General features: G+C 52.4%; 2 protein-coding genes across 21 annotated transcripts; one reads left to right on the forward strand and one right to left on the reverse strand.

Moving 5' to 3' along the window:
- Positions 1-8,624: 8,624 nt before the first annotated feature.
- On the reverse strand, positions 8,625-55,815 carry LOC136333482 (patr class I histocompatibility antigen, A-108 alpha chain-like). Of its 20 annotated transcripts, XM_066276420.1 has the most exons (9): positions 31,393-31,875; positions 30,920-31,204; positions 30,418-30,693; positions 29,562-29,837; positions 29,329-29,442; positions 28,865-28,897; positions 16,366-16,413; positions 16,184-16,212; positions 8,625-8,897 (listed from the first exon to the last, which is right to left on the reverse strand). In XM_066276420.1, exons 1-8 carry the CDS (start codon positions 31,586-31,588, stop codon positions 16,208-16,210), a joined length of 1,233 nt encoding a protein of 410 aa, XP_066132517.1. In that variant the 5' UTR covers positions 31,589-31,875; the 3' UTR covers positions 8,625-8,897; positions 16,184-16,207. The 20 variants fall into 20 exon arrangements, with proteins under 20 accessions (XP_066132517.1, XP_066129963.1, XP_066131705.1 ...); XM_066273866.1 differs by lacking the exons at positions 16,184-16,212; positions 16,366-16,413 and adding an exon at positions 28,337-28,384 and having other exon boundaries at positions 8,790-8,927; positions 31,393-31,874; XM_066275608.1 differs by lacking the exon at positions 16,184-16,212 and having other exon boundaries at positions 8,827-8,927.
- On the forward strand, positions 20,154-21,795 carry LOC136320959 (HLA class II histocompatibility antigen, DO alpha chain-like). Its single transcript, XM_066254108.1, is given in 5 exon segments — positions 20,154-20,460; positions 20,855-21,085; positions 21,088-21,132; positions 21,228-21,358; positions 21,598-21,795. Coding segments are annotated over 5 exon segments (828 nt in total). The 3' UTR covers positions 21,712-21,795.
- Positions 55,816-56,608: the final 793 nt, after the last annotated feature.

Here is a 56,608-nt window from a genome sequence, read left to right on the forward strand (position 1 = left end):
GAATGTGCGTGTGTCATTGTGTGTGTGTGAGAACATCAGTGTGTGTGAGTGTGTGTCATTGTGTCTGTGTGAGAACATCAGTGTGTGAATGTGTGTGTCATTGTGTGTGTGTGAGAATGTCAGTGTGTGTGAGTGTGTGTCATTGTGTGTGTGTGTCCGTGTGCATGTGCCGGTGTGAGTCAGTCAGTGTGCACAGCCCTGTGTGTTGGTGCACAGCAGTGTGTGTGACTGAGTGTGCATTCCCTCACTCATCACTCAGCAGATGTTGTAAAATCAACCACCAGGCACCTTCAGGGCAGTGGGAATGCAGCTGTGGACATCACACCCCTGTCCCTGTCCTCACAGAGCTGAGGGTCTCAGGAAGGGACAGACAGTAAATAAATAGATACAGTGTAAAGTGTGCTAGTGACCTGGGTGTGAGAAAAGCACAGCTGGGTGGCCTGACCTGCAGTGGCGCAGTGGATAAAGCATGGACCTGGAATGCTGAGGTCACTCGTTTGATCCCCGGGCTTGCCTGGTCAAGGCACACGTGGGAATTAATGTTTCCTGCTCTTTTCCTCATCTCTCTCTTTCCTCCCACCTTTCCAAAAATGAGTTTTTAAAAAAGCCCAGCAGCATAGGGTGAGGGAGGCTGGGTGCCCAGGGCAGGGCAGGGCAGGGAGACCCCTCAGGAGGACCTGGGGAGATGGTCCTTAGCCCAGGGACAGAGCGCGGGCTCTGAGGTCTGAGCACCCTGGGCGCCTGTGGGGCAGGAACACCGGGGACCGGGGTCTGGGCCCCTCACTCGGCCACCACTGTGTCCCCTGGGCCCAGACTGGAGAGGGTCCTGCAAATGAGAAGGGTTTACAGTGTAAATCAGGGGTCCCCAAACTTTTTACACAGGGGGCCAGTTCACTGTCCCTCAGACCGTTGGAGGGCCGGACTATAAAATACCTATGAATAAATCCCTATGCACACTGCACATATCTTATTTTAAAGTAAAAAAAAAAAAAACAAAAACAAAACGGGAACAAATACAATATTTAAAATAAAGACCAAGTAAATTTAAGTCAACAAACTGACCAGTATTTCAATGGGAACTATGCTCCTCTCACTACCACCAATGAAAGAGGTGCCCCTTCCGGAAGTGCAAGTGCGGCGGGGCCGGATAGATGGCCTCAGGGGGCCGCATGTGGCCCGCGGGCTGTAGTTTGGGGACCCCTGGTGTAAATCATGCCTGAACAGGTTATTTGGGCACACGGAAGCACATATGGGAGTTGATGCTTCCTGCTTCTCCCCCCTTTCTCTCTTTCTCTCTCCTCTCTCAAAGATTAATAAATAAAAAATTTTTTTAAATGTTTCTGTTGAGACATCAACTGACAGACTCATAGGAGCTCCCTTATAGATCACTGTCTCTCCCTTGCTGTTTTTAAGATTCTGTCTTTAACTTTTGGTATTTTAATTACAATGTGTCTTGGTGTAGGATTTGTTAGAATCCATTGGAGTCTGAGAAGAACAGTGTGACAGGCTTTATTGAAAGGAACCTGCCGGGCTGGCTCGCAGGGGGGATTCCACCAGGTAGGTACAGGCTGGGACACGCTGTTTAAGGGTTAGGGGCGGGGGAGTTGGAAGGGCCGTGGGGCATCAGCCGATTGGCTGCTGGACAAAGGATGGTCTTCTATGGAAGTTTGAGTGTCTTTAAATTCTAGCGGTTTTCAATCACCCAGGACTTCTTGGCTGGTGACATCAGACATTTCTTTGTGGTTGATCATCTGCCACAAGCCCTGAAACATCCAACTGGCAGGGTTACAGAGATGTAACCTCAGATTCCCGACTACGTGATATATTTATATATAAAAGGAAAGAGAGTGGTTCCCAGAGAGGCCTCTGGGAGAGAGGAGACAGGGGCGCATATGTGGCCCCCAGTGAGAGAGAAAGTAGAGCTGGTGTTGGGAGATCAAGAACTGGGGCATGGTGGTTGGGCTTAGAGGTGATGAAGAGGAAGAGAAGAAGAAATTGAAAAGCTGCTGTTTCTTTGCAGAATATTCAAGTAGAGAACCTTGCCAGGCCAAGTCCTGTATTTAATTGAGGAACCCGTCACTTTCACTGGAGCGAGGCCTAAACAGGAGAGGTCCTTTAGGCCTGAAGAAGGAAGTGGAAGAATCTGCAAGGTGGTCATTGGCAGTTGCCTGTTGTGAGTGCCCGTTGGACTGGGCGGTATGGTGGGACATGGCCTCTTGGAGGAGCATTATGGGATGGACTGGTCTGGTTCTTGGATAGGGCACATGTGGAGATTCTGAGAGACAGAGGACCTGTGGGGGTGGGGATGTGGGTTTTAGGGGTGTTGGTGGGATAAGGCTTAATGTGGGAGAGGTGAGTCCAGTGTGAGTCTCCTTCCACTTTGATGGCGGGAGGGGTGGACAGGATGACAGTACGGGGCCCTGTCCAGGTAGGCTGGAGAGGGTTTTTCCCCGTGTCCTCCTGTAGACCTGGTCCCAGGGAGGATTGACAGGTGTGAGTCCGTGGTTGGAAAGGGCTGTGGAAGGAGCTTGTCAAGCTGGGAATGGTAGGTTTAGTATAGCTTGTCTGCTCGGTTTGCAGCTGGGGTGGGTAATCTCCTCTGAGAGTGCTGGCTCTCTCACAGCAGGTGGCCCCTCTCTGAATCTTGTACATGAGAGCGGAGTGAAGGAGATGAGTGTTATTAAGAGGAACAGGGAGAGCTGAGTAAGCTGAGGGTGACATGCACAGACACATCCAGCAGTCAGCTGCATAGGAGGGGTTAGTCTTGATTACCAGATTTTAACTAAGATTAAGAGAGTTTTTTTAGAAGAGAGGATGTTAAGAGAGAGGGTATGGGGCAGAGTATGCCTTTAAGGGTAAGGAGGTAAGAAAGAATAGAGCAGCTGGAATCTCCGTTCCGTCTGCTGTCAGGGGGTGATCACAGTCACTCAGGCTCAGACTGTTCTTCTTCTGGGACTTTAGTCAGACTGACCTTGCTGGGCCCTCAGGGGGAGCAGGCGCATCTGGGCGGTGATTCAGGTTGACTGGAAAGGTGATTTGTAGGCATGTGTGGAGGAGCTTCCGTTTTCTTTAACCTGGAGACGTGAAACCAGGGGGCCTTTCCCGGGAGTTTTGCCGCCGTGGGGGTGGTGAGGAGAACCTTGGGATTCACTGTGCTGGGTGGTAGAGGTAAATTTATAACAGAATTGGGCACATCTGGCTGGCTGAGAAGCAGAAACAGGGCCGACTCTGAGGACGGGAGGTGAAAGGAGAGAGAGACTGAATTTGGAGAGTAGGTCCCGATCCTAAAATAGGCGTAGGGCATCGAGGCGGGAGGAGAAAAGAGTGTGCAAAGAGACGCCATGTATCAGACAAGGCAGTGGATTTGTGGCCAATAGGGAGGAAATAAGACCATCAACACCCACAGCAGAGACCTTTAAGGCATGAGCAGAACCTGAATATTTGGGCAAGGCAGAGTAAGTGGCCCCTTATAAAGAAATGAGAGGCTCTGGCCGATTGGCTCAGTGGTAGAGCGTTGGCCTGGCATGCAGGGGTCCTGTGTTCGATTTCAGGCCAGGGCACACAGGAGAAGCGCCCATCTGCTTCTCCACCCCTCCCGCTCTCCTTCCTCTCTGTCTCTCTCTTCCCCTCCCGCAGCGAGGCTCCATTGGAGCAAAGTTGGCCCGGGTGCTGAGGATGGCTCCATGGCCTCTGCCTCAGGTGCTAGAATGGCTCTAGTTGCAACAAAGCAATGCCCTAGATGGGCAGAGCATCGCCCCCTGGTGAGCATGCCAGGTGGATCCCGGTCGGGTGCATGCGGGAGTCTGTCTGACTGCCTCCCCGTTTCCAACTTCAGAAAAATACCAAAAAAAAGAGAAAAGACATGGGATTGGCTTACCTGCTACTTGGATGGCTACCCTAGGCTCTTTGATGGTGATAGGTCACAGGTGGCTGGAGCAGGGCTGGAAGAGACTGAACTCCCCCTTAGAGGAGCGAGGGGGCAGTCTACCTTCCAGTGTCCCTTTTCCCACAGTGAGGACAAGGCCCTCTCGGAGCAGAGGAGCCGGACAGGCTTCGTGCCCAATGACCTTCTTTTCCACACTAGAAGCAGGACTCTGGTGGAGTCTTACCAAGCCCCTTAGGGGCACTGGAGACTTTAAGAGCAGCCGCCAAGAGCTGGTATTTTGCCGTATCTCTTGTGGGCTGTCTGCCTTTTCCTGTTCCTTAAAAGCCATGCTCAGGAGATCTCATTGAGGGGTTTGACTAAGAGAGCAAAATTGGGAATCCAGTGTCTAAATGTAAAGCCAGCAGCCAAGGCCATGCAGGTTCGCATTGGATTCGGACAGTCGGTAAAGAAACAACGGAGCCACAAACTGATGGGCCTTCATCTTTAATTCTAGCTTGCACCCGGCGGGCAAGTAAAAAATACACACTGGGCTCCAAAACCCAGTCACATTCAGTGCTCACAAAGCTACTGACTTATCCGAGTTTCCTAGAATCAAAGGTTTCTAGCTCACCAGACTTATTCACCTCTGTTCCCCATCTCCTTCCTTATCCCAGATACAAACTCTACACAAACTGGCATCTCACTCAGCACTCCGCCATCTTGGCTGCTTCTCCTGGCCTCCTCCACGTGGCCTTTCTCTGCTCTCCTCTGCTCTCTCTTCTAATGATAATCTCAGGAACCAAGAGCACAAACTCCCGCTCCTTCCCTATTTTATAGTGTAGAAATCCAAACTCTTAATCCAATATACAAAATAGGGAAGTCTCTAATACAAAGTCACTTCTCTGAGGCATGATTGGATTGTACCACCCCGCATCAAAAAAGGGTGGGAAAGGCTTAATCCCAAAACCAAGCCCCAGGCTACAAGGATTCTCAACACACATTAATATCACCTGGGCGATGGCCTCATGTGGGCAGCGCCTATTTTTAACAAAGTGAGCATAATACATTTTATCTGCCCAACACTAAAGAAGCCTATTAGACCAAGGAAATAAAAGGATTTTTATTTTTATTTGTTTGGTATTTTTCTGAAGCTGGAAACGGGGAGAGACAGTCAGACAGACTCCTGCATGCGCCCGACCGGGATCCACCCGGCACGCCCACCAGGGGGCGACGTTCTGCCCACCAGGGGGCGATGCTCTGCCCCTCCAGGGCATCGCTCTGTTGCGACCAGAGCCACTCCAGCGCCTGGGGCAGAGGCCAAGGAGCCATCCCCAGCGCCCAGGCCATCTTTGCTCCAGTGGAGCCTTGGCTGCGGGAGGGGAAGAGAGAGACCGAGAGGAAGGGGAGGGGGAGGGGTGGAGAAGCAGATGGGCGCTTCTCCTGTGTGCCCTGGCCGGGAATCGAACCCAGGACTTCTGCACGCCAGGCTGACGCTCTACCCTGAACCAACTGTCCAGGGCGGAAAGAAAGGATTTGATCTGTGGTGGTAGGTGGTTGGAGACTTTGGAGGGTCTGAGTTTGATTTAGGGTGAGACCTCAGGTGGTGGGGGTTAAGGTGATGCCCAGATAGACTACAGACTGAGAGTGAAGTTGAGCCTTAGCAGAGAAGACACAATATCCCTTCATGGTGAGGAAGATAAGAAGGGTGGTGTATCTCCTTGAGGCAGGCAGGGAGGGGCTGCAGAGGAGTAGGTTATCTACATATTGTAAGAGAGTACTAGTTTCGAGATTGCATGCTGCTAAATCCTGAGCTAGTGTCTGCACAAACAGGTTAGGGCTGTCTCTGAACCCCTGGGGTAAGACAGTCCACGTAAGTTGCTGGGCTGCATTAGTGTCCAGGTCAGTCTAAATAAAGGCAAACACAAAGTAAGAGTCACGGTGTAGAGCAGGGGTCGGGAACCTATGGCTCGTGACCCAGATGTGGCTCTGTTGATGGCTGCATCTGGCTCACAGACAAATCTTTAATAAAAAAAATAATAATGTTAAAAATATAGAACATTCTCATGTATTACAATCCATTCATTTCCTACCACTCATGTTCATGGTTGCGGGTGACTGGAGCCAATCACAGTTGTCCTCCAGGACAACACCAAATTTTTATTGGATAATGTGTAATGTACACAGGTTGTTATGAGGTCAGGAAGTAAACCTCCCTCCTTTTAATCAACTAGTCAGTTAGCTAATTGCAGAAACCCTTTTGACGAAGAAGATGGCTAAAAGAAAAACAAACGAGGAGTATCATACTTTTCAGCAGGATTGGACAGAAGAATTAGCCTTTGTGGAGAGAGCAGGTTCTGCACTGTCTCTAATATGCAATGATACAATTGCATCGAAAAGCGGCAAAATATAAAGCGGCACTTTGACACACGCCATACTACATTTGCATCGAAATATCCAGCTGGGGACAGCAGGAAGAAAGCATGTCATGAGCTACTGTGCAGAGTGCAAGCTAGTCAGCAGCAACTCCGTGTTTGGACCCAACAAGGTGACTGGAATTGGCTAGCTTTGCTGGTGCTTTAGCAATTGTGAGAAACAGAAAGCCATTCACAGATGGGAAGTATGCCAAACATTCATGCTTGATGTTGCCAATGAACTTTTGACAGACTTTTCAGATAAAGACAAGATAATGAAACGAATAAAAGACACGCCTCTGTTGGCAAGAACTGTTTACGATCCAACCATCATGATGGCAAATCAAACTGAGGCAACACAAGTGAAGGACATAAATGCAGCACCATTCTTTTCTCTCGCTTTGGATGAATCAAGACTTAAGCCATTTATCTCAGTTCTGCGTGATTGCAAGGTATGCTGTCGGTGACACACTACGTGAGGAAAGTCTTGCTGTTTTACCCATGAAAGAGACAGCAAGAGGGGAGGATTTATTCAAGTCTTTCACTGAGTTCACTAAACAAAAAATCTACTGATGGATAAACTTATTTGGTGTGTACTGATGGTGCTCCGTGCATGGTGGGGAAAAGCAGAGGATTTGTAGTGCTTCTTCGTGAACTTGAAAAGAGACCCATCCTAAGTTTTCACTGCATCCTACATCAGGAGGCGCTTTGTGCTCAGACGTGTGGTGAGCAGCTTGGTGAGGTGATGTCGCTGGTCATTCGGGTGGTCAACTTTATTGTTGCCCGAGCTTTAAATGATCTGCAGTTTAAAACACTGTGGATGAAGTTGGGAATAATTATCCTGGTCTGCTTACCAAGAAGGAAGGTGCTCAGACGTTTCGCGGGTTTTCTGAGCGAAATCAGGACTTTTCATGAAATGAAAAACGTCGAGCATCCTGAGTTTTGTAACACTGAGTGGCTCCTGAAGTTCTACTATCTCGTGGACATGACTGAACATCTGAACCAGCTCAATGTGAAAATGCAAGGCGTTGGAAATACAGTCTTATCCCTTCAACAAGCAGTGTTTGCATTTGAAAACAAGCTGGAACTCTTCATCGCTGACATTGAAACAGGTCGCTTACTACACTTTGAAACACTGGGAGAGTTTAAAGATGCATGCACAGCAAGTGACCCTGCTCAACATCTTCATCTCCAGCAGATAGCAAGCTTCACATTTAATATCCTGCAGTCATTCAAAGTGGATAGATTGTTGACCTGTACACCGAGGTCCCAGGTTTAAAACCCCAAGGTTGCCACCTTGAGGATGGGATCACAGACATGATCCCAGAGTCACTGGCTTGAGCCCAAAGATTGCTGTCTTGAAGCTCAAGGTCATGGCTTGAGCAAGGGGGTCAATGGTTTGGCTGGAGCCCCCAGAGGCACATATAGATGCAATCAATGAACAACTAAAAGTATCACGGCTCTGAGTTGGTGCTTCTCAGCTCTCTCCTTTCTCTCTTTCTGTCTCTTGCTATTTTAAAATAAAATAAAATAACAGCCATCTTCCTGTCCCCACAGCCCACACTTGGGATCGCCTTCCCCACTGCGTTTTCCCAGGAAACCTCCCCTTCTGACACAGACACCTCCCTGTTTACTGCACTCATACACACCTGTCTCTCCCCACACGACACAGGCTCCCAAGGCCAGCAGTGTTCCTGATCTGACTTCAGTGATGTCCCCACGTGAACAACAGTGCCACACGTCTGCACACACCCAGTCGTGGTTCCTGAGTGGTCCGTGTGGGGCAGCTCCCTGCGCTAGAGACGCGTCTCTGTTGATGGGGCCTCAGAGCACAGCTGTCCTGTGGCGGCTGCAGCACAAGGTGCCCTAACACTGACCCCAATGCACCTGCACTTTCCCGGGCCGCTCCCCCTAAATCTGCAGTGGACCCCGCTCAGCACATCCCGGAGTCTGCACAGGAGTCAGACACATTCACACCCGGAGGTTTTTTTTTTTTTTTTCTTTTTTACAGGGACAGAGAGAGAGTCAGAGAGAGGGACAGACAGGGACAGACAGCCAGGAACAGAGAGAGATGAGAAGCATCAATGATCAGTTTTTCGTTGCAAAACCTTAGTTGTTCATTGATTGCTTTCTCATATGTGCCTTGACCATGGGCCTTCAGCAGACTGAGTAACCCCTTGCTCCAGCCAGAGACCTTGTGTCCAAGCTGGTGAGCTTTTGCTCAAACCAGATGAGCCTGCGCTCAAGCTGGCAACCTTGGAGTCTCGAACCTGGGTCCCCTGCATCGCAGTCCAATGCTCTATCCACTGCGCCACCGCCTGGTCAGGCTACACCTGGAGTTTTATTTCAATAAAGGAGTGAGACGCTGCAGCTCAGGGCTCCACAAAATACAGACAGGGATGCGGAGGGCCCAGCGCCCTCTGCTGGACAGGGAAGTGTGGGGAGGGGACGTGGGGGGCAGGGGGGGGCAGTCTCCCACCTCCTCACACTATGCTGATAGGAATGCAGACAGGTTCAGATGCCCTTTGCAGAGAGAGAAGTGAGAGGTTCCTGAAGTCACAAATGGGATTGGTGAGTGTGTGTGTGTGTGTGTGTGTGTGTGTGTGAAGCATCTTCCGTCACTCAGTCCCCGACAAGGCAGCTGTCTCACTCTGTAGAAGGAAATAATCACAAACAAATTCAGGTCAGTGCCTGTAACTGGTGACATTCTCAATAGTTCACCTCATGCTCAAAATGTCCCAGAGAATCCCCATCACCCAGTCCTGTCCCCTCTGCCCCAACCCCTCCCATTAGGATCTTTCCTTTAGAAGCCATGAGAGACACATCAGAGCCTTGGGTGCAGTCACTGCCTGGGGTAGAACACAACAGGACGTGGTCAGAGCCCCCAGGACAGGAGACTCAAGGAGGAACTATGGGGAGTGGGGTCCCCCATGGCTCCCGTCTGCACTGTCACAGGGTCTCAGGGTCTCAGGGGTCACCCCCTCCATACTCACTGGCAGCCTGAGCGTAGCTCCCTCCTTTCCCACCTGCGGGAAGAAAACATCCCGTGAGAGACCAGGGAGGAGGCAGAGCCATGAGGTCCTAAAGGAACCCCTAGTCCTGGACCCCAGAGAAGTTTCCAGAACTGTGACTACAGACTCATGGCAGGATCTGGAAACCTGAGGAAAGTACATGTGTGGGGACTGGACCACCCGTCCTTCTGAAGGTCGGTCCTCAGCAGGACCCTCCCCTCTGACCTGTGACTGTTGGGGACCAGGTCCCCATCACTGACTCATCAAGGTGATAAATCTGTCCCTCATGTTCACACGTGCCTCACTAAAGAGTCAGTGTTAGCAAACAGCCCCAGACTGGTCAAGCACACATGTGGGGACAGTACTTCCCATTAATGAAGTGGACACACTTCTTCCTGAGCTTGAAACCCCCTGTGAGACAAGAAACTCAGACCCCACCCTTCCCTACCTGAGCGCCTCCTCCTCCACATCACAGCCCCCACCACAGCTCCAGTGACCACAGCTCCAAGGAGGACCAGGACAGCAACGGTGACCACAGTGGGGATGGTGGCCTGAGGAGGCTCTGGGAAGGGAAGGGAAGGTCAGGGCCCTGACCCCCAGGCCACAGCCCTGACCCTGCTGAAGTCCCCCAGAGGCCCCTGCTCCCTGAGAAGAGGCTCTGTGCCCACGTCCCCTCCTCACCCCATCTCAGGGTCAGGGGCTCAGGCAGCCCCTCGTGCTGCACATGGCACGTGTAGCTCTGCTCCTCTCCAGGGGGCACCCCCACGGCCGCCCACTTCTGGAAGCTCCCGTCCCCCGCAGGCCTGGTCTCCACAAGCTCCATGTCCTGGGTCAGGTCCTGCCCGTCACGCTGCCAGGTCAGGGTGATCTCCGCAGGGTAGAAGCCCAGGGCCCAGCACCTCAGGGTGACCTCATGGTCAGAGATGGGGTGGTGGTTCACGTGTGTCTTTGCAGGGTCTGAGACAAGAAAATTCTGAAACCTTGAATTTGTTATGCAAAGTATAACGGGCCACTCCAGAAGCACTCCTGTGACCATCCTGAGTGGACAGGACAGCTGGGGTGGGGGAGGGAGCACAAAACCCAGACACCAGCTGGACAGAGGCACCTGGGATGATCTCCAAGTTGTTGTTGTTTTGTTTTTTTCTTTAAGTGAGAGGACAGGAGGTGGAGAGACAGACTTGTATATATGATGACCCCAAGCTAGGGCAAGCCCCCTACAGGGCCATTCACTGCCCACCTGTGGATGTTGCTCGGCCACAAAGCTATTTTTAGTGCCTAAAGCAGAGTCCACAAGCTATCCTCATTGCCTGAGCACTGCCTGTGTGTCCATGTAGTCCAGGGCTCTGCAGTCAGGCCGGGACAAAGTGGTGTAGACATATCTCAGGCAGTGGGGACCTGGGGACGGGGAGGGGCTGAGACCTGTCACCCTCCTTCCTGTGTGTGTCCCAGTCCCTGGTTGCAGGAAAGGAGGGGAGGAGTTTCTGAGACGGAAAAGAGGCGGGACAGAGCAGGAGGCGGGTCAGGACCAAGCGACCTCGAGGCGGAAATTGAGCTGGGATCTGAGGTCAGGACGGGGTGATGGACACGAGCTCCCCGGGGTCCTGTGCCCCCGCCGAGTCCCTTCGCTCCTCCCCGCAGCGTTCGTTCCCTTCCGACCCTCACTCACCCGCCCAGGTCCGGGACCCAGTGTCCCCGAGATCAGCAGGACAAGGGTTGAAGATCCCATAACTCCATTCTCAGGATCTGGGGAGACTCCGCGTAGGGTGGATCCGCGGAGACCGTATAACCAGGACGGCGGTGTCCCCATTGGCTGCTCTGGAAACCGGACACCCAGTGGGAGTGACGCCTGTGGCCGCATCATGAGTATCCGGGAAGGAGAACCCCACACACGTGAGAGGAAGAAGTAAAATCGGGGAGATGACACTCCCCAACACTTACCTTCCCCACCCAGACTCCATCCTCGGACAGAGACCCTGAGAACCAGGCCTGGTGACCCGGGACTGTGTCCTGACCCCTCCTCCTGCACGGAGAGCACTTTGTCACCCTGTCACCCTGAGTCCTGGCCCAGGAGCTGTGTGAGGACACCAGGGAGAGACCCCCAGGGGGCTGTGCTATGAGCCCCAGAGCCCCGTGTGCATGTCCACACTGTGGACGGTTTTGTAGACAGTGAGATGTTGTTCCCAAATAAGAGATGATTTCATTTCAAAATCCGAGTTTAAAAAAACTGAAGAAAAGGGAGTGAAGGAAATGTTTCTGTTTCTCAGTTTACGTGGTGTTACCCTCAAGGAGACAGAGAGAGAGGTGGCCGGGAGGGGTGGACACTCAGAGACGGCACAAGGCCCTGAGCTCTCCTCTTCTCCACGTGAGAGGCTCTGGGGGGATGACACAGAGGACCTTGTGTGACTTTGACACTTCATACTGTTAGGGAATTACAGCTATTTCCTTCAGTGTAATAATGTTCTTTGAAGAAAAGGGGTATTTTCAAGAGGTGAACACCGAAATATTCAGGGGTGAGTGTCATGATGTTGGCAGGCGATTTTCAAATATAGAGCAAAAATTATAAAAGTATATTAGGTAGAGAAAATGTGGCAAAATATTAAAATTATTAAATTTAGGGTAACTGTATGTCCTTCTTTCAAACTTTAGGTACCTTTGAAGCTTTTCATACTAATTTTGAGAAAAATTTTAAGATAATAATAATGTATAATGACTTGGTAAACATTCAAATAACATGATGTTGAATGAAAATTAGGCTCTACCTGAGGCCAAATAGCTCGATTAGTTAGAACAACATCTGAAAGCGCAGAAGTTGCTGGTTCGATCCCCGTCAGGGCAACAAGGAATAAACGTTCCTCGCACTGCCTTTTGCTGAAATCAATGAAATTTACACTTTTAAAAAATGTAACATTCTAAGGTAGTTCAGTTTACGGCAGATACTCGATGTAAATAAGAGAACTGCAGTGCTCAGCATCCGTGATGTGTGTGGACTTTGAAATTTAGAGAGATTGGTTAGCAGTGAGAAGGCAACTTTTTTTTTTTTAATCTACAGGTGCCCCTGAAGGAGGGAACGTTCATCAGACACAAACGAAGCAGCTGTATATTGGCTGTTGGCAACTTTCCACCTAAACTGCCATCAGCAGGCGACACTGGATGGCAGTGAACTGGACCAGGAAATCCGGAGTGAGGTCCCTAAGCTCCTTTGGGCCCCCGGAGAGCAGGTGCTCCATCAGGCTTTTGAGGAACTGCCTGTAACAGTCACAGTGTGGGAGAAACAACGCCAGGATTCTAGAAGTAGCTTTAGTCATATGAAAGTCTGAGCACCTTTGGCATTGATGTCCAAATGGACGGTGACATGTGAGGTGGGGACAGAGCCGTCCTCATCCTCAGTCTCCCGTCACTGTGGTCCTCCTCGCTGACACACAGCGTTTGTCCTCGGACCCCCGAAGTGGTTCCTTCCTTGTCAGGGTCAGACATGGGGGCAGCTCTGCAAGTCCCGGTGGATGTCCCGCAGGGTGGGTCCCGCTGTTGGCATGGAGACCAGCGGCAGCCAGAGCTCCGCCCCCTCTGAGGGGGACCCTGTGGTGTCTGTGGGGGAGGAGGGAGGGTGGCTGCAGGGACAGGAGTGAGGCAGTTACCTGAGAGGGACACCCAGCATCACAGCAGCACCTCAGAGGGGCGCGAACAAGGGACACTGCCTCTCGGCTCCTTTGCAGCAGATGCCGGAGAGGGTGAGCCTCCTGCAGCTGAGCCCCTTCCTGCTCTCGGAGCCTGACCAGGTCGGCCGATAGGAGGATGAGGTGTTCATGGACCTTGAGGGAAACCACACTGAAATGAGGCAACAAGGACTGTGCTTTGGTTTTTAGTCCTTTGTGACAGTCCCGACCACAGGACCAGGGCCCAGCATCAGGGAGTCAGGGGTGTGAGCAGTGACATGTGCCCAGCAGCAGGACAGTGGTTCCTGTGTGGGACCCGACCTCGGCTGGACTGTGGGTCTGCTCCTGGCTGTGTGGCCTCAACCCGGTCTGTGGTTTTCCCCAAACACTATTAGACCCAATGTCATGTAAATACTGCTTTATATCTGAAGTAGAAACAGTTGGGATTCCATTGTTTGCTGCAAGAAATCAATCAGGGGAACAGTTTCAGAGAGCAAGTGTTCAGAGATTTTATTACCCTGACCCGGGGCCACTTCCTAAATCTTCCACCTGACTCTGCCCCAAGGCGGAGAGAATGAGATGTAACTCCCAACATCACATCTTCTTACACACCCCCAGGCCCCTCCCAGACCCACCGTCCCTGAGAATTAGGCTCCAGACCAGGAGTCACCGTGTAACCGGCCCTGCAGGTGAGGCTGACACACAGCCCTGTGGGCCCTGGTCTGGTTCCTGCTACTGAACGTGTGACCTGAAGACCAGCAGCAGCAGCACCGACCCTGTTCTAATCCAGACGCTCACACTCTGCTCCCGACCGTCTGAGTCTGAACAAAACGGCAGGTGACCCCTGCGCACAGGGAAGTCTGGGACTCCGTGGTCGCCATGCCTTCTAGACGCGGGGACAGAACTGTGCCGTCGGCTCTGGTGTGTGTCTGAGCAGATGGCTCAGCACTGGGTCCTGGTCAGTCCTTCCTCCTTTGTCTTCTGCAGCCATCACTGCCTGGGTCTCCTCCTCCATTTACAAAGATTAAAGATCATTTCTAAGTGTCTCCTCTCAAGTCTATTTCTCCAGCTGACATCTCTCCTCATCACCAGGCTTCTCTGTCCAGCTGCCAAATGGACGACTCCCTTGTATTTCTAACAAACATATCAGCTCCAACATCTCCTACAACGAATCCTTGTGATTCCCCTCAGATATGCCTCCTCCCCATCTTTCCTGACAGTGTCTGTCTCTTGCATCCTCTGAGATGTTTAGGGATTTGACTCCTCTCTCAGCCCAGACTAACCATCAGGAATGCTGTGAGTCCACTGCGCGCCCCACAGAAGCACCTCCAGCCTGGAGCCTGCCAGACCCTCCTGCTCCCACTGCCCCCCTCGCCTCCACGTCTGTTCTCAGCACAGCAGCCACAGCGACCCTTCAAAGGGGACGTCAGACCACGTCCCTCTCCTGTTCTCAACTGTGACTCCCACCTCACTCAGACCACAGTCCCTCCCCTTCTAACACCCTTAGGCCCCGAGGTCTGGCCGAGCCTCTGTCTCATCTCCATCACTCTCTGCCCGATTCCCACACAGGCCTCCTAGCTCTACCCAGACACCACACTCTCCTGCCCCAGGGCATTTGCACTGGAGGTTCCTGCCTGGACAGCACTCCTGTACACATCCTCGTGGGTTTCCTCATGTCCTTCACATCTTTCCTCAAGGCCACCTTCCCAGGGAGACTCACACTGACCCCTCAGATCAAACAGCCATGTTCCTTGTCCCCACAGCCCACACTCGGGATCGCCTTCCCCAGGACACCTCCCCCGTCTGACACAGACACCTCCCTGTTTACTGCGCTCATACACACACCTGTCCCTCCCCACATGACACATGCTCCCAAGGCCAGCAGTGTTCCTGATCTGACTTCAGTGATATCCCCATGTGAACAAGAGTGCCACACGTCTGCACACAACCAGTCGTGGTTCCTGAGTGGTCCGTGTGGGGCAGCTCCCTGCGCTAGAGACGCGTCTCTATTGATGGGGCCTCAGACCACAGCTGTCCTGTGGTGGCTGCAGCACAAGGTGCCCTCACACTGACCGCAATGCACCTGCACTTTCCCGGGCTGCTCCCCCTAAATCTACAGTGGACCCCGCTCTGCACATCCCAGAGTCTGCACTGAGCCAGCCCTGGAGCGCAGGGCAGGGGAGGGAGGGCGGGCAGAAAGAATTCCAGCAGGGACTTCTCTAAGGTGAGGAATCCCTCCTCTCTGCTGATTCCAGAATTTGTTATTTTATTTTTTGTTTTGAAAAGGTTTGGAACAGATGGGAAAAAACCATCAACTCACAAAAGGAGAAAAGAGCAGGATGCATCTGAAACTTCTTCTCTCGACACCACAGACCCTGTGTGCAGGGACCCCCTTAGCTCTGTGGGACAATGACAGACAAGTCATCACCTGCTGCTGTCAGACAGGGACACCCAGAGGAGAATGACACTGGAACTCCAAACATGAACAAGAACAGTCATATTGCTCCACAGAAACAAAGAAACAACAAATAAAGACCCAGGAGACGGGGCTGATAGGTGGACCCAGGCCTGAGCCTCAGCTGACCAACTGTATGATGCCATCGGTGCTCACAGACCTGGAGGGGTCCTTTATTAGGACAAGTTACAAGGCCTGGGTGACATCTGAGTCCCTGTGATCGCAGGTCCTGGAGGGACAAGGTTCTACTGAAGAGATGAGGACAAAGAAGCAGAGAGGTGACCCAACTGAGGAGTGACCACGTCAAAGCCCACGATGCACTGAGCACCGACTGGGCACAGGCCTGACCACACTCGGTCCTCACAGCCTCTCCTGTCCCTGCAACAGACTCAGCACAGCAGACACACGGGTTCTGGAAAGTTCTCAGTGCTTCCATTTATTTCCTCTCAAACTTTAGGGTCTTCTCTTTTAATTAACACAACAACCCCTCATGGCAAGAACTGAAAATACAAACTCACACCCAGAGTCTTATTTCAATAAGGGAGTAAGAAGCTGCAGCTCAGTGCTCCATGAAGTACAGACAGGGATGGGGAGGGCCCAGCCCCCTCTGCTGGACAGGGAAGTGTGGGGAGGGGACATGGGAACAGGAGTGTCCAGAATCCCACCTCCTCACACTATGTTCAGAAATGCAGACATTTTCAGGTGCCCTTTGCAGAGAGAGAAGTAAGAAGTTCCTGAATTCACAAACAAGGTTGGCGGGTGAGTGTGTGTGAAGCATCTTCTGTCACTCAGTCCCCGACAAGGCAGCTGTCTCACGCTGTAGAAGAACGTAATCACAAACAAACTCAGGTCAGTTATTGTAAAGGGTGAGATTCTCAATAGCTCTCCTCATGCTCAAAATGTCCCTGAGAATCCCCATCACCCAGTCCTGTCCCCTCTGCCCCAACCCCTCCCCACATCAGGGTCTCACTTTTAGAAGCCTTGAGAGACACATCAGAGCCCTGGGCACTGTCACTGCCTGGGATAGAACACAACAGATTTGGTTAAAACCTCCAGGACAGAAGACTAAAGGAGGAATTATGGGGGGTCAGATCCCCCATGGGCTCCCATCTGCACTGTCACAGGGTCTCAGGGGTCACCCCCTCCATACTCACTAACAGCCTGAGCGTACCTCCCTCCTTTCCCACCTGTGGGAAGAAAATATCCTGTGAGAGACCAGGGAGGAGGCAGGGTCATGAGGTCCTAAAGAAACCCCTAGTCCTGGGCCTCAAAGAAGTTTCCAGAACTGTGAGTACAGACCCAGGGCAGGACCAGGAAACTCAAGAAAAGTAAACTGGGGGGACTGGACCAACCATCCTTCTGAAGGACTGTCCTCAGCAGGACCCTCCCCTCTGACTTCTGACGGTTGGGGACCAGGTCCCCATTGCTGAGACATCAAGGTGACAAATCTGTCCCTAATGTTCATACGTGCCTCACTAAAGAGTCGGTGTTAGCAAACAGCCCCAGACTGGGCAAGCACATGAGTGGGGACAGTAATTCTCATTAATGAAGTGGACACACTTGTTCCAGGGCTTGAAACCCCCTGTGAGACAAGAAACTCAGACCCCACCCTTCCCTACCTGAGCGCCTCCTCCTCCACATCACAGCTCCCACCACAGCTCCAGTGACCACAGCTCCAAGGAGGACCAGGACAGCAACGGTGACCAAAGTGGGTGTGGTGGCCTGAGGAGGCTCTGGGAAGGGAAGGTCAGGACCCTGACCCCCAGGCTGCAGCCCTGACCCTGCTGAAGTCCTCCAGAGACCCCTGCTCCCTGAGAAGAGGCTCTGTGCCCACGTCCTCTCCTCACCCCATCTCAGGAACAGCGGCTTGGGCAGCCCCTCGTGCTGCACATGGCACGTGTAGCTCTGCTCCTCTCCAGGGGGCACCACCACGGCCGCCCACTTCTGGAAGCTCCCGTCCCCTGCAGGCCTGGTCTCCACAAACTCCATGTCCTGGGTCAGGTCCTGGCCGTCACGCTGCCAGGTCAGGGTGATCTCCGCAGGGTAGAAGCCCAGGGCCCAGCACCTCAGGGTGACCTCATGGTCAGAGATGGGGTGATGGGATACGTGTGCCTTTGGGGGGTCTGAGGGGAAGGGTGAGAAAATTCTAGAACTTTGCATATGTCATGGGCCACTCCAGCAGCACTCCTATGACCATCCTGAGAGTGGACAGGACAGCTGGGGTGGGGGAGGGAGCACAAATTCCAGACACAAGCTTGGACAGAGGCACCTGGGATGATTTCTTAGTTTCTGGAAAGTTCTAGAGTCAGAGTGACACAGCCCAGGGAAGGAAAAAGGTCTCTGAGGGGAGAAAAGGGATTTCTGGTCCCAACCTGGGTGGAGGACAAATGACCCAGAAAAGCTGGGTGAGACCTCAGACACACTGGGTGGGGGACAGAGAACAAGGCCTGAGGGAGAAAGTCCCCATGGGTCCCAGGGCCACTGCCAGGGTCAAGGGGAGCCGCTGACGGGTTATTTCAGGGTTCGTTTCCCCTCCATCCCAGAGAGACTGCACCTAATTGTCCCTGAGAGAAGGGGGAGTCGCTGTCTGGTCCCGAATCTGAAAACCCAGGGGACTCAATGTCCCGACCCAAAGGATGGTGTTCTGACCCCGGTCCATTTCCTGTCTCCGTGTAGGAGCCGCAGCCCGAGGGGAGAGGAGGGAGCGCCGCGGCCCTGGTACCTGCGCGCTGCAGCGTCTCCTTGCCCTTTTCCAGGTAAAGGCGGAGTCCCTCCATACACCTGCCCTCCAGGTAGATTCTCAGGCGCTCCGCCTCATCGTCCTCCTCCCACTTGCGCCGGGTGATCTGAGCCGCCGCGTCGGCCGCGGTCCAGGAGCGCAGGTCCTCGTTCAGGGCGATGTAGTCGGTACCGTCGTAGGCGTGCTGTCTGTACCCGCGGAGGAGGTGCCCGTCCGGGTCCATTTCGCAGCCGTACATCCACTGGAGGGTGTGAGACCCTGACCCCGCCCCGCGGTCAGCCCCGCCCACTCGGCCCCGCCCCCGCCCCGACCGCGGGGATTAAACCGAAACCAAAAACGAAACCGCGTCAAAGTCCCCGTGGGCTCCTCCCGGGTGGGCTAGGGGTCCTGCGGTCTCGGGTGGAGCTCGGACCTGGACACTCGGGCGACCCCAGCTCATCCGTGGCAATGGAGTCGTGACCGGGACCCGCCCGCGTGGCTCACCGTCCTCGCTCTGGTTGTAGTAGCCGCGCAGGGTGTTCAGGTCTGCTTGGTTAATCTGTGCGGTGCCCTTGAAGTTCCGCGTCTCGCGGTCCCAATACTGCGGGCGCTCCTGCTCCACCCACGGCTGCTCCATCCACGGCGCCCGTGGCTCCGCCCTCGGATTCGCGGCGTCGCTGTCGAACCGCACGAACTCCGTGTCGTCCACGTAGCCGACGGCGAAGAAGCGGGGCTCCCCGCGGCCGGGCCGGGACACGGCGGTGTAGAAATATCGCAGGGAGTGCGGACCTGGGGACGGGGAGGGGTGAGACCTGTGACCCTCCACTCTGCGCGGGTCCCAGGTCCGCAGGTATAAGACGAAGGAGGAGTTAGGACGGAGCGGTGTGGGAGGTCAGGGCCGGGACAGTGAACACACGCTCTCGCCGGGATCTGGCGCCCCCGCCGGGTCCCCTCGCTCCTCCCCGCAGAGGCCGTTCCCTTCCGACCCGCACTCACCCGCCCAGGTCGGGGTCAGGACCAGGGCCCCCGAGAGCAGCAGGAAGAAGGTTGGGGACCCCATAACTGGAGTTCTCAAGGTCTGGGGACAATCTGCGTTGTTGTTTGGATCCGCGGACACCTTATAACCCGGGACAGCGGAGAAGCTGATTGGGTTCTCTAGAAACTGGATACCCAATGGGAGTGACATCTGTGGCCGCGTCATGCGTATCCAGGAGGGAGGACCTGACACAGGTTGTCAGAAGCAGAAGTGAAACTCTGGGAAACGGGGACTCCCCAACACTGACCTTCCACGCCCAGACTCCGCCCTCGGGCTGAGACCCTGAGAGCCAGGCCTGGGGACCCTGGACTGTGTCCTGACCCCCCCTCCTGCGCGGAGAGCTCTTTGTCACCCTTGAGTCCTGGGGCTCAGGGGCTGTGTGAGGACACCAGGGAGAGACCCCCAGGCTGGCCCCGCCCTTCCTCCTCTTCTCTTCCCGGAATTTTTCCCCTGAAATGGACTCCCTGCCTCCCACCCCTTATCTCTCCCTCTGGACTCTTCTAGTAGAAAACTCACCCCTGGAAACTTGATGTCAGAGAGTGAGCTCGCCCTGGGAATGGAGGTGGAGGGACAGGGTTTCTCTTAACCCTGGAGGAGCTGTGTCTGAAAACACGGGATGGAGATCCTCAGAGACCAGTCTCCCTGTTGTCTGTGAACCCCAGTGGGGAGCACAGTCTTGGGAACCCTGAACATCCCCCCACACCCCCTCATCTCACGCACAGGACCGGCCAGCACAGGCAGAGCGGGTGGTCACACCGCCGGGATGTAGCCTCGGGCATCCCCAGGAAGGGTTAGGGCTGCCTCCCCCCTTCCCAGCCTGGTGTGCCGGCTGCACCTGTGTGTCTGTGCTGTCCAGGGTGCCGGCCAGGTGCCCTGTCCTCTGTCCCTTTCCTCCACCCCCGCAACACTTCCGCTCTCCAAGGACCAGCTCAGGTCAGATCAGGGCTTGTCCCCTGAGACCCAGGATGGGGCACTGGCTCAGGGACTCAGCCTAGCACATGTCATGGATGAGACTGACACGTGGTTTTTTCTCTCTCCGTCCCTGACCTCACCCCACACAGCGGACCACATGGGCTCCTACGGACCGGCCTTCTACCAGTCCTACGGAGCCTCGGGCCAGTTCGCCTATGAGTTCGATGGGGACCAGCTGTTCTCCGTGGAGCTGAAGAATAGGGAGGCTGCGTGGCGCCTGCCAGAGTTTGGGGACCTCACCCGCTTTGACCCGCAGGGAGGGCTGGCCAGCATTGCGGTGATCCGAGCCCACCTGGGAGTCATGGTGGAGCGCTCCAACCGCACCAGAGCCACCAGCGGTACCGAGCCCTCTCCTCCCCAGGCAGGGGCGGCCCAGAGAGGCCCCTTCCCACCGGACAGGTCCCTGTCCGCTGGGGCACACGGCTCTCAGGACCTGCGGCTGTGGTTCTGGGCCCTTCCCTTCCCAGGAGGCTGTGGACTCTCCAGACCCCTCGGCAACCCCTTCCTTCTTGAGGAAGGACCCTCCCGCCTGGACACCCCTTCAGGGTCCCTCAGATACAGGAGCCCGGCGCCCCCTCCCCAGTCTCCTCTCCCTCTGTCCCCGTCCCTTCCTGCCCCAGCGGCTACCTGCCCGCAGCTGGCCAACGGGGAGGGAACGTCCCTCAGCCGCAGTCCCACTGAGGCCCGGCTGCAGGGTCGATCCTGTAAGACTCGGGGCCTCGTTTCTCCTAGTGCCGCCGAGGGGGACCGTGCTCCCCAAGTCCCGCGTGGAGCTGGGCCAGCCCAACGTCCTCATCTGCATCGTGGACATCTTACCCCCTGTGCTCAAAGTCACCTGGCTGCGCGACGGTCACGCCGTCACCGAGGGGGTGGCCCAGACCAGCTTCTTCTCCCAGCCGGACCATTCGTTCCTGCGGTTCCACTACCTGCCCTTCGTGCCCTCGGCAGACAACGTCTACGGCTGCGGGTGGAGCACTGGGGCCTGGCCGGGCCGCTCCTGCGGCTCTGGGGTACGCAGCCCCCTGTGCCCACTCCGCCCGCGCCGTGTGGCCATAGCCGCTCCTCTAGAACCCTCCGCAGCGCCTGACCCCACTCTCTCGCCCAGATCCCCAGCTGCTCAGCCCGCTGCCGGACACCACGGAGACCCTGGTCTGGGCCCTGGGCCTGGGCCTCGGCCTGGTGGGCTTCCTGGCGGGTCTCGTCCTCATCGTCACGGGCACGTGCGTGTCCAGCGCCCCCAGGTGCAGAGCCCGGGTCTGCGGGAGGGAAGCGGAGGAGGCCGAACAGCATGAGGGTGGAGAGCCGGCCATTCTCCGGGAGGAATGGGGTCAGGGAGGAGACATGGGCACGTAGAGGGGGGGGACAGATGAGCAGAGGTGAGGGGAGAGGAGGGGAGGGGAGGGGAGGGGGCGGCCAGAGATGGGATCCCAGAACTCTGAGCTTAAACAGCCTTGGTCTATGGTTTCTTCCTCCTTCAGGCAGTGACCCTTCTGAGAGGGACGGACTGTGGGAGACAGACTACGATTCCTCCGCGTTTCCGGCGGCCCTTGCGTGCTCCCTGCCGCGGTCCTAGTACGTCCCTGGGCTGACTTTGAATGGGGTCGACCTCTGTCCCACAGGCCTCCTCCCTTCTGTCCCCAGTACTCAGGGCAGGACTTGTGGGCACCGTCTGGCAGCCCTTCCGGCCCCCAACACACACATGCACGCGCGCGCGCGCGCACACACACACACACACACATACACACACCTGTGCACTCACATACATGTATACACACATTTTTTTTGCTTTACCCAAAGCTCTGGCTAACAGCAGTAAACTCATTACCAATGTTTGCATGGTGTCCTTTTCTATTTTCAACTAGCTGCACCCGGCCATGCGTTGCTGTGGCTCAGTCTGATAAATGGGAAAGAAAAGAGAAAGCACACATTCCTAATATGTTTAATTTCACAGTGCTTGTGGGTATACAGTATCTTTTGTTGTTCCATTGTCTGTGCTGATATACAGTGTGTCCGTAAAGTCATGGTGCACTTTTGACCGGTCATAGGAAAGCAACAAAAGATGATAGAAATGTGAAATCTGCATCAAATAAAAGGAAAACTCCCAATTTTATACCTATTCAGTGCAGTTTGATGTGGGCTCACGCACAGATTTTTTAGGGCTCCTAAGGTAGCTATCCCGTATAGCCTCTACAGACTCATCACTGACTGATGGCCTACCAGAATGGGGTTTCTCCACCAAACTGCCGGTTTCCTTCAACTGCTTATCCCACCGAGTAATGTTATTCCTATGTGGTGGTGCTTCGTTATAAAATGTGCCGATATTCACGTTGCACTTTGGTCATGGATTCTAATTTAGCGAGCCACAGAACACACTGAACTTTCCTCTGTACCATCCACATCTCAACTGGCATGGCCGTGGGCTGCTCCGCTGTATACATGGTGTTACGTCATCATCTGTGCATGCACACATGCTGCCACATGATCCTACAGAAACTGGGAGGGTTTTCCTTTTATTTCGTGCAGATTTCACATTTCTATCGTCTTTTGTTGCTTTCCTGTGACCAGTCAAAAGTGCACCATGACTTTACAGACACACTGTAGAGATTGTCTGGTTTGCCAACTCTAGAACACGCAACGTATAATTGTCCGTGTGAGAAGGAATCCGTTTCTATATCTAAACCACACAATTCTAAAGATGGGCCCTGAGCTTTGTTGATGGTGATTGTAAACACCAATCGAATTGAGAATTGCAATCTCTTAAATTGAAATGGCATTTCCATTGGAATCATAGGAATGCGAGGAATGAGGACATCTTCACCTTTGAAAGATTTTGTCAAGATTGTTGCTTCTAGCCTGACCAGGTGGTGGCTCAGTGGATAGAGCGTGGGACTGGGATGCAGAAGAACCCAGGTTCTAGACCCCGAGGTCACCAGCTTGAGTGTGGGTTCATCTGGTTTGAGCAAAAGCTCACCAGTTTGGACCCAAGGTTGCTGGCTCGAGCAAGGGGTTACTTGGTCTGCTGAAGGCCCGCAGTCAAGGCACATATGAGAAAGCAATCAATGAACAACTAAGGTGTCAAAACGAAAAACTGATCATTGATGCTTCTCATCTCTCTTCGTTCCTGTCTGTCTGTCCCTATCTGCCCTTCTGACTCTCTCTCTGTCCCTGTAAAAAAAAAAAAAAAAAAAAAAGATTGTTGCTTCTACGACGTTGCTCATTAATTTTTTTACTGCAAGCCACGTGCCGTTGCAAAGCTTTAGCTGGTTGATATTTCACAACATGATAATTGGCACGCTGACTTTCAATTGCAGTACGTGCGGTGGCATCCCTGGCAGATTGAGTGAATCCAAAAATTCTGTTGGCTAATTAACCGCTTCATCTGCTTCCACAACACTGTCGATGGACTTGTATGTGACTGCCTCGCTTTGAATGTGAGACTGAATAATATTGTTAAGTTCGTAGATGTCTTTGTTCTTCACCACAAGAATAGCTCATTCACTCAGCCAGTTGTGATTCTTATAATTGGTTTGAATATTGGGAAATACTATGGCAATTTCAAAGCGGAATGAGCAGCTCTTCCACCTGGCAGCAATGTCGCAGTTATTCCGGACGACGCAAGGCTAAGGCTGTGTCATTTTAGGATCGAATTGCTGCCAGAATAGATCTATATTAGGAAGGTTTTACCAGTTCCTCCTGGCGCATTTAAGGAGATTTCTCCCACCCCATTATTGACAGTTTGCATTCTTTGATCGTAAATGCCTTTTTGCTCAGCATTAGCTTAGGAATATTTGATTGCACATACGACAAAAGATCACCCGTGTTGTAATTTTGTTCATGACACAATTCTACATTGAAGAAAGCAGCAGCAGATCAATTCAGTGATGGCATTCCCAATTGATTGAGAACTTGGTTCACGATTTCTAAGCACAAATCTTCAATCATTATTAATGCTTCGTTGTAGATTTCTGTGGTGAAATCCATGTTCATATTTGAATTTTTCATGTGTATTTGACGGAAAATATCTTCAGCCATGTGCGATTTATATTTCTCCCATAACATTGAAATGGAATCGTAAAATGTTTATTATAGCATGTGTTGCTTTTATGTCCAACAGATGGCACTGTTTTTCAAAGAAAGCATGTTACCTGTCACAGGTGTGACATCTATATAATAGTAGGTATATAGTATACTATATAAAAACACATGCGTATTTGAATGCAACGTTGTGTCAAAATTTCAAAGCAATCACTGAAGAACTTTCAGAGATTTAAGATTTTGAACAAATGAACATTTACATTTTTATTTATATAGATTTTAAAATTTTTATTTAGGCCCTGGCTGGTTGGCTCAGTGGTAGTGCATATGCCTGTTCTATGGATGTCCCTGGTTTGATTCCAGGTCAGGGCACAAAGAAGCATCATCTATCTGCTTCTCCACCCTTCCCCCTCTCGCTTCTCTCTCTCTCTCTCTCTCTTCTCCTCCCACAGCCATGGCTCGAATGGAGCAAGTTAGCCCCAGGCACGGAGGATGGCTCCATGGACTCCACCTCAGGTGCTAAGGAGAGCTCTGTTTCTGAGCAACAGAGCAATGCTTGATGGGCAAAGCATCACTCCCTAGTGGGCTTGTCGGGTGGATCCTGGTCAGAGCGCATGCAGGAGTCTGTCTCTCCCTTTCCTCCTCTCACTGAATTAAAAAAAAAAAGAAAGAAAATGAAACCAAGCATATATATATATATTGACTCTCCAGAAGGGACTCTAAGGTCCCATGAAAAGTTCTTCGCTTTAGATCAGTGGTCCCCAACCTTTTTTGGGCCACAGACCGGTTTAATGTCAGAAAATATTGTCACGGACCGGCCTTTAGGGTGGGACGGATAAATGCACAAAATAACATTATGTGAATGGAGTAAAAACTGTGGTATTTTTAAATATAATTGTCGAACTTACAATATTTATTGGGCTAAGTTAAAGGAGGAACGAGCATGTCCTCATTATTCAGGCTGTATTTAAATTTGTTATTCTGACAACGTTTCATGTTGTTTATTCTTTCTCTGCGAACTGGTACCAAATGGCCCATTGACCGGTAACCATCCAAGGCCCGGGGTTTGGTGACCACTGCTTTAGATGATAGCCAGCTAATAAATGCAGTCTAATGTGATCATGGTCAGGGGAGGCACTGTAGATTCCAGAACCATTAGGAGAACACATAATGGGAACCAGGAAATCTCATTATGCACAAGTCTCATGCCCTGAAATTGCTGTTGACAAAAGGGAGAAAAATATCTTTACAGAGGAGAGAGACCTGGTTGTCACCACCTCAACTTAGTGATCAACTTGGGCTCATCAATAATGGGACAACAGGACAGTCAGCACACGCTTCCGGGGGAGATGGAGGTGAAGTCCACATGTCATCTATGAAGTTATTGTTGGAGCCTCTCATCTGAATCTGATCAGGCATGTGGGTCACAGTTCTAGTTCATACAGAATACCTGAGATCGAGGAGTAAGTCCAGTGAGACCATTAGAAACATCACACAGATTCAGAATGTGGGATATTGTATGAGAGAGTGGGCCTGGCCTCTTTCAAAGGGCAGTGTAAGTCCTGACTGCTGGTGACGCAGTGGACAGAAACTCGACCAGGGAGGCTGAGGTCTCAGGTTTGAAACACCGAGGTCACAGGCTTGAACGCGGGCTCATCTGGCTTGAGTGAGGGATCATCAGCATGAACCATGGTCACTAGTTTGAAGCCCAAAGGTCACTGGCTTGAGCAAGGGGTCACTGGCTTGGCTTGAGCCCCCTTCTCCCCTCACCAAGGCTGTATGAGCAGGAAGCATCAACTCCCATATGTGCCTTCACCAGGCAAGCTCAGGGTTTCAAACCAGCAACCTCAGCATTCCAGATTGGTGCTTTATCCACTGAGCCACCACAGGTCAGGCTAAGGCACGTATGCGAAGCAATCAGTGAACAACCAAGGTGCCACAGCTCCAAGTTGATGCTTCTCATCTCTCTCTCATGTGCAAAAATAAAAATAAAAAAATAAAAAGGCAGTGTAAGAAACGGTTGTGTGGGGAGAGGTTAAAAGGGACATAAGACACAGTACAATCCAATTAGTGGTGATTCCTGGCAGCATCTTCGGAGAACACAGGTATAAAGACAGTACTTGAGCCAACCAGGAACATTTAAATATGGACTGGGAAATGATACTAGGAATAGTTTCCCCAGTTTTGTTCAGTGTGGTTATGGTGCTGTGCTTATGTAGCAGGACATGGTTATGCTGAAGTATTAGAGATGAAATGACGTGATGTGTGTGTTTTGACACGTGTTCAAATACACAAACTCACAGCTGAAACGATAGGAAGAATCTTGACGGGGTGAATCTGTGCTGCGGGTATTTAGGTGTTCTTTGTATTTTCCCAGTTTTTCTGTATGTTGAGAATTTTCATGATGTGCACATTGTGTGCGTGTGTGTGCATGTGTGTGTCTGTGTGTGCAGCCTTATTCTTTGGCTCAGATTGGTGGAGTTAACTATATCTGGATTTTTTTAAGTTTCATAGCTGAATCCCTTTCTTGCTTATATCTAGAACAGAGGTCGGGAACCTGTGACTCGCGAGCCAGATGTGGCTTTTTATTTTTTTGCACTTTTCTGAAGTTGGAAACGGGGAGGCAGTCAGACAGACTCCCGCATGTGCCCGACCAGGATCCACCCGGCACGCCCACCAGGGGGCAATGCTCTGCCCATCTGGGGCATTGCTCTGTTGCAACCAGAGCCATTCTAGCACCTGAGGCAGAGGTCACAGAGCCATCCTCAGTGCCCGGGCCAACTTTGCTCCAATGGAGCCTTGGCTGCGGAGGGGAAGAAAGAGACAGACAGGAAGGAGAGGGGGAGGGGTGGAGAAGCAGATGGGCGCCCCTCCTGTGTGCCCTGGCCAGGAATCGAACTCGGGACTCCTGCACGCCAGGCCGACACTCTACCACTGAGTCAACCGGCCAGGGCCCAGATGTGGCTCTTTTGATGGCTGCATCTGGCTCACAGATAAATCTTTAATAAAAAAATAACGTTAAAAATTTAAAACATTCTCGCCTGACCAGGGGTGGTGCAGTGGATAGAGCGTCAGACTAGGATGCAGAGGACCCAGGTTTGAGGCCCCGAGGTCACCAGCTTGAGCGCAGGCTCATCTGGTTTGAACAAAAGCTCACCAGCTTGGACTCAAGGTCACTGGCTTGAGCACCTGCTGCTGTCAGACAGGGACACCCAGAGGAGAATGACACTGGAACTCCTAACAAGAACAAAAAGACATATTGCTCCACAGAAACAAAAAAACAACAAAAAAAGATGCAAGATATGGCAGCAGATAGTTGGACCCAGGCCTGAGCCTCAGCTGACCAACCATATGATGCCATTGGTACTCACAGACCTGGAGGGGTCCTTTATTTGGACAAGTTACAAGGCTCGGGTGACATTTGAGTCCCTGTGATCACAGGTCCTGGTGAGACAAGGTTCTACTGAAGAGATAAGGACAAAGGAGCAGAGAGGTGACCCAGCTGAGGAGTGACCACGTCAAAGCCCACGATGCACTGAGCACAGACTGGGCACAGGCCTGACCACACTCGGTCCTCACAGCCTCTCCTGTCCCTGCAACAGACTCAGCACAGCAGACACACGGGTTCTGGAAAATTCTCAGTGCTCCCATTTACTTCCTCTTAAACTTCAGGGTTTTCTCTATAATTAACCTAACAACCCGCACAGCAAAAATTGAAAATACAAATCCACACTCAGAGTCTAATTTCAATAAGGGAGTAAGAAGCTGCAGCTCAGGGCTCCATGAAGTACAGACAGGGATGGGGAGGGCCCAGCCCCCCTCTGCTGGACAGGGAAGTGTGGGGAGGGGATGTGGGAACAGGGGTGGGCCAGCCTCCCACCTCCTCACACTATGCTGATAGGAATGCAGACACGTTCAGATGCCCTTTGCAGAGAGAGAAGTGAGAGGTTCCTAGAGTCACAAATGGGGCTGGCGAGTGAGTGTGTGTGAAGCATCTTCTGTCACTCAGTCCCCGACAAGGCAGCTGTCTCACGCTGTAGAAGAAAATAATCACAAACTCAAGTCAGTCAATGTAACTGGTGACATTCTCAATAGTTCACCACATAATCAAAATGTCCCAGAGAATCCCCATCACCCAGTCCTGTCCTCTCTGTCCAACCCCTCCCATCAGGGTCTCACCTTTAGAAGCTGTGAGAGACACATCAGAGCCCTGGGCACTGTCACTACCTGGGGTAGAACACAACAGGAGGTTGTCAGAGTCCGCAGGACAGGAGACTAAAGGTGGAACTAGCCTGACCAGGCGGTGGTGCAGTGGATAGAGAACTGGGCCGGGATGCAGAGGACCCAGGTTCGAGACCCTGAGGGCGCCAGATTGAGCACGGGCTCATCTGGTTTGAGCAAAAACCCCACCAGCTTGAAACTAAGGTTGCTGGCTCCAGCAAGGGGTTACTCGGTCTGCTAAAGGCCCGCAGTCAAGGCACATATGAGAAAGCAATCAATGAACAACTAAGGTGTTGCAATACGCAATGAAAAACTAATGATTGATGCTTCTCATCTCTCTCCGTTCCTGTCTGTCTGTCCCTGTCTATCCCTCTCTCTCTCTGAAAAAAAAACAAAACAAAACAGATGGAACTATGGGGGGTGGAGTCTCCCATGGGTTCTGTCACCATGGTCACAGGGTCTCAGGGGTCACCCTTCCATACTCACTGGCAGCCTGAGCGTAGCTCCCTCCTCTCCCACCTGTGGGAATAAAACATCCCGTGAGAGACCAGGGAGGAGGCAGGGCCAAGAGGTCCTAAAGGAACCCCTAGTCCTAGGCCCCAGAGAAGTTTCTAGAACTGTGACTGCAGACCCAGGGAAGGATCACGAGACCTGAGGAAAGTACAGGTGGGGGGACTGGACCACTCATCCTCCTGAAGGTCTGTCCTCAGCAGGACCCTCCCCTCTGACCTGTGACTATGGGATCCAGGTACCCATCACTGACTCATCAAAGTGATAAATCTGTCCCTCATGTTCACACGTGACTCAGTAAAGAGTAGTGTTAGCAAACAGCCCCAGACTGAGCAACCTCATGTATGAGGAGAGTACTTCTCTTTAATAAAGTGGACACACTTGTTCTTGGGCTTAAAACCCCCTGTGGGACAAGAAACTCAGACCCCACCCTTCTCTACCTGAGCGCCTCCTCCTCCACATCACAGCTCCCACCACAGCTCCAGTGACCACAGCTCCAAGGAGGACCAGGATAGCAACGGTGACCACAGTGGAGATGGTGGCCTGAGGAGGCTCTGGGAACGGAAGGGAAGGTCAGGGCCCTGACCCCCAGGCTGCAGCCCTGACCCTGCTGAAGTCCTCCAGAGGCCCCTGCTCCCTGAGAAGAGGCTCTGTGCCCACGTCCCCTCCTCACCCCATCTCAGGGTCAGGGGCTCAGGCAGCCCCTCGTGCTGCACATGGCACGTGTAGCTCTGCTCCTCTCCAGGGGGCACCGCCACGGCCGCCCACTTCTGGAAGCTCCCGTCCCCCGCAGGCCTGGTCTCCACAAGCTCCATGTCCTGGGTCAGGTCCTGCCTGTCACGCTGCCAGGTCAGGGTGATCTCCGCAGGGTAGAAGCCCAGGGCCCAGCATCTCAGGGTGACCTCACGGTCAGAGATGGAGTGGTGGGTCACGTGTGCCTTTGGGGGGTCTGAGGAGAAGGGTGAGAAATGCAGGAACTTTTCATTCCTCATGGGCCACTCCAGTAGCAGTCACGTGACCATCCTGAGAGTGGACAGGACAGCTGGGGTGGGGGAGGGAGCACAAAACCCAGACACCAGCCTGGACAGAGGCACCTGGGATGATCTCCTCTTTGGAAAGTTCTAGAGTCAGAGTGACACAGCCCAGGGTGGGAGGCAGGTCTCTGAGGGGAGAAAAGGGGTTTCTGGTCCTGACCTGGGTGGAGGTCAAATGACTCAGAAAAGCCGGGTCAGACCTCAGACACACTGGGTGGGGACACAGAACAAGGCCTGAGGGAGAAAGTCTCCATGGGTCCCAGGGCCACTGCCAGGGTCAAGGGGAACTGCTGATGGGTTATTTCAGGGTTGATTTACCCTCCATCCCAGAGAGACTGCACCTAATTGTCCCTTAGAAAAGGGGGAGTCGCTGTCTGGTCCAGGATCTGAAAACCCAGGTGACTGGATGTCCAGACCCAGTAGAGGGTCCATTTCCTGTCTCCGTGTAGGAGCCACTGCCCGAGGGGAGAGGAGGGAGCCCCATGGCCCTGGTACCTGCGCGCTGCAGTGTCTCCTTCCCCTTTTCCAGGTGAATGCGGAGCCACTCCACGCACTTCCCCTCCAGGTAGCTCCTCCAGTTCTCCGCCACACCGATCTCCTCCCACTTGCGCCGGGTGATCTGAGCCGCCGCGTCGGCCGCGGTCCAGGAGCGCAGGTCCTCGTTCAGGGCGATGTAGTCGGTACCGTCGTAGGCGAACTGCATGTACCCGCGGAAGAGGCGCCCGTCCGGGTCCAGGTCGCAGCCGTACATCCCCTGGAGGCTGTGAGACCCTGACCCCGCCCCGCGGTCAGCCCCGCCCACTCGGCCCCGCCCCCGCCCCGACCGCGGGGATTAAAGCTAAACCGAAAACGAAACCGGGTCAAAGTCCCCGCGGGCTCCTCTCGGGTGGGTTGGCAGGTCGTACGGTCTCGGGTGGAGCTCGGACCCGGACACTCGGGCGACCCCAGCCCGTCCGTGGGGATGGGGTCGTGACCGGGACCCGCCCGCGTGGCTCACCGTCCTCGCTCTGGTTGCAGTAGCCGCGCAGGGTGTTCAGGTTCACTCGGAAAGTCTGTGCGGTGACCTTGGCGCGCCGCGTGTTCCGGTCCCAATACTGCGGGCGCTCCTGCTCCACCCACGGCTGCTCCATCCACGGCGCCCGCGGCTCCATCCTCGGACTCGCGGCGTCGCTGTCGAACCGCACGAACTCCGTGTCGTCCACGTAGCCGACGGTGAAGAAGCGGGGCTTCCCGCGGCCGGGCCGGGACACGGCAGTGATGAAATATCTCAGGGAGTGGGGACCTGGGGGCGGGGAGGGGCTGAGATCGGGCGACCCTTACCCGCGTGGGTCCCAGGAAACTGTAAAGGGGCTGGGACAGAGCAGGGGTCAGGACTGGGTGGTGAACACGCGCCCTCCCCGGGGACCTGCGCCCCCACCGGGTCCCCTCGCTCCTCCCCGCAGAGGCCGTTCCCTCTCGACCCGCACTCACCCGCCCAGGTCGGGGCCAGGACCAGGGCTCCCGAGAACAGCAGGAGGAGGGTTGAGGATCCCATGACCCGAATTCTCAGGATCTGGAGACAATCTGTGTCGGGCGGGTCCGAGACCTTATAACCGGGAACAACGGGGAGGCTGATTGGCTTCTCTAGAAACTGGATACCCAATGGGAGTGACCACTGAGGGCTCATCCTGATTATCCAGGAAGGAGGACCCGACACAGGTTGTCAGAAGCAGAAGTGAAACCCGGGGAGATGAGGACTCCCCAACACTGACCTTCCCCGCGAAGACTCCGCCCTTGGGCTGAGACCCTGAGAGTCAGGCCTGGGGACCCGGGACTGTGTCCTGACCCCTCCTCCTGCGCGGACAGCTCTTTGTCACCCGGTCTCCCTGAGTCCTGGCCCAGGGGCTGTGTGAGGACACCAGGGAGAGACCCCCAGGCTGGGCCCCTCCCCTTCCTCCTCTTTTCTTCCCGAAATCCCTCACCCTGAAATGGACTCCCTGCCTCCACCCCTTATCTCTCCTCCTGGACTATTCTAGAAGAAAACTCATCCCAGGAACTTTGAGGTCAGAGAGTGAGCTCACCCTGGGAATGGAGGTGGAGGGACAGGGGTTTCTCTTAACCCTGGAGGATCTGTGTCTGAAAACACGGGATGGAGAATCTCAGAGACCAGTCTCCCTGTTGTCTGTGAACCCCAGTGGGGAGCACAGTCTTGGGAACCCTGAACATCAGGAAGCTGATCTGTAAAGAAGTGATTTTGGCCCCTTGGTACAGAAATGTGTCTAACCAGCACTGCAGTCAGCCTCACAAAGATCCTGAATTCTACTTCCCACACAGTGTGTCTGTGACTCGGGATTGTTACATTGTGAAATGATCTTCATTCAATAGCCCTGAGTTTGTCTGTGAGTCCCCAGGTCCTCAATACAAAGAAGCCCAGGGAAGCCATGTGTCACTGTGCATTTCAACAGGAGCATGTATGTCCTAGAAGTTACAAGTGCTCAATGCTGTCATCCAAATGATGGAGAGAGAGAAGGAAGGTTGTCTGGAGGTGTCCCAGACCCAGGGCAGAGTAAGGAAAGTTCAGAGAGGGTGTCAGGGAGCCTGGAGCCTAAGTCAGCCTTCAGAGAGTCAATGGTCCTGCCTCGGTTTCTCTGCTGTTCTTAATCTATAACAGGAAGGAACCTTTGAGAATTGAGGTCCTAGAGCAAACGGGGCAGCAGATTTGAGAGCACAGCAGTGGGGCCATCGGTCAGTTATGCTCCCTCAGCCTGAGGTCTGGGTGTGCATGCTCACGCTGCCACGTGGCCTAGTGGAGGAAAAAAATGACAAGAGAGGAAAAGGGGCCTGACCTGTGGTGGCGCAGTGGATAAAGCGTCGACCTGGAAGTGCTGAGGTCGCCGGTTCGAAACCCTGGGCTTGCCTGGTCAAGGCACATATGGGAGTTGATGCTTCCAGCTCCTCCCCCCTTCTCTCTCTCTGTCTCTCCTCTCTCTCTCTCTCTCTCTCTCTCTTCCCCTATCCTCTCTAAAATGAATAAATTAAAAAAAATTTTTTTAAAAAGAGGAAAAGGGAAGAGCTGCTGGACCAGCACCTTTATGTAGACGAGAAGGGATGAGGCCTCGAGCACCAGCAGAGGGACGGCTCTGGCTGAGACCGTGGACAGCTCACCTGTGATGACGTCACCAAGTAGACGGTGTTGGAAATCTGTAATAATTGTCTTCTAATGTGTTCAGTGTTCTCAGTGAAGCAGGAAACAAGGTCACTGGCAGTAATGAGATGGGGAAGGAGGGTGGATGTTTGAGCAGAGGATGGGGGAGACTGAGGGAGCCGTGCAGGGACAGGATGATTGTGGGCAGCAGTGTGGACCCCCTTCTGGTCTGGGTTATGACATTAACATGACAGTGTCCATGGGGCTGGTTTGTTCTCTAGCCTCCTGTAGCTGCACGGGGCAGGTGCAGGGAGGGCAGAGGTAGAATTTCTCGGCTTTGAAGTTTTTCCAAGCAAGGGTGACAGGGCAACGGAGATGAAAGGGACGGATTGAAATGCTGTCTCATGGAATTGAAGATGAGTGAGGAGGGAGGAGAAGACATTGAGGGGTAAGGGACGGTGACTAGATGGTAGGATAATAACCTGGGATCCCAGTGGGCACAAAGGATTGTGGGAGGTGATGTAGCACAGGGTGGTCTCGGGCCTGGGAAATGGGCACATTTGTGATGAATGATTTGCTGACATTACATTACACATGTGATCAATAATCGCACCAGTGTTTCCAGAGCTTAGGCCGCCCTGCGGGGTGAGTGGGGAGATGGAGGGCATAGCATGGGAAGCATGGCGTGGAGACTGTGGGAGGGCTGGGTTATTGGCAATGACAAGTCTAGGGGATGACAAGGGAGGGGGCCCAGGAAGAGCAGAGCAGAAGGTCATGGAGGAGAGGAGCTCAGGGAAGTGAGGAGCCAGGGACTGAGCATCCTCTGCTGTGTGTGTTCTGTCCCTGCTGTAAAGTGACCACAAACCAATTGGCTTTAAACATCAGCCCTTTATTATCTCATGGTTGTGCAGGTTACACATCCGACATGTCCTCACTGGGGCTCTGGAAGAATCCACTGCCAAGCTTTCACTTGGTTGTCTGAACTCAGATTCTTGCAGATGTGGGACTGAGTCCCTGTTTCCTTGCTAGGTGTCAGCTGGAGCCACCCTGAGTTCCCAGAGGATGTCTTCAGTCCTGGAACATGGCCCCCCCAGCAGACACAATCCTTCCCCCACATGGGACCTCTCTGCCTCCCCTCACCCTCATCTCTCCTGCAGCATCTCTGACTCCAGCCAGAGAAACCTCTCTGCTTTTAGGTTCATGTGACGTGATTGTCCAGCCAGGTGATCCAGGATGGTCTCCCTGTCCTAAGGTCCTTAACCTTCATTACATCACCAAGTCCCTTTGCCATGTAAGGAAGCCTGTCCATAAACAGCAAGGATTTGGGGGGACACCTTTGGGGACCACTGTTCATCCTTCCTCATCTGATTATGTTGAAATCACTGAGGTCAAGGAGGTGGCACTCTGGGGAGGGTGACTGTGATCCATGAGCTAAAAGAAATGGGAAATGGCCTGGAGGTCCCCAGGGATTACCTACAATGAGGGGAGTGGGGGCTCTGATCTGATGATGGATTAGGGGATGTTAGGAGGAGAGCAGGAAAAGTCAAAGCAGTTGAGGAGAAGGATCCCACCCACCTCCAGGTCCAGGGCACAAGGTCTGTGGGAGGGGAGACACCCCCATGACAGGACTTCAGAGGGAGCCGTGTCCTCAGGGAGACCCAGGTCCCTGTCAGAGCTGCAGGTGCAGGAACACCCTGGGAGGACTGTGTGCATTTGGCTGATCCTGGGCTGAGACCTCCGGGGGACACAGTGGGAAGGTTTCAGGAGCTGGGGAGGGGGTGTGAGGGGAGACAGAGTGGGGGCGCACAGAGCCTGTGGAGATGAGCATGCAGGATGTTTGGGGACCAGGGGTGACTGGGACAGACAGGGGAAAGGAGAGAGTGAGGTTAGTCCTGGTGGATTCAGGGCAGATGGTGGTGAGTGTGAGAGAGGGAGGTGGGAGGGACGGGTCTGGGGCTCTCACTTGGGCTCTGTCTTGAGGATGAGGAGCTTTGGGGTAGCCAGTCTTAGTTCCAGTGTGTAGACTTTTCTTGACCCTCTGATTGTGGGGTGCAAACACTGGTGGAGGAGGGGTGTTACGGGGAGTCCGTGGATTCACTGTTGACCCTTGTGGGATGGGGGAGCACTCACACCAGCTCTCAGATCTGCCCGTCACCTGCTTCAGGAGAGACACTCCTGGGGCACCAGCTGTGACCCTGACACAGGGGCCTCTTCTGTCCTGCTGAGGGGACAGAGGGCTGAGGGCAGCTGGGGTCCTCACCCCAGTAGAATCAGTGTGGATGTGCACAGGGTGGATGATGATGTAGAGTCCCCAAGCTTTTTACACAGGGGTCCAGTTCACTGTCCCTCAGACCGTTGGAGGGCCGCCACATACAGTACTCCTCTCAGTGACCACCAATGAAAGAGGTGCTCCTTCAGGAAGTGCTGCAGGGGGCCGGATAAATGGCCTCAGGCGGCTACATGCGGCCCCGCAGGCCGTAGTTTGGGGATGCCTGATAGACATTACAGAGTTGCTACCAAATTAGAGATACTTTTTAAAAAATTGATGTGAAATATGACATTTAGAGGATAATGACGCTAATTTTATCTGTAACTTAGAAAAGATTTGAGAATTAATTTTCCCCGTTGTAATAATATTATGGATAGGAAGAAATGTTCTTACTGTTGGGAGACGCACGCTGACCTGTGTAGCGACAAGGATATCATGACGCTGGCACGTGACTTTCAAGGGATTTGGCAAAAGTGATGCAAACATTATCTTTTGTTTTTCAAAATGTACTTTAAAGCTGTAGTTGACATACAACACTACGTAGGTTGCAGGTGTACAACATAGTGATTGGGCATTTATACACCTTATGGGGTAGTGACCTCAGTAAGTCAGGGAGCTGCCTGTCACTGTGCTCAATTATAAGGATGCCACTGGCTGTGTTCCCTGTGCTGTACTTTGCATCCTGTGACTTACTTCATAGCTGGTCATTTGTACTTCTCAGTCCTCAATTCTGTCACTTTGTTTTTGCCTACTCACCGCCCCCCTCACCTGTGGCAGCCATCAGCTTTTTTCTCTGTATCTATGAGTCTGTTTCTGTTTCATTTCCTTTGTTTTTTGGATTCCACAGATAAATGAAATCGTACAGTGTTTGCAGTTCTGACTTATGTAACTAGTGTGATACTCTCGAAGTCCTTCTCTGCTGTCACAGAGAGCAAGAGTTCCTTCTTTTTCATGGCTGATTAATTCCACAGTACACATGACACACCTTTACTCATTTGTCCATCCGTAAACAATTAATTTGCTTTCATACCTTGGCGACTGTAAGTAAGTTCAGCTACGGTGAACATAGGGAAGGATTTATCTTTTTAAATTAATGTTGTTGCTTTCTTTGGATAAGTCCCTGGAAGTTTTAATTTTTGGAGGAATCTCCATACTTTCCCCTAGTTTACCCCCCACACACACACACACACATAGAGTGTGACGTTCTCTCCACATCCTGGGCAACGCTTGTGTTCTGTTGCATTTGGAGAAAGGGCCGCTCTGCAAGCTGTGTGGCGACACCTCATTGGGCTGTGATTGGCATTTCCCTGATGACGACTGGGGTTCAGTATCTATCCACGTGTCTGTTGGCCAGCTCCATGTCTGTTTTTGAAAAAAAAAATGTCTATTCAAGTCCTCTGTTTATTTTTGTAAATAGGCTTTTAAAAATTAAATTTATTGGTGGGGTGTAGGAAAATGGCCGGGAATTAGACTGTGGTCCTGAGACAAGTCTTCGGTGCGGACTTTGTAAAAGGCGAAAGATTTATGCGATCTGAAGAGAAACCAGAGTGTGGTGCGGACTTCGGAACACCAGGTCCTGTGGGGCAGAACCCGCCCCGGCAGCACTGATAAGATGGTTTCATAGAAGCAGCTGATCCCTGGAGCCTTTTCCTGCACACCTGAAAGCTATTAGTTAGTCATCCTTCTCTGCTCCTGAACCCATTCTAGACTAATCTCACCCAGGCTCTGCTAATCTGCTTGATGAGCAAAGACACGAATAAATACGATGAGGCTGCAGAGAGCTGGGCTCTCAGTCCTGGAGGCCGGGAGTCCCCTGGACCCGTCTTTTCCCTACGTTGTGTCTTGTGTGTGTTTTCTTAAGTCCTGCAGCGCCCTCCCCTCCTGCACCCCCATGGCTGCGCTGGTCTCGGCAGTGGGGCACATTGATTAATAAAACTACATAGGTTTCAAGTGTGCAGTAGTTCTCTGTGTATCATCTGCAAGTTCACTGGCTGTCCACCACCCGGTCACATCATCTGTCACCACTTCCTGACCTCCTCTGCCCTTTACTCCCCCACCTCCCCTCTGCTCTGGTAACCACTGCGCTGTTGTCAGTTTCTATGAGTTTTTTCTTTTCTTAAAGATTTTATTTGTTGATTTTAGAGAGAGAAGAGAGGAGAGAGGAGTTGGAAGCGAGAAGTATCAACTCATAGTTGCTTCACTTTAGTTTTTCATTGATGATTGCTTCTCCTATGTGCCTTGACCAGCCAAGCCCAGGGTTTTGAACCGGCGACCTCAGCATTCCAGGTTGATGCTCTATCCACTGCGCCACCACAGGTCAGGATCTATGAGTTTTTGTTTATTTGTTCATTTGTTGCTTTCAGTTTTATATCCCACATATGACTGAAATCATATGGTTCTCGAATTTTTCTGTCTGACTTATTTCGTTTAGCGTGATGTTCTCAAGATCCATCCATGTTGTCACAAATGGCAAGATTTCATCTTATGGCTGCATGCTATTCCATTGTGTACATGTACCACATCCTCTTCACGTAATGACCCATCGAAGAATAACTGTGTTGTTTGCATGTCTTGGCCACTGTGCATAATGCTGCAAGAAACATAAGGGCGTATATATCTTTGCAAGTAAATATTTTCAAATATCTTGGGTAAATATCGAGTAGAGGGATTGCTGGGTCATAAGGTAGTTCTACTCTTTAATTTTTTTTTATAAATAAATTTTTATTAACTTTAATGGGGTGACATCAATAAATCAGGGTACATATATTCAAAGAAAACACGTCCAGGTTATCTTGTCATTCAATTCTGTTGCATACCCATCACCCAAAGTCAATTGTCCTCCGTCACCTTCTATCTAGTTTTCTTTGTGCCCCTCCCCCTCCCCCTCTCCCTCCTTCCCTCCCCCCTCCCAAAACCACCACACTCTTGTCCATGTCTCTTAGTCTCGTTTTTATGTCCCACCAATGTATGGAATCATGCAGTTCTTGTTTTTTTCTGATTTGCTTATTTCACTCCGTATAATGTTATCAAGATCCCACCATTTTGTTGTAAATGATCCGATGTCATCATTTCTTATGGCTGAGTAGTATTCCATAGTATATATATGCCACATCTTCTTTATCCAGTGATATATATATATATATATATATATATATATATATATATTTACAGTGATTAAAGCCTTTAAGCAAACTCCTGGCCAATACAACAAGAATGTATAAAAGAGTAGTGTCCTTAACATGTTCACCAAGTGCAAGTTGGCACCAACACCATTCCAAATCCCTGCAAATGCGTCCCAACCCCAGTTCAGTCCGTTTACTCTTTAATTTTCTGAGGAGCCTCATGGTGTCTTCCACAGTGGCTGTACCAGTCTTCATTCCCACAAGCAATGAATGAGGGTTTTTTTTCTCCACAACCTCTCTAACACTTGTTATGACCTGTCCTGTTGGTAATAGTGATTCTAACAGGTATAAGGTGGTATCTCATTGCAGTTTTTTTTTTTTTTTCATTTTTCTGAAGCTGGAAACAGGGAGAGACAGTCAGACAGACTCCCGCATGCGCCCGACCGGGATCCACCCGGCACGCCCACCATGGAGCGATGCTCTGCCCACCAGGGGGCGATGCTCTGCCCATCCTGGGCATCGCCATGTTGCGACCAGAGCCACTGTAGCGCCTGAGGCAGAGGCCACAGAGCCATCCCCAGCGCCCGGGCCATCTTTGCTCCAATGGAGCCTTGGCTGCGGGAGGGGAAGAGAGAGACAGAGAGGAAGGAGAGGGGGAGGGGTGGAGAAGCAAATGGGCGCTTCTCCTGTGTGCCCTGGCCGGGAATCGAACCCGGGTCCTCCGCACGCTAGGCCGACGCTCTACCGCTGAGCCAACCGGCCAGGGCCTCATTGCAGTTTTGATTTGCATTTCCCTAATAGCTAGGGAAGAGGAGCATATTTTCATATATCTGTTGGCCATTTGTCTGTCTCCTTGGAAGAAGTGTCTGTTCAGGTCCTCTCCCCATTTTTAAAATTGGGTTGTTTTTTTCTTGTTGAATTGTATGCGTTCTTTCTATATTGTGGATGTTCACCTGTTGTCAGAGCTGTTGTTTGGAAGTATCTTCTAGTCGGCTGCCTTTTTGTTTTGCTGTCAGTTTCTTTTGCTCTGCAGAAGCTGTTTACTTTGATATAGTCCCATTCGTTTTGTCTGTGTGTTTTAAAACATTTTATTTAAAAAGAAATATTTTTAACTTATTGTGTTGACGTGGTTACAAGTATCCCACGCATTATACACCCTCTGCACACGGCATCGCGCCCCCGTGCCCCACGCGAAGTCTCTTTCCACCCCCACACCACCCTCTGCCCCTCCCCCTTTCCACCCCTCCCTCTCCTGGGCCTGTTGCTACCTTGTTTCCTGTATTTCATGTGTTCTATGTATATAATCTGACTACTCCCTCCACCATCTTTGATCCCATCCCCACCTCTCATTTCTTCTGACAGCGTTCCATCTGGTCCTAGTTACCCTGCCTCTGTTTCTATTTTGTTCCTTAGTTTATTGTGTTAATTAGATTCCACATATAAGTGAGACCATATGATATTTGTATTTCTCTGCCTGGCTTATTTCACTGAGCATAATAATCACCAGGCCCACCCATGTTGTTGCAAAAGGTAATATTTCCTTCCTTTTCATGGCCACATAGTAGTCTACTGTGTAAATGTACCACGGCCTTTTCATCCAGTTCTCCGCTGATGGACCCTTGGGCTATTTATACAAACAAATGGAAGCATATATTGTGTTCATGGATTGGAAGAAATTAACATTATTAAAATGTCTATATTATCCAAAGCAATCTATAGATTCAATGCAACTTCTATTAAAATAACAATAGTATACTTCATAGATCTGGAAAAAATATTCCAACAATTTATATAGAACCAAAAATGAACCTGAATAGCCTCAGAAATCTAGAAAATGAAGAATAAACTGGGAGGTATCACAATTCCTGATATCAAGTTATACTACAAGGCCATTGTAATCAAAACAGCCTTGTACTGGCATAAGAACAGGCATATAGATCAATGGAACATAACAGAGAACCTAGAAATAAACCCACGCCTTTATATTAAATTAATATTTGACGCAAGAGGGCAAGAGTATACAATGGAGTAAAGACATTCTCTTTGATAAATGGTGGTGGGAAAATTGGACATGTATATACAAAAAAATAAAACTAGACCACTAACTTATACCAAACACAGAAATAAAATGGATAAATGTAAGTCAGAAAATCATAAATGACTAAAAGAAATTCCTATAGGCAGTAGAGTCTCAAACATCTCTTGTAGCAACATTCTTGCTGATATATCTCCTTAGGCAAGTGAAATAAAGGAAAAAATAAGCAAGTGGGTCTCACTCCCATGTTTATGGCAGCATTGTTCACAATAGCGAAGATCTGGAAACAGCCCAAGTGTCCATCAGTGGACGAGTGGGTTAAAAGGCTGTGGTACATACACACAATGGCCATAAAAAGAAGGAAACCTTACCTTTGGGATGGCAGGGGTGGACCTGGAGATGATGCTAAGTGAAATAAGCCAGGCAGAGGTACACAAATACCATATGGTCTCACTTATATGTGGAATCTAATGAGCACAATACATTGAGGAACAGAATAGAAACAGAGTCCGGGACACGGGGAACAGAGGGACAGCTGTCAGAGGGAAGGGGGATGATGGGACTGGGTCAAAGAAGGGCAGGACGCAGTGTGCAGACGGTGTGCTACTGAGTCGGACACTTGAAATGAAGTCAACACAATACATTTAAAAATAAATTCAAGGCCCTGGCCGGTTGGCTCAGCGGTAGAGCACACTGCGTCCTACCCTGCCACGCCCCATGCCAAGCCCCTTCCCACCCCCATTTCCCCCTGTACTCCCCTCCTCCTGCCTCCACCTTCCCTTCCCCTCCAGCTACTGCCACCTGGTTGTTTGTATACATGTGTGATGTATATATAATTTGGCTAATCTCTTTACCTTCTTTTTTTTTTAAATTTTTTTTTCATTTTTCTGAAGCTGGAAACAGGGAGAGACAGTCAGACAGACTCCCGCATGCGCCCGATCGGGATCCACCCGGCACGCCCACCAGGGACGACGCTCTGCCCACCAGGGGCGACGCTCTGCCCACTAGGGGGCGATGCTCTGCCCATCCTGGGCGTCGCCATGTTGCGACCAGAGCCACTCTAGCGCCTGAGGCAGAGGCCACAGAGCCATCCCCAGCGCCTGGGCCATCTTTGCTCCAATGGAGCCTTGGCTGCGGGAGGGGAAGAGAGAGACAGAGAGGAAAGCGCAGCGGAGGGGTGGAGAAGCAAATGGGCGCTTCTCCTGTGTGCCCTGGCCGGAATCGAACCCTGCTCCTCCGCACGCTAGGCCGACGCTCTACCGCTGAGCCAACCGGCCAGGGCTTCTTTACCTTCTTTGACCCAGTCCCCTCATCCCAAGAAGACACAGAAACGACAAACAGATAAATGGAAAGATGCTCATCTTCACCAGCTCTGAGAGAAATGCAAGTCAGAACTGCAAGGAGATGCCACCTCACACCTGTTAGATTAGCTGTTGTCAACAAGACAGGTAACAGGTGTGGGAGAGGCTGTGGGGAAGAAGGAACCCTCACTCCCTGCTGGTGGGAATGTAGACTGGTACAGCCAGTATGGAAGACAAGATGGTGTTTCCTCAAAAGATGAAGAATTAAACTACCATATGACCCAGCAATCCTTCTACTGGTTATCTACCCCCCAAAACTTGAAAACATTGGTACGTGAGGACACACAGACTGCCATGTTCATTGCAGCATTATTCACAGTGGCCAAGACATGGAAACAACCAAAGTGTCCCTTGATAGAGGACTGGATAAAGAAGATGTGGTCCATATATACACTGGAACACCACTCAGCCATGAGAAATGATGACACGTTGCCATTTAGGACAACATGGCTGGACCCTGAGCATATTACACTGAGTGAAATAAGTAAGTCCGAAAAATAAACAAGAAGTATACGATTTCACACAGAGGTGGGATGTAAAGTGGAGCCTCACAGATATAGATAGAAGTGAAGTGGTTACAGGAGGGGACAAGGGGGTGGAGGCGGAAGGAGGGAAGGGAATAAAGAGGGACAAATATACGGTGACAGAAAATGATTTGAGTCTGGGTGATGGGTATGCAACATAATGATCAGTTTAAATGCTATAACAATGTTTACCTGAAACCTGTGTTCCATTTTTGATTAATGACACTCTGTTAAGTTTTATTTTCTAAATAAAAACACACAAAAAAGAATACTGGGTTATTTCCAAATTGTGACAGATTCCCTTCTTTCTTCTTCAAGTCTAGATGCCACTGTTGGCCTCTAGGAGGCGACAGATCCTAGTTAATATTCTCCAGTTTAAAAACAAAACAATTAAATTCAGGTTCTGTGCATGGAGTGGGGGAGGGGAGATTCTGGCCTTTCTCCCAAATCCTAGACCACTTCTCAGCAGAATTAAAAGCACCCACACTTGTAATTCTCCACAGTTGTCAATGAGAAAAGAGAGGAAGGAAGGGATAGATCGGTACCTGCCCTGTTTCCAGATGACCCCCCACCCTCGGGGCAGCTGCAGTCCCGGCTCAGGGTGGACGTCCGCGTGCACACACAGCTGCACGCCTGTGCTCTGATGACCCGCGTGGGGGGGAATTCTAGGCCGAGGGGAAATCAGGGAGACCTCCTTCTTCTGATCAAACCCTAAATTAATCAATTGATTGGTTCTGGTTTATAAGCAGAGGTGAAATGTTCAAGACTTCAATATAACAGTCTAAATAGTTTCAAAGTAAATCCCTTTTCATTATGACTCAAGACAGGATTAGTGAACTATCACTGGTTTCTCAGTCCTCTGCTGAGGTTATTTCTTTATTTCTTTCTTCTCAAATCCCAAACACTGAACCTCTCTCACCTTAGACCACGCCCTCAATGAGAGACCAGTTCGCTAAGTCCGTGGATGTGAAATTGCTTGGGCACAAAGTGGACTGTCTCTGTCTTTTTACCAGGAGGACTGACAGTCGCTGCAGCGAATGACGTCTTCTCTTTCCCATTTGGGACACAGCGATTGGCTGCTTCTATTCTCAACTAGAAATATCACAGAATAGAAAGCAGTGCGGTTTCTCATGACAGTGAGCAAACCCCCAAAATTTCACACAATAGAATACTTTCCTTTAGTGTGTGTGACAGAGACAGAGACAGAGAGACAAACAGATAGGAACAGACAAAGAGGAAGGAGAGAGATGAGAAGCATCAGTTCTTCGCTACAGCACTTTAGTTGTTCATTGATTGCTCTTTCATATGTGCTTTGACCAGGGGCTCCAGCAGACCGAATGACCCCTTCCTCAATTAGTGACTTTGAGCTTCAAGACAGTGACTTTTGCACTCAAACCTGCGACCAGGGACTCCTGTCCATGACCCCATGCTCACACCGGCTACCTCAGGGTTTCCAACCTGGGCCCTCTGTGTCCCAGTCTGAAGCTCTATCCATTGCGCCACCGCCTTGTCAGGCAATAAAAAGCTTTTATCTGCTAGTGACTGGCAAGGTCACGGGAGGCAGGCTCAGATCCATCTCCCTGCCCCGGGTGGGGGCGGCTTGAACTGGCAGCAGTCAGGGGTCCCAGGTGTTACTCCTGAGTGCTGACTCACTGTGGTGCTGGTGAGGGTGTAGCCACTGATCACACTTGTTCTGGGTCCTGTTAGACACAGGACGGGACCAGTGTGAGCGGGTTCTGTGTTACTGATGGGAAGGAGAAACTGAGTCACTGAACGTGATGGAAACAGCAGCAGACCCCACGATGAGGTCCCCGCTGAGCTGCTCATGATGCAGGGGGCACCGGGCGCTGTTCTACCTGCTTCTCACGCACTCGCTGATTTAGGTTTGGAGGTCGGGACACTGTCCTCCCATGGGCGGGCCCTCGTGGCTGTTATAATGACGCCAAGATGCTTCTGGATCACCCAGGGCTTTCTGAAATCACCCCGTTACATCTCCCCTGCACTGTTCTCGTCCGTCTCTGGATATGAAGACGCAGCAGCCCCATGAGGTGAGTGGGGAGCTTGTGTGGGTGTCTGAGCTCCAGACCGGCACTCACAGGGGGAGGGGTCTGTTTCTGAGATGTGGGGGCTCACCCGCTGTGAGGTTACCAGGACAGGCCTTTGGGAAGGTGATCTTTGTTCCCAGTTCAATGCCTTCCATGTTCATTACCTTATTTTTCTTTTCTATTTCTTCCTGTGGTTTTGGCCTTTTTATCTTTCTAGAAATTCATCTTTGTTATCTAAAATGTCAGACTTACTGGCATAGAGTTGATCATAACAAGTTTTCTCTTCATTTAAAAATGCTTGTGTATGTGATTACTTCTTTTCTTTCTGAATTCCCTGTTTTCCTTAACAGTCCTGCCAGAGGTCTGTTAAGCTCTTTGATTTTCAAACAGTTTGGTTTTGTTTATCTTTCTTACCTTTCCTGTTTCACTGACCTCTGCCCGGTCTCTATTATTTGCACGTTACTTTGCTTTGCTGTTACTTTGCTTTTCTCGTCTCTACGAGGAGATGCTCAGCTCATTTATACTCAGGCTTCCTTTTCCTAAGGAGCTTGTTCACATGCGGGTGTGTCCATCGCTGCCCTGCTTTGGATGGACAGGTGTCACTGGGAACTAGTCTCCCACCATTTATAATGTATCCATTCCCATGGGGACTTCCTAGCATGCTTCATGTGCATGGAATTAACTTATTTACCCTTTTAAATAGGTTTAAAATTTAATAGCATTATGGCCAGAGAACAAGGTCTATATGATATTGACTAACTTGAACATGTTAAGGCTTCTTTTGTGAATACTAAATGTTAAATTGACAAAAGTGTCCACGCACGCCTGACTGGTGGTGGCGCAGTGGATAGAGCATCAAACTGGGATGCTACAGCTCTCGGATTTGAAACCCTGAGGTCATCGGCTTGAGTGAGGGCTCACCAGGCTTGAGTGCAGCATTGCTGGCTTGAGCGTGGTGTCATCGACATGACCTCATGGTCGCTGGCTCTGGCACAGAGGTTGCTGGCTTGAACCCAAGGTCACTGGCTTTAGCAAGGGGTCACTGGCTCAGCTGAAGCCCTCTACTCAAGGCACATATGAAAGCAATCAATAAACAACTAAAGTGCTGCCACTACCAGTGGATGCTCCTCATCTCTCTCCTTCCTGTCTGTCTGTCTGTCTGTCTGTCTCTTTCTAAAAAAATATGTTCCACGTGTGCTTGAAAATAGTATCTGTATTATATTCTCATCATTGGTTATAGAAATCTCTATGTAACTGATTATCTGAGCCTTCAATCGTGTTATTTAGACCGTCCATATCTCTGCATTTTCTCTTTGCTTCAGCTCTTTGTTTTTGAGCATGTGTTAAAACTTTCAGCAACATTATAGATTTAAAAATTTATTTCATTGATCTGAGAAAGAGAGAACTATAAACTCACAGCTCCATTTAGCTGTGCACTCATTGATTGCTTTTCTTTTTTTTAAAGTTTTTATTCCTTTTTAGAGAGAGGAGAGAGAGAGAGGCAGAGCAAAGTGAGAATAGTTGCTTCTCCTGTGTGACCTGACCAGGCAAGCCCAGGGCCTTGAACCACTGACCTCAGTGTTCCAGCTCACTGCTTCATCCACTGCACCAGCACAGGTCAGGCCATGGGTTGCTTTTCGAACACACCCTGACTGGGAATGAACCCGTGACCTGGGCGCGTGGGGACGATGCTTAACCACTGAGCCGCCCGGCCAGGGCCCAGCACTGCTGATCTTAGTCTCACTGATAAAGGCTGAGAAGGAGAGGGTGTGAGGGACTCAGGAGAAGCAGAGAGGCAGAGAGTTAGAATAAATATTTATCACATTCAGCCAAGGAGCGGACCTTCCTGGAAGGAGGAAGTGGACAGTAGTGTTAGATGTGCACACGCTGTGGACTGAGACGAGTGCCCCTGGTCCCTGTGCTCAGTGGCTGTGGGAGCCCCTTAAAGAGCAGCTTCTCACAGTGCCCACCCCCCTCCGTCCATGTCCTCACCTCACTGCGGGGCCCCTGTCTCTGGAGTGTCAGAGCCTGTGGGCAGTGGAGAGCTGGGCAGAGAGAAACTCCGTCTCCTTAGGGCGCCCGGACCCCACACGGCTCCTCCACACCTGCCGGGGGGACCCCGTCTCCTTCAGGGTCTGTGGGGGAGGACAGGGAAGGATGGTGGACAGGGACAGAGGGCCCGTGCCACACGGGGAGTCCTAACCCACCGCTTGTCCTACTGCAGGTGACAGGCTCTGTGACAGAGGAGGACGCAGGGGAGACTCCAGGGGCAGGTCCACTTTAAAGCTCACGTCCCTTTGAGTCTCTGTGCTCACCACCAGGGACGGATGTCCCCAGAGACCTCTCCAGTCCCTGATTGTCTGTGATCTCACTCACACTTAGCAACCTGCAAATGCCTCACACGTGGAACATACTCAATAAAGGCTGAAATGTGAAGTGTGGTCCACTGCTGGTCTCTAAGGCCCGGTCCCCTCTGGGACTCCTCCCTGCATAGCGTCCTGCCCGAGAACTCCAGAGACCAGTAAATACCTGTGTGTGTCAGAGCGAGAGGTGGCCGGTGGCCTCTTTGTGACTCTGGGGTCCTCCCCAGTCCCTCCACCTTCAGTCCCTGGGAGCACATGTCCTGGGCCCGGAATGAGGCTGAGAGACTGCACTCTGTGACTCTGCCCGGAGGCAGGTCTAGAGGACCTTGGGGTGCAGGGACCCAGGAGCCCGGGGCTCACTGTGGGGTGACTCACTCCCACGTGCTCCTCACAGTGTCTCCGGGCCACTGCTCACCCCTCAGATGCCCTCCCATCCTCCCCCAGAATCCTGCCCCCTCTGCAGTCTGACCTCCGGGCCCTCCCCTCCAGGCAGCAGGACAGACCCGTCTCCCCCAGACCCCTGTGTGCAGGACTGTGTCTATAGTGCAGGTGTGAAGCCCTCAGTGACTCAGTGTTGTCCCTGACACCACAGCCCTCTCCCCGTGTACAGAGACGTCTGAGGTGGGCGGGACCAGGAGAGGGACAGACACAGTGTCACCTGTCCTGCACCCACTGCTGTCCCCGTCCCTACCCTTCCAGGCTTCACTTTATTCCCCCTTTTTCTTTCAGGAACATCCACATCCGCCTGTGGAGATCCTGGGTGTTAGCTGTTCACTCATGTCTGAGTCCCAGTTGTGGGTTAATGTCCTGTCTCTCCCACCAGCCACCTGGCCCAGAGCAAAGTGTGGGAACACAGATGAGTATTGGGTTCATTTGGGGAAGTGTGACATTAAATACTTCACCGTTTTCTTCTGCGTGACCTTGGTGGTGAACGGGAACCAGGAGTGAGAGGTGCTGTGAGGATTGGGGACAGGAACTTGGACATCATAATACTGTATTTTGTATAAGGGGCCCCTCGAAGAGGAGGCTTTCCTGATTCTCACTCCCTCTCTGACCCTGTCCCGATGTGCAGAGGTGGGAGCTCTGGACGTGGGGACACTTGTCCTCACTGCCTCCTCCGCTCCCCTGGCCGTCCCTGGTCAGGTGGTGGGGACCCCCTGGTCCTACACAAGGACTCCCACGGGCTGCACAGCACGACCCCGGGTCCCGGACATGCAGAGTGACCATGCTGTCCCCTTTCCCGTCGCTGATGTGGAAATGTTGATCGTCTGCCTTATTTTGCTCTTGTGTTTGTCTTTTATTTTGAGATATAATTGAACAGAACATTATATCAGTGTCAGGTGTTGCTAAGAGAGTAAGTTTCAAAAGTTCACATCACAAGAAAAAAGCTTGTAACCATGAGTGGTATCAAATGCTAAGTAGGTGTATTATAGTGATCATTTTACTATATATATAAATATCAAATAATTAATAATATTTACACCTAAAATGTCATCTTGACCCCTCTGTGAGAACCCTGTCCTTCCAAAGTCATTCCAGAGCACCAGGCACCATTGTGTCCAACAGACACACACTGATGTCCTTCTCTGTGGGAGGGCATAGTGGCCCCTGGGTGATGTTGCACCCCCAAAGCCTCTTTGTGAGGGTAGCAACCCCTTGTATGGAGCCGTCCCCAACATCACAGGCTTGCTAGATGCTCTCAGTCACCAGACTGGGATGTGTCACTACAGTCTCGACCTGGCTGGTACCTTCTTCTCTGTAGCTATTACTGAAGAGAGTCGAGACCCGTCTGCTGTTACTTGGGAGGGACCACAATGGACATTCACTGTGCTGCCCGTGGGGCATCTGCCCGGCCCAATCTCTGCCACAGGCTCGTGACAGCTGCTGTGTCACCTGGTCCAGGCAGAAGTGCTGTTGTGTCGTTACATCGATGGTGTCGTGCTCACGTCTGGCTGTCTTCCTGTCCTGGAGGAAGCAGCTCCCTCTTTGCTGACCCCCCTCCGACAGCGGGGATGGGGGTCAGTGAGCACAGAGTGTGAGGACCGGCTTCTCTGTCACATTCTCAGAGGCTGTGTGGTCGGGTAAGACACAGGTGATGCCGGCCGCCATCATAGAATAAGTACCCAGCCCATCTGCAGCCACAGCAATTGCAGGAGGTTTTATGTTTGTTAGAGGGTCTTCACTCCCCGTTTGGCTCACATGGTGTGGCCCCTCTATGCAGCCTTGCGGAAAGGGTCCCTGGGCTGGGAGGAGCACCAGGAGGCAGCTTTTCAGGCCGCCAAGCAGCCTCAGTCAGTGTCCGGGTTCTGGGGAGGTGACCAGAGCCAGCTGTGTGCAGCTGTTGTTCACGTAACACCCGCGGGGTGTGGTTGAGGGTTATGACATCAGGGTGCCAGGGATCAGCACGGCTCCTCAGAACGGTGCGGAATTAAGGAAACAGACTTATTAAGAAAAAAGGATGGGACCGGGAGGACTCTTGAATGCTGATGGCAGTATCCCAGTGCCCCATAGCCACAGTTTGCTTTATTATATAGCCATATGCAAATCAAGGAACTCCTTGATACAAAGTTGTACATCTGAGGCTAAAACAGGAACTCTCCCAAGGCAAAAACAGGAATCCCCCAACCATGCATAAGTGAAATCAACCAACATCTGAACAAACAAAGGGTGAGAGGAAGGGCATGTAAATTACTTTCAGCAATTTAAGCAAGCAAGTGATGTGGGTGCAAATACTCAGCATCACAGCCAATAGGGAGGTGGAGGGGGAAGAACTCAGCCCTTTGCTAAGCCTCCAATCTAAAAAGGCTTTTTGCCATTTAGGATCCACAACATCAGGGCAGGGAGAGGACACCACTCGGGTTCTGGTCCCAGCTGTGGGGCGGGCTGAGGGCGGATACAGTCCCCGTGAACCACAAGTGAGCTCAGGGGACCAGGCCTGTCAGCAGCAGGAGCCTTAACAGGACCGGCCCCAGGCCACACCATCACCACCAGCCCCATAGCTGGTGTGGGTACTGGACAACGCCCCGACCCAGGATGTGCGTGGGCAGAGACATCACCCCTGACCACGTGGGGGGCACATCTCCACAGAGAGGCCACCTCTCTAGCCTGTTAAGCAAAGGACTGCAGACTGTCCCAGGGCCAGTGACATATCAATGCGCTGGACAACCAGAGCCCACGCCGGGAACTACGCTGCAGTCTCCCAACCAGGAGGGGAAGCCGCCCGTTCCTAATGAAGCTGGTGCATTACAGGCTCCCACAGCGGGACCAGCCCTGGAGGCGCAGCGATGTGTATTAACCTTAACCGAGCAAGCACTGGGTGCTGGGAGGGATCACGTGATCCCATCCAATCACGGCCCCCCACCCCTGGACAAGCAGCCCTCCACACGGGCACCCTCCGCTGCCTCCACGGCACACCGGGACCTCCACCCACTCCGCCCACGGCAAGGGGTCCTGAGCACAGCTCTCCTCCACCTCTCCGTGGTCCAGGTGCATTTTCTCACGTTCCTGACCGGCCCGCCACCCGGTACCCCTGTCCATGAGTCACTGGCCCTACTCAGGGGCGCCTGTCACACTCCCCTCCCGGTCTGTTCAGGACTGACCCCGTCCTGGCTGACAGCCCTTCCCGAGCTGTGCAGCGTCAGCTCCCAGGCCCCCTGGTCCTGCTCTGCCTTCTCCTCCTGGGTCTGAATCACAGGAACTTACTCTGGAGTTTAAAATCCCAGCATTTCTAAAAGCTTTCAGTAGGATAACTCTATGTGGGTTAAAGAGAATTAGTTCAAAAATCTATAAAACTATACTTTCATGAAGGACGAAACCCACAGAGACAGGTGGACAGATCATACGTGCACAGTTGATTTTCACAGAGTGAGCGTTGGGACAAACACCACTCACAGAACATTCCCAGCACCCGGGAAGCCCCCTTATTATTCAGTCATACCCTCCCCCCACTCACCCTGAGTACCCACCATCTTGAGGTCTCACAGCACAGGGAGTCCCGTCAGGTGTGATAGAATGGAACAGTACAGTGGACGCCCCTGGGCACCTGGCTCTCACTCAGCGTTGTGTCCTGGGTCTCATCCCTGTGGCTGTGAGGTTGTAGTGTGTTCACTCTCATGGCCACGGAGGATTCTATTATGTGAACAGACCACACTTCCTGTCCTGTGCAGCCTCTGAGCATTTGTTAAACGCAGGTTTACAAATCGTGCTATGAATAATTTCTTCACACTATTTGTCACACACATGTGTGCATGTCTACTGGGTATACAACTAGGAGTAGACATGCTGGGTCACAGGGTGAGCCGATGTCTGGGTGTAGTAACTTCTGCCAAAGCATTTCTCAAAGCACTTGAATCAACTGACTCTCACAAGCAGTACATGAGAGACTAAATTACTCCTACTCTGGTCAACAATGGATTTTGTCTAAGGTTTTCATTGTAGCCATTCTGGGAGGGGTGCAGCGATAACACAAATGACTTATTTTGAATTTCCCCTCTGACTAAAAATTGTGAGCAAATTTTATAATTTTTTTTGGCCATGTGAATATCCTCAGTTAGATGCTGGACTGGACTAATAGTGACTGAATGGGACTCTAGTAATGTGCCAGCCTGTAGAACAATAGTTTCATCTCTGTGTGGGGATAAAAGGTATGATGCTTTGGGAAGTCTGAGTTACCCCTTCCTCACCTGTAGCACTCCCTGGGGCAGGAATAGTATTTAATGTTGAGTGTTGGCCTCAATCAAACCTAAGTGGTGGTGTGCCTGCCTATTATCTGCTATGATAGTTTTCTATCAATGAGTCTGTGCTCAAACACCTGTGGTATAATGGAAAATATTTGGTTTATGCACTGGTTCCTGGCACAGAGCTCATAAAACCCTCAGAAACTCCTGGGATGCTCATGAGATGGCCCGTGGCTGAGGGTCCTGGGTAGCTTCAGGATGGGGCTGGTCACCGGAGAGACAGGCTTGCTCAGAGGGCGGGACTTTCAGCCTCACTGCCCGAACCGCTAGGAGTTCAATTCCCAATGGCCAATGATTTAATCAGTAATGTCCATAAAGGGAAACTTCCATTAAAAAAAACAAAACATTAACAGTGGTGTCCAGAGGGCTTCTGACCACATCCATGTGATGGAGGGAAGGAGTGTGGGAAATGGCCAGAGATTAGGATGCTGCCCAGGGACAGGTCCTTGGTGTGGACTTTGGAACATCAAGTCCTGTGGGGGCAGAACGCTGCCTGGCAGCACTGATAGGGTTGTTTCATGGAAGCAGCTGATCCCTGTGGCCTTTTCCTGCACACCTGAAGGGTGTTAGTTAATCCTCCTTCTCTGCACCCGAATCCATGCTCTGCTAATTTGGCCCAGGCTCTGCTAATCTTGATGAGGAAAGAAATGAATAAATACGATGAGGCTGCAGAGATCTGGGCTCTCAGTCCTAGAGGCTGGGAGTCTCCTGTGCCCATCTTTCCTCTACGTTGTGTCTTGTGTGTTTCTCTCAAGTCCTGCAGTGACTTCCTCTCCTGCACCCCCATTGCCGAGCTGGTCTCAGCACTGAGCACCGACTGGGCACAGGCCTGACCACACTCGGTCCTCACAGCCTCTCCTGTCCCTGCAACAGACTCAGCACAGCAGACACACGGGTTCTGGAAAGTTCTCAGTGCTTCTATTTATTTCCTCTCAAACTTCAGGGTCTTCTCTAATTAACCCAACAACCCTCCATGACAAGAACTGAAAAAATTAATTACCAACCAGAGTCTTATTTCAACAAGGGAGTAAGAAGCTGCAGCTCAGTGCTCCAGGAAGTACAGACAGGGATGGGGAGGGCCTAGCCCCCCCCCCTGCTGGACAGGGAAGTGTGGGGAGGGGACGTGGGGACAGGGGTGGGCCAGCCTCCCACCTCCTCACACTATGCTGATAGGAATGCAGACACATTCAGATGTCCTTTGCAGAGAGGGAAGTGAGAGGTTCCTGAAGTCACAAACAGGGTTGACGACTGTGTGTGTGTGAAGCATCTTGTCAGTGAGTTGCTGAAAAGGCAGCTGTCTCACGCTGTAGAAGAAAATAATCATGAACAAACTCAGGTCAGTCATGGTAGCTGGTGACATTCTCAATACTCATGTCCTGCTCAAGATGTTCCAGAGAAGAGAACACCCATCATCCAGACCTGTCCCCTCAGCCCCAACCCCTCCCCACATCTAGGTCTCAACTGTAGAAGCCGGGAGAGACACATCAGAGCCCTGGACACTGTCACTGCCTGGGTAGAACACAACAGGACGTGATCAGAGCCCAGGATGTGTGTAGTCTCCCAGGACAGGAGACTAAAAAAGGAACTAAGGGGAGTAGGGTCTCCCACGACTCCCGTTTGCACTGTCACAGGCTCACAGGGGTCACACCTCCATACTGACTGGCAGCCTGAGCGTAGCTCCCTCCCCTTCCCACCAGTGGGAAGAAAACATCCCGTGAGAGACCAGGGAGGAGGCAGGGCCATGAGGTCCTAAAGGAACACCTAGTCCTGGGCCCCAGAGAAGTTTCCAGAACTGTGAGTACAGACCCAGGGCAGGATCAGGGAACCTGAGGAATGTCTGTGGCCTGGACTAACCATCCTCCAGGGGGTCTGTCCTCAGCAGGACCGTCCCCTCTGACCTGTGACTGTTGCGGACCAGGTCTCCATCACTGACTCATCAAGGTGATAAATCTGTCCCTCATGTTCACACGTGCCTCACTATAGAGTAAGTGTTAGCAAACCTCCCCAGACTGGGCAAGCACAGGTGTGGGGTCAGTACTTTCCATTAACGAAATAGACATACTTCTTCCTGGGCTTGAAACCCCCTGTGGGACAAGAAACTCAGACCCCACCCTTCCCTACCTGAGCGCCTCCTCCTCCACATCACAGCCCCCACCACAGCTCCAGTGACCACAGCTCCAAGGAGGACCAGGACAGCAACGGTGTCCACAGTGGGGATGGTGGCCTGAGGAGGCTCTGGGAAGGGGAAGGGAAGAGGAGCCCTGACCACCTGTCTGCAGCCCCAACCCTGCTGAAGTCCTCCAGAGGCCCCTGCTCCCTGAGAAGAGGCTCTGTGCCCACGTCCCCTCCTCACCCCATCTCAGGGTCAGGGGCTCGGGCAGCCCCTCGTGCTGCACATGGCACGTGTAGCTCTGCTCCTCTCCAGGGGGCACCCCCACGGCTGCCCACTTCTGGAAGGTCCCATCCCCCGCAGGCCTGGTGTCCACAAGCTCCATGTCCTGGGTCAGGTCCTGCCCGTCACGCTGCCAGGTCAGGGTGATCTCCGCAGGATAGAAGCCCAGGGTCCAGCACCTCAGGGTGACCTCACGGTCAGAGATGGGGTGGTGGGTCACATGTGCCTTTGGGGGGTCTGAGGAGAAGGGTGAGAAATGCAGAAACTTTTCATCCCTTATGGGCCACCCCAGTAGGACTCACATGACCATCCTGAGAGTGGACAGGACAGCTGGGTGGGGGAGGGAGCACAAAACCCAGACACCAGCCTGGCCTGAGGCACCTGGGATGATCTCTTAGTGTTCAGAAAGCTCTAGAGTCAGAGGGACACAGCCCAGGAAGGGGGCAGGTCTCTGAGAGGAGAAAACAGAATTCTGATCCTGACATGATTGTAAGCCAAATGACTCAGAAAAGCCGGGTCAAACCTCAGACACACTGGGTGGGGACAGAGAACAAGGCCTGAGGGAGAAAGTCCCCATGGGTCCGAGGGCCACTGCCAGGGTCAAGGGGAACCGCTGATGGGTTATTTCAGGGGTGGTCTCCCCTCCATCCCAGAAGGCTGCACCCTAATTGTCCCTGAGAGAAGGGGGGAATCGCTTTCTGGTCCTGGATCTGAAAACCCAGGGGACTCAATGTCCTGACCCAAAGGAGGGTTTTCTGACCCCGGTCCATTTCCTGTCTCCGTGTAGGAGCCGCAGCCCGAAGGGAGAGGAGGGAGCCCCGCGGATCTGGTACCTGCGCGCTGCAGCGTCTCCTTCCCCTTTTCCAGGTGAATGCGGAGCCACTCCACGCACTCCCCCTCCAGGTACTTCCTGTAGCGCTCTGCCACACCGGAGTCCTCCCACTTGCGCCGGATCTTTTGAAACGCCCCGCCCACTGCGGTCCAGGAACGCAGGTCCTCGTTCAGGGCGAGGTAGTCGGTACCGTCGTAGGCGAATTGGCTGTACCCACGGAGGAGGCGCCCGTCCCGCCCTTTTTCGCATCCGATCATCCACTGGAGGGTGTGAGACCCTGACCCCGCCCCGCGGTCAGCCGCGCCCATTCGGCCCCGCCCCCGCCCCGATCTTGGGCATTAAACTTAAACCCAAAGTCCCTTGGGTTACTCCCAGGTGGTGAGTGCGGTCCCGCGGAAACAGCTGGATCTCTGACCCGGATACTCGTGCGACCCCGGCCCGTCCGTGGGGATGGGGTCGTGACCGGGTCCTGCCTGCGTGGCTCACCGTCCTCGCTCTGGTTGTAGTTGCCGCGCAGGGTGTTCAGGTTCTCTTGGAAAGCCTGTGCGTAGCCCTTGGCGCGCAGCGTCTCGCGGTCCCAATAGTGCGGGTGCTCCTGCTCCACCCACGGCTGCTCCATCCACAGCGCCCGCGGCTCCGCCCTCGGGCTCGCGGCGTCGCTGTCGAACCGCGCGAACTCCGTGTCGTCCACGTAGCCGACGGTGATGTACCGGGGCTCCCCGCGGCCGGGCCGGGACACGAAGGTGATGAAATATCTCATCCAGTGGGGACCTGGGGACAGTGAGGGACTGAGACCCGGCGACCCTTCTTGGCGCGAGTCTCGTACCCGCGGTCTGCGGGACAGGAGAGGAGGGGTCCCGGAGACGGAAAAGGGCGAAAAGGCGCGTGTGGACGGTCAGGGCCGGAGATAGTGGACACGCGCTCCCCGGGGTGCTGCGCCCCCGCAGGGTCCCTCCGCTCCTTCCCGCAGAGGCCGTTCCCTCCAGACCAGCACTCACCCGCCCAGGTCGGGGTCAGGACCAGGGAACCCGAGAACAGCAGGAGGAGGGTTGGGGACCCCATCACCGGTATCCTCAAAGTATAAAGACTATCTGAGTCGGGCCGGTCCGCGGAGACCTTATAACCGAGGACGGCGGTGACGCTGATTGGCTTCTCTAGAAACGGGACGCCCAATGGGAGTGACGTATTCGGCAGCATCATGAGTATCCAGGATGGAAAACCCGACACGAAGTAAGAGGCAGAAGTGAAACCGGGGAGATGGGGACTTCCTAACCCTGACCTTCCCCGCCCAGACTCCGCCCTCGGGCTGAGACCCTGAGAGCCAGGCCTGGGGACCCGGGACTGCCCTGACCCCTCCTCCTGCGCAGACAGCTCTTTGTCACCCTGGCTCCCTGAGTCTTGGCCCAGGGGCTGTGTGAGGACACCGGGGAGAGACCTCCAGGCTGGGACCCGCCCCCTCTTCCTCTTTTCTTCCAAAAATTCCAGGCTCTGAAATGGACTCCCTGCCTCCCACCCCTTATCTCTCCCCCTGGACTCTTTTAGAAGAAAACTCACCCCAGGGAACCAGATGTCAGAGAGTGAGCTCACCCTGGGAATGGAGGTGGAGGGACAGGGTTTCTCTTAACCCTGGAGGAGCTGTGTCTGAAAACACAGGATGGAGATCCTCAGAGATCAATCTCCCTGTTGTCTGTGAACCCCAGTGGGGAGCACAGTCTTGGGAACCCTGAACATCAGGAAGCTGATCTGTAAAGAAGAGATTTTCTGCCCCTTGGTACAGAAATGTGTCTAACCAGCACTGCAGTCAGACTCACAGAGCTCCTGAATTCTACTTCCCACACAGTGTGTCTGTGACTCGGGATTGTTACATTGTGAAATGATCTTCA

This window comes from Saccopteryx bilineata, chromosome 1 (genome assembly GCF_036850765.1).
Source record: "Saccopteryx bilineata isolate mSacBil1 chromosome 1, mSacBil1_pri_phased_curated, whole genome shotgun sequence".
In the NCBI taxonomy this organism is placed as follows: Eukaryota; Metazoa; Chordata; class Mammalia; order Chiroptera; family Emballonuridae; genus Saccopteryx; species Saccopteryx bilineata.

Coding starts and splice junctions, on each gene's coding strand:
- LOC136333482 (XM_066276420.1), bottom strand. CDS start 31,588: ATGAGCCCTCAGTGGTCACTCCCATTGGGTATCCAGTTTCTAGAGAAG. Junction 29,443..29,561: donor GCCCCTGACCCTGAGATGGG/GTGAGGAGGGGA, acceptor TTCCGTTCCCAG/AGCCTCCTCAGGCCACCATC. Junction 28,898..29,328: donor GTGGAGGAGGAGGCGCTCAG/GTAGAGAAGGGT, acceptor TTATTCCCACAG/GTGGGAGAGGAGGGAGCTAC.